At 42.9% G+C, this 72089-nt stretch overlaps 1 protein-coding gene across 2 annotated transcripts; it reads left to right on the plus strand.

Moving 5' to 3' along the window:
- The first annotated feature begins 9158 nt into the window (after positions 1-9158).
- LOC311139739 (inactive phospholipase C-like protein 2) lies at positions 9159-59039 on the plus strand. Of its 2 annotated transcripts, none has more exons than XM_084174674.1 (7): positions 9159-9265; positions 9880-10337; positions 34952-37435; positions 45093-45296; positions 49075-49150; positions 55697-55806; positions 57426-59039. In XM_084174674.1, the coding sequence occupies exons 2-7, from the start codon at positions 10077-10079 to the stop codon at positions 57630-57632; spliced, it is 3342 nt and encodes a 1113-aa protein (XP_084030800.1). In that variant the 5' UTR covers positions 9159-9265; positions 9880-10076; the 3' UTR covers positions 57633-59039. The 2 variants fall into 2 exon arrangements, with proteins under 2 accessions (XP_084030800.1, XP_084030801.1); XM_084174675.1 differs by lacking the exon at positions 9159-9265 and adding an exon at positions 9312-9326.
- The last annotated feature ends 13050 nt before the right edge of the window (positions 59040-72089 follow it).

Raw genomic sequence — 72089 nt, forward strand, 5'->3', positions numbered from 1 at the left:
TATTACAAGTATACTAAAGTATACTTAAATATACAAAAAATGCAAATAATATACTTCAAATACAAGATGTATTTTTCTAGTATATCTTAAGTATACTATAAATATAACATCATTACACATCAATACACTTATTAAAAGTGTACTTTAAATTAATTGTTTTTCTTTAAGTATACTATATGTTCACTATCTTTACATTTAAACACACTCATTAAACTTGTACTTCTATTTAAAACGCTTGAATTGTAATTTAGTATATTAATTCAAAATAGACTTGGAGCTGTTATTAAGTTGAAGCATAGATTTTTTTTTATGAAACTGCTTGTGAGTGATCAAGTACACTATAAGTGCCTTGAAAAGTATTCATACTCCTTGTATTTCTTCACATTTTATTGTGTTAAAAAGTGGGATTAAAATTGATTTAATTGTCATGTGTTGTCAACAATTAACTCAAAATACTGTGTAATGTCAAAGTGGAAGAAAAATAAATAAATAATAAGATTAATAAAAAATTAGATAACTAAAATATAGTCATTGCATAAGTTTTCAGCCTCTTTGTTTAGGCAAGCCTAAATTAGTTCAGGAGTAAAATTTGGCTCAACAAATCACAGAATATGTTACATGGACTCTGTGAAATAATAGGGGTTGATATGATTTTAATATGACTAACCCTTCCACTGTCCCCCATACATACAACATATGTAAGGTCCCTCAGTCAAGTATTACATTTCAAGCACAGATTCAACTACAAAGACCAGGGAGCCTTTCGAAAGCCTCATAAAAAGGGCAGTGATTGCTACAGTGAGGGAAAAAAGTATTTGATCCCCTGCTGATTTTGTACGTTTGCCCACTGACAAAGACATGATCAGTCTATAATTTTAATGGTAGGTTTATTTGAACAGTGAGAGACAGAATAACAACAACAAAAATCCAGAAAAACACATGTCAAAAATGTTATAAATTGATTTGCATTTTAATGAGGGAAATAAGTATTTGACCCCTCTGCAAAACATGACCTAGTACTTGGTGGCAAAACCCTTGTTGGCAATCACAGAGGTCAGACGTTTCTTGTAGTTGGCCACCAGGTTTGCACACATCTCAGGAGGGATTTTGTCCCACTCCTATTTGCAGATCTTCTCCAAGTCATTAAGGTTTTGAGCCTGACATTTGGCAACTCGAACCTTCAGCTCCCTCCACAGTTTTTCTATGGGATTAAGGTATGGAGAATGGCTAGGCCACTCCAGGACCTTAATGTGCTTCTTCTTGAGCCACTCCTTTGTTGCCTTGGCTGTGTGTTTTGGGTCATTGTCATGACTATGGTCCCAGCTGCCTTGAGATCATTGACAAGATCCTCCCGTGTAGTTCTGGGCTGATTACTCACCGTTCTCATGATCATTGCAACTCCACGAGGTGAGATCTTGCATGGAGCCCCAGGCCGAGGGAGATTGACAGTTCTTTTGTGTTTCTTCCATTTGCGAATAATCACACCAACTGTTGTCACCTTCTCACCAAGCTGCTTGGCGATGGTCTTGTAGCCCATTCCAGCCTTGTGTAGGTCTACAATCTTGTCCCTGACATCCTTGGAGAGCTCTTTGGTCTTGGCCATGGTGGAGAGTTTGGAATCTGATTGATTGATTGCTTCTGTGGACAGGTGTATTTTATACAGGTAACAAACTGAGATTAGGAGCACTCCCTTTAAGAGTGTTACCTGTATAAAATACACCTGGGAGCCAGAAATCTTTCTGATTGAGAGGGGGTCAAATACTTATTTCCCTCATGAAAATGCTAATCAATTTCTAACAGTTTTGACATGCATTTTTCTGGATTTTTTTGTTGTTATTCTGTCTCTCACTGTTCAAATAAACCTACCATTAAAATTATAGACTGATCATTTCTTTGTCAGTGGGCAAACGTACAAAATCAGCAGGGGATCAAATACTTTTTTCCCTCACTGTACTAAGAACATACTTTAGTACAAAAAAAGTATCCCAACTTAGATCATTTTAAATGTAGTTAAAATACTTAAATGTTAATACAATTTACATTACATGCAATAAATGTATTTAATATTGCTACAATTTAAATCATTTTGAAAATACTTAAAATATGTTAATGAAGTATGATTTAAGTATATTTAAATATATTATTTCACGCTTGGGATGTCTAGCATCCCTGGGTTTGGTTGTACAATTCAAACATTCATTTTTCATGTATAACATTCTACAACAGATTTCATGAGTTATAATTGATAGGAGATGCAGAGAAAACCTAGATCGTAACCTATATTGATTTGTCTCGTTAAATTTGTGCCAATGGAGCTGTAACTTGGTGATTGTCACGTTCGTTGAAGGACGGGTCAGACCAAGGCGCAGCGTGATATGCATACATGTTTATTTGAACCGAATAAACAACGACAAAACAACAAACGAAACGAAACGTGAAGTCCAAGGTACACAAAACAACATACCTCACACGGAACAAGATCCCACAACTCAATAGTGCCAATAGGCTGCCTAAGTATGGTCCCCAATCAGAGACAACGAGCGACAGCTGCCTCTGATTGGGAACCACACCGGCCAACATAGAAATACCCATACTAGATAGAAAACATAGAACTACACAACATAGAATATACACACCCTGACTCAACATATAAGCGTCCCCTGAGTCAGGGCGTGACAGTAGCCCCCCCCAAAGGTGCGGACTCCGACCGCACAACATAAACATAACAGGGTAGGGGCCGGGTGGGCATTCCGCCTCGGAGGCGGATCCGGCTCAGGGCGTGACGACCTCTCACTCTTCGCCTCCCTGTTGCGCCCCTGGTCTGGTCTAGACCTCGGCGCGTTGCTTCCCCTCTCCTTCCTCCCACGATACGCCAGGCCCAGTCTGGACCCTGGTGTGGGAGACCCCGAACCTGGAGAGGGGCTGACGTCATGGTCTGGACTGGAGCTGCTGACCGGAGCTGGACTGGGCACCGGTGGAGCGGACTGCTCTGGCTCCGGAGTGGAGCCGCTGACCGGAGCTGGATCAGGCACCGGTGGAGCGGACTGCTCTGGCTCCGAAGTGGAGCCGTTGACCGGAGCTGGACTAGACCCCGGTGGAGCGGACTGCTCTGGCTCCGGAGTGGCGCAGCTGACCGGAGCTGGATCAGGCACCGGTGGAGCAGACTGCTCTGGCACCGGAGTGGAGCAGCTGACCGGAGCTGGATCAGGCACCGGTGGAGCGGACTTCTCTGGCTCCGGAGTGGAGCAGCAGGCACCGGTGGAACGGGCACGGGCGTGCCGGACTGGACAAATGCACCACTGGTCTGGTGCGAGGAGCAGGCACGGGCCGGACCGGACTGGCGACGCGCACCACTGGTTTGGTGCGAGGAGCAGGAACAGGCCGGGCCGGGCTGGCGACGCGCACCACTGGCTTGGTGCGAGGAGCAGGAACAGGCCGGGCTGGCGACGCGCACCACTGGCTTGGTGCGAGGAGCAGGAACAGGCCGGGCCGGCGACGCGCATCACTGGCTTGGTGCGAGGAGCAGGAACAGGCCGGGCTGGCGACGCGCACCACTGGCTTGGTGCGAGGAGCAGGAACAGGCCGGGCCGGGCTGGCGACGCGCACCACTGGCTTGGTGCGAGGAGCAGGAACAGGCCGGGCCGGGCTGGCGACGCGCACCACTGGCTTGGTGCGAGGAGCAGGAACGGGTCGGGCCGTACTGGAAACACGCACCACTGGCTTAGTGCGGGGAGCAGGAACGGGCCGGACCAGGCTGGTGACGTGCACCACTGGCTTGGTGCGAGGAGCAGGAACGGGTCGGGCCGTACTGGGAACATGCACCACTGGTTTGGTGCGAGAGGCAGGAACAGGCCGGGCCGGGCTGGCGACGCGTACCACTGGCTTGGTGCGAGGGGCCGGAACAGGCCGGACCGGGCTGACGACGCGCACCACTGGCTTGGTGCGAGGAGCGGGACTGGGTTCCTTTATTAACCCCCGCTCCTTCTGCTGCCTAACCAGCTCCTCTCGCCGTGCCTCTACACTTTCCTTCTCCCTTTTAGCTTCCTGTAGCGCCTCCCTCTGACCAAACAACTCCTGCTCCCTCTGAACCAATAGCCCCCGTAACATGGTGGCCTCCTCTCCTAACCTGCAGATCCGCCCTGTCGCGGCCTCCTGCTGCCTCGTCGTCCACACCGTGTGCCCCCCCAAATGTTTTTCTTGGGGTTGCCTCTCGGGTCTCCGTCGTCGGCACTCCTCTTCCTGTGAGGACTCCTCCGGGAGCCCCCACGAGTTAGGGAACAGAAACTCGTCGTCGTCGTCATCCTCCGACTCCTCAGTATAATACTGTTCCCACTCCTCTTCCCATGGTCGTGGGGACCCAACCTGGAAACCAACCGGGTGCAGTGGTCGGGGCTCTTCTCTCTCGCTCCCCGACCACCCCTTTAGCCCCCCAAATTTTTTTTTATTGGGGCTGCTTCTCGGGCTTCCTCCTCGGCCGGCTTCCGTGTTGCCGTTGCTCCTCTCCTGCCTGGGCTTCCTTCTTCGCCCAGGGTCCTTTTCCCGAAAACATCTCCTCTCATGACCACCAATTGCCCACCTGTGACATGGCTACTTTCTCCGCCTGGGCACGCTGCTTGGTCCGTGTTTGGTGGGATCTTCTGTCACGTTCGTTGAAGGACGGGTCAGACCAAGGCGCAGCGTGATATGCATACATGTTTATTTGAACCGAATAAACAACGACAAAACAACAAACGAAACTAAACGTGAAGTCCAAGGTACACAAAACAACATACCTCACACAGAACAAGATCCCACAACTCAATAGTGCCAATAGGCTGCCTAAGTATGGTCCCCAATCAGAGACAACGAGCGACAGCTGCCTCTGATTGGGAACCACACCGGCCAACATAGAAATACCCATTCTAGATAGAAAACATAGAACTACACAACATAGAATATTCACACCCTGACTCAACATATAAGCGTCCCCTGAGTCATGGCGTGACAGTGATGTAGTCCCCTGTAGCTCCGTTGGTAGAGCATGGCGCTTGCAACGCCAGGATGTGGGTTCGTTTCCCACGGGGGGCCAGTATGAAAATGTATGCACTCACTAACTGTAAGTCGCTCTGGATAAGAGCGTCTGCTAAATGACTAAAATGTAAATGTTTCAGTTTCACCATGTGTTTTGATCAATGATGTACAGTGCATTCGGAAAGTATTCAGACGCCTTGTCTTTTTCCACATTTTGTTACGTTACAGCCTTATTCTAAAATTGATTAAATTGTGGGGGGGGTTTCTCATCAATCTAGACACAATACCCCATAATGACAAAGCAAAAAAAGGTTTAGACATTTTTGCAAATTGATTCAAAATAAAGATACTGAAATATCATATTTACATAAGTATTCAGACCCTTTACTCAGTACTTTGTTGAAGCACCTTTGGCAGCGATTACAGCCTCGAGTCTTCTTGGGTATGACGCTACAAGCTTGGCACATCTGTATCTGCAGATCCTCTCAAGCTCTGTCAGGTTGAATGGGGAGCGTTACTGAACAGCTATTTTCAGGTCTCTCCAGAGATGTTCTATCGGGTTCAAGTCTGGGCTCTGGCTGGGCCACTCAAGGACATTCAGAGACTTGTCCCAAAGCCACTCCTGCGTTGTCTTGGCTGTGTGCTTAGGGTCGTTGTCCTGTTGGAAGGTGAACCTTCGCCCTAGTCTGAGGTCCTGAGTGCTTTGGAGCAGGTTTTCATCAAGGATCTCTCTGTACTTTGCTCCGTTCATCTTTCCCTCGATCCTGACTAGTCTCCCAGTCCCTGCCGCTGAAAAAGGGGCTTCTGTCTGGCCACTCTACCATAATGGCCTGATTGGTGGAGTGCTGCAGAGATGGTTGTGCTTCTGGAAGGTTGTCCCATCTCCACAGAGGAACTCTGGAGCTCTGTAAGAGTGACCATCGGGTTCTTGTTCACCTCCCTGACCAAGGCCCTTCTCCCCAGATTGCTCAGTTTGGCCGGGCGGCCAGCTCTAGGAAAAGTCTTGTTGGTTCCAAACTTCTTCCATTTAAGATTGATGAAGGCCACTGTGTTCTTGGGGACCTTCAATGCAGCAGAAATGTTTTGGTACCCTTCCCCAGATCTGTGCCTCGACACAACCCTGTCTCGGAGCTCTACGGAGAATTCCTTTGTCCTCATGGCTTGGTTTTTGCTCTGACATGCATTGTCAATTGTGGGACCTTATATAGACAGGTGTGTGCCTTTCCAAATCATGTCCAATCAATTGAATTTATATACTGTATATAAACCCTGGATAAGAAAGTCTCGAGGTTTTGCTCGCCTGAGGTAGAGTATCTTATGATAAGCTGTAGACCACACTATTTACCAAGAGAGTTTTCATCTATATTTTTCATAGCTGTCTATTTACCACCACAAACCAATGCTTGCATTAAGATTGCACTGAATGAGCTCTATAAGGCCATAAATCAACAGGAAAACGCTCATCCAGAGGCAGTTCTCCTAGTGGCCGGGGACTTTAATGCAGGGAAACTTAAATCCGTTCTTCCTCATTTCTACCAGCATGTTAAATGTGTAACCAGAGGAAAAAAAAACTCTAGACCGCCTTTACTCCACACACAGAGACGCATACAAAGCTCTCCCTCGCCCTCCATTTGGCAAATCTGACCATAATTCTATCCTCCTGATTCCTGCTTATAAGCTAAAACTAAAGCAGGAAGCACCAGTGACTCGGTTAATAAAGAAGTGGTTAGATGACAAAGATGCTAAGCTACAGGATTGTTTTGCTAGCACAGACTAGAACATGTTCCGGGATTCTTCAGATATTATTGAGGAGTACACCACATCAGTCACTGGCTTCATCAATAAGTGCATCGATGATGTCGTCCCCACAGTGACCGTACGTACATACCCCAACCAGAAGCCATGGATTACAGGAAACATCCGCACTGAACTAAAGGGTAGAGCTGCCGTTTTCAAGGAGCGGGACTCTAACCCGGACGCTTATAAGAAATCCCGCTATGCCCTCCGACGAACCATCAAACAGGCAAAGAGTCAATACAGGACTAAGATTGAATCGTACTACACCGGCTCTGACGCTCGTCGGATGTGGCAGGGCTTGAAAACTATTACAGACTATAAAGGGAAGCACAGCCACGAGCTGCCCAGTGACACAAGACTTCCAGACGAGCTAAACCACTTCTATGCTCGCTTCGAGGCAAGCAACACTGAAGCATGCATGAGAGCACCAGCTGTTCCGGATGACTATGTGATCACGCTCTCCTTAGCCGATGTGAGTAAGACTTTTAAGCAGGTCAACATTCACAAGGCCGCAGGGCCAGACGGATTACCAGGACGTGTACTCCGAGCATGTGCTGACCAACTGGCAAGTGTCTTCACTGACATTTTCAACATGTCCCTGACTGAGTCTGTAATACCAACATGTTTCAAGCAGACCACCATAGTCCCCGTGCCCAAGGACTCTAAGATAACCTGCCTAAATGACTACCGACCCGTAGCACTGACGTCTGTAGCCATGAAGTGCTTTGAAAGGCTGGTCATGGCTCACATCAACACCATTATCCCAGAAACCCTAGACCCACTCCAATTTGCATACCGCCCCAACAGTGGAACAGGTTGAGAGCTTCAAGTTCCTTTTTGTCCACATCACCAACGAACTATCATGGTCCAAACACACCAAGACAGTCGTGAAGAGGGCACGACAAAGCCTATTCCCCCTCAGGAGACTGAAAAGATTTGGCATGGGTCCTCAGATCCTCAAATAATTCTACAGCTGCACCATCGAGAGCATCCTGACTGATTGCATCGCCGCCTGGTATGGCAACTGCTTGGCCTCTGCCCGCAAGGCACTACAGAGGGTAGTGCGTACGGCCCAGTACATCACTGGGGCCAAGCTTCCTGCCTCTATACCAGGCGGTGTAAGATGAAGGCCCTCAAAATTGTCAAAGACTCTAGCCACCTTAGTCATAGACTGTTCTAAATAATAAATAATAATCTCTCTGCTACCGCACGGCAAGCGGTACCGGAGTGCCAAGTCTAGGTCCAAAAGACTTCTCAACAGCTTCTACCCCCAAGCCATAAGACTCCTGAACAGCTAATCATGGCTACCCGGACTATTTGCACTGCCCCCCCACCCCCACCCCCCACCCCATATTTTTACGCTGCTGCTACTCTGTTAATTATTTATGCATAGTCACTTTAACTCTACCGACATGTACATATTACTTCAACTACCTCAACTAGCCGGTACCCCCGCACATTGACTCTGCACCGGTACCCCCCTGTATATATAGCCTCCCTACTGTTATTTTATTTTACTTCTTCTCTTTTTTTCTCAACACTTTTTTGTTGTTTACTTATTTTACTTTTTTATAAAAAATAAATGCACTGTTGGTTAAGGGCTGTAAGTAAGCATTTCACTGTAATGTCTGCACCTGTTGTATTCGGCGCATGTGGCCAATCAAATTTGATTGGATTTGATTTGATATAATATGTATTGGCCAATGAGCTCCGGTCGGCCATATTGGCACTCCCCAGAAGAAGGAGTCCTCCATTGGAATGAACGGAATTCTACAGTATTTCAATTAAATGTATCAAGTACAAAATTACATGCATCCGTATTTTGTTGTTGTAGTGGTGACAGTAACATTACTTGAAGGAAAATGTTTTTATATATATAAAAAGTATGTTTAGCTCACATAATATAATTTTAAAGTATGCATTAAGGTGTCTGTAATAGAATAAACGTGGTAAAAAATTGTTTAGATAATAATGCATTTCTATAGCTTCCAAAAGTTTTTTTTTTTTTTTTTACTATGTGGTGTGCGTGCCAAGCTGTAGGCGCGGTGGCATGAAAACAGTCCCCCCCCCGAAGTCATCTAGTGTAATTATAAATCACTGGTTTTGATCGATGAAAGCAGTTTTCATGTATTTCAATAAGAAATACCTTTTTCTATGACCAAGGTTTGATTGACAGAAGGTTCGTTGTCGTTGCTGCCTGTTACAAGTAGTTCGTTCACCTTTCGACTTTTGCTAAACCTAAACGGTTAGCTCGCTAACTAAATATTTATTTAGATAGCAAATGTATTGACAGTTGGGTTTAGTCGGTGACTACTTGCTAACTAGCTAGCTACATTGCAAGCTAGCTAATTCAGCAACTGGTGGTGATGCATGGACTGAACAGTAGTCGCGTCGTTGCAGCTGGATAGCACAGCAGAATGGAACTTTGTCCTCTTTCGACACGACTTTATCAAGCAAGGCAAGTGTGATAACATGCAATTATGTTGGCATGGGTGGCTGTAGCACAGATACATGAGAGGGTTAGTTAAAACATATTTGGCTGTAGTGTTAGCTTGCCAGGTTAGTTAATGTTAGCTAACTATTGGCAAGTTGATGAAATGTGGGCTAATTTGTCAGTTAGCTAACGTAACATGACTGAGTAAGGACGTCTAAGTTAGCTAGCTATAGCTAAATTAGCTCTAGTCTAGATATACAACACAGCAGCTAACAAACCAGCCACTTCTATCCGTGACGATTGCAAATATGGCTGACTTGTTGACTAACGTTAACTAAATTACTAACGTTGGCTAGCTAGGCTATTAACTATTGAATGCCTTACCAGACACCATTTCAAAAGAGACGATGTAGCTAATTTTGCTATGTTAGACCGGCAGCTTTTCAAATTGAAAATTCAATTGAATGCAATTGCACTGTTTGCATGTAATTAGCTAACGTTAGCCATGTACCATTCGAAGTCACATTAGATATCTTGTGTGCATGCAATTTCAGATGATAATGTCTAGCATTGAAGAGTTTAATCTGGTATTCAGTGTATCTTGTTAATGATGCTGAACAATGTGTTTTGTTTTACAGAACACAATCCATTGAGGACGCCAAATTAGAAAGCAGTCAAATATGGACCGAATGATGATACGGAACGTTTTTGTGCAGATGTTATAGTAGCTAACTAACAAGCCAGTACATTGGATAAATACAACAGCGTTGCAAGTGAAACGCCTACATAGCAGCTTGACAACTACGCTTGGTCTGTCTGTGTGCGTGGAGTGCCTATGGCGGAGTTTGGAGAGAACGACGGCTCATCTCCATCGAATACTGGGGATACGGTGGCCTTGCCCAGTGATAAAACAGACGGGAAGACGCAGTGTGAAGTATCGGTATTCAATGGGGACTGTGGGATACAGGCAGGCATGGTTGGCTCAGAATCCGTCGCAGTAACGTTACCTGACAGCCCAGGGCTTGAAACAGCCAACAACTCCTCTGTCGGATTGGATTCCAAATCAGGAATACCACGCAGGAGCAGCATTATAAAGGTAAATCATATTTGTATGCAGACTTACACGGATTTGAAAATGCGAAGAGAGATGCATGGTTGGCTAGATGGTTAGTATAGTGAATGCATCCTTAGATTTGATCTTCCACTAAGTGTTGTTGTTATGCACATTGATTCAACAACCTCGACCATATGATCACTTGCAATCCAAAAACCACTGTTCACACACACATTGACAATGCAAACAGTCAGGTGAAAGTAGGGGTCTTGTCTGAATTTCATTGCAGGTGCCAGTTCACCATTCAGAGCAAATGATGTAACTTCTGTGCTGTCAGCTCATGGTAAATATCTGCACTATTTGGCTGAATTCTGGATAGGCTGCTATTAGAAGGGGATAAACCTACATTATCAGATTGAATGCTATTGTTATAAAATAGCCTAGGCCAAGTCCTCACTGACTAATGAAATTGAAGATGGGACTAATAAGCACCTTAATATGAAGACACATTGAGTTAGTATGGGACAACAATGTCTAGGCTACAGGCGTTCTTACAAATACATTCTGTTCTGTTGGAAAACATTGCTTGAATACTTTGCATAAACTGAATTTGGAGACCAAAGTGATCCGTTTGCGCCATCTTTCAAACAGAAACATTTTGAGTGCTTGACGTTTACTGTATGTTGCCATACCAAATTTGGGAAAGTCGGGACCAATTCCTGTGGTTAAGAACAGTTTCCAAATTAAATTGGAGCCATTGTTGCTTCTGAACAGTTCATCATATGAGATGAGGCTTTTCCTCATTAAGACCTCAGCTTTGTATTCCGTTGTCTTCATTGCGATAGTATTGTCAGTTGGCGTCTGTATTAGCCAACAATAGATGGCCTCATGAAGGAAATGATGCATTCACCTATTTCCTCACATTGACTGTGTTGCAAGGTTGTTCAATTGAATTGTTTTCCCTGAAAGTGAAGGCTGCAAATCCCTAAATAGGCCTACAAATTGAATTAAAGTATAGCCTAGGTCTTGCAAACTCACATCTTTTTTTGTATTTCTCTTATTGCTGCTCACTAGGCAGGTTTCCATTGACCCAGGTTTATTCAACAAAAGCAATGTCGCAAAATAAAACATGGCGACCTAATGGAAACAGCAGCTAAAGGAGAAATGTTCTAAAGATCGACAAAAAATGTATCCATTCAACGGGTGGATTTGTCTTTTGTCAAACTTTCTTTATTGCGACAAATGATGATGGAAACAGTTTTTCAGAATAAATGATAAATGCCGAATAATTTAAAGTACTCTGGGCACGTGATGTCATCATGCTCCACTCCACATTTTAATTCTAAATGCCTGCTGCTTGCAAAATCCATTTTTTCAACTATAAAAATAATGTTTCTTTGCAGGACAAGGATTGTCTTGACTTTCAAGAATGCCTGAGTTGTTTTCGCCTTGCTTTTCTGGTTGGTTGGATGCAAGTTTCACAACCCAATTATTTCAGCTCTACAGGAGTGCAAGTTTCACAATGGCACAGACGATGGCGATACGTTGACACATGAGAATTATTAGAATATGGCAAATATGAGTAAATTCTTACATTGTATCCATGCTGGCCTTTGCGGGCTACCTCAGACATGAAACATACTGTAGGTGGGAGGGCATACAGACTGTCACATTTATTAATGCGCAATTTCCCTAAATGGATCATGGAAACAGTTCAACCACTTCATTTTTTTTATTCGGCACTCAAGGTTTTCAAACATTTTTCTTTTTTGGGGGAGGGGGGTGACATCATTATGTCCTGCTGTTTTTATCACAAGACAGTTCAGTAGAAACACAAAGGCAGTTGTTGCAATTTCTATGCAAACTTTCTAAATGTCAACAACAACAAAAAATCACTGGACAAGTTCATGGAAACAGCTATATCTATCCCTTATTTCTATGGATCTTTTGATTTTAAGCTGATTATAGTTTTCACTCTAGCCCAGGGATGGGCAACTCCAGTCCTTTGTGGCCTGATTGGTGTCACATTTTTGCCCCAGCTAACACACCTGACTCCAATAATCAACTAATGATCTTTAGTTTAGACTGCAATTAGTTTAATCAGATGTGTTTACTAGGGATGGGGGAAAAGTGTGACAACCACTCTGGCCCCTGAGGACTGGAGTTGCCCATCTCTGCTCTAGCCTTCTTAGTGACAAACCTATCAGATCTGCAAGTCAACTGTGTAGCCTTATGAATGGATAGTCCCCACTGTGACTAAAGTTGCATCAATACCTTTAGATCAGCTAATTTCTGGACCTACTTTAGACAAGGCTCTTACTTGTTATTGTACAAAATCTCAATCAACTATGTTATTCATTGTGAGCCTTTTCGTTGTGGTATTGTTGATTTGCCAGCAATGAACACGGTTCTTTCCAGTTAAGCTCTTTTCCAAGCCAGGTTTTGTGGGCAGCACTTTCTTGGCACATTGAAAGCATTTAACTTTCTCTGCCTGGAGATTGATGGAGGTAATATTGACATTTCTGCCTTGTAAAGCTCCAAGTAATCTCTCACCACCACACAAGGACCTGTCTCACTTCCCAGCTGTGAAGAACAATTTATTTCATCTGATGTCCACTCCTGTGACTCAAGGTTCACTATCCTCTGTAAAACATAAATACAAATTAATAGGTCAATTATTTATATTGAAAGATATTGCAGTTGCAGAGCAGAGAAATCTGTATTTACTCCAAAAAATATACTGCACATTCACTCACCAAGCTCTTGGCTGGTCCAGGATGCCCACATTTGGGAAACCTTCTGTGTCGACATGCCTCTCATTGCTATTGAACAAAGATTAATGCACTTGTCATGTTAGAACTGACTGGTCCGAAGGTTTTCAAAAGGTAGTCGACTGGCAAAGGATACAGTCAGCAAATCATCACGTGGCTTACCACCAATGTCCCAAATGCAATAAGGGACTGTAAGACTACACAATAACAGACTTCTCTGCCAGCCTTGACAAGTTGGTATAATACAACACTGGTCCATATGCAAATCAGCATTGGGCAAATGTACAAGCTATTCATGCTGGCCCTGTCAGACCAGAGCTAAAATAGACAGCTCCCATTAGTAGCAGTGGGTTCTGCGGCAGGTCTTGGGCCTCATTAAAATAACCTGTTCAGAACTGTGCAGCCATATTACACGCTTACCTCTCCACTCCACTGCCACCTTACACTGTAGCCTTGCAGATATGTCAGAGTGAATAAAAAGTGATGCCACCGTGCTTTTTAGATATTACACTGAACAAAAATATAAACGCAACAATTTCAAAGATTTTACAGAGTTACAGTTCATATAAGGAAATCAGTCAATTAAAATAAATAAATTATGCCCTAATCTATGGATTTCACATGGGTAGGAATACAGACATGCATGTGTTGGTCACAGATACACACCCCAATTTTTTTTTTTTTTAAAGGTACTGTATCAGAAAACCAGTCAGTATCTGGTGTGACCACCATTTGCCTCATGCAGCGTGACACATCTCCTTCGCATAGAGTTGATCAGGCTGTTGATTGTGGAATGTTGTCCCGCTCTTCAATGGCTGTGTAAAGTTGCTGGATATTGGTGGGAACTGGAACACGCTGTCCTACACGTCAATCCAGAGCATCCCAAACATGCTCAATGGGTGACATGTCTGGTGAGTCTGGCACATTTTCAGCTTCCAGGAATTGTATACATATTCTTGCGACATGGGGCTGTGCATCATCATGCTGAGCCATGAGGTGATGGCGGTGGATGAATGGCACGACAATGGGCCTCATGATCTCGCCACGGTATCTCTGTGCATACAAATTGCCATCGAAAAAATGCAATTATGTTCGTTGTCCGTAGCTTATGCCTGCCCATACCATAACACCACCACCACCATGGGGCACTCTGTTTACAACGTTGACATCAGCAAACTGCTCGCCCACACGACGCCATACAACGCTGTCTGCCATCTGCCCGGTACAGTTGAAACCGAGATTCATCCGTGAAGAGCAAACTTCTTCAGCATGCCAGTGGCCATTAAAGGTGAGCATTTGCCCACTGAAGTTGGTTACGACGCCAAACTGCAGTCAGGTCAAGAGGACGAAGAGCACGCAGATGAGCTTCTCTGAGACGGTTTGTGCAGTTTCATCAGCTGTCCCTGTGGCTGGTCTGAGACGATCCCGCAGGTGAAGAAGCTGGATGTGGAGGTCCTGGGTTGGCGTGGTCTGTGGTTGTGAGGCCGGTTGGAAGTACTGCCAAATTCTGTATAATGACGGAGGCGGCTTATGATAGAGAAATTAACATTCAATTCTCTGGCAACCGCTCTGGTGCACATTCCTGCAGTCAGCATGCCAATTGCACACTCCCTAAAAACTTGAGACATCTGTGGCATTGTGTTGTGTGGCAAAACTGCACATTTTTGTGGCCTTTTATTGTCCCCAGCACAAGGTGCACCTGTGTAATGATCATGCTGTTTAATCAGCTTCTTGATATGCCACACCTGTCAGGTGGATGGATTATCTTGGCTAAGGATAAATGCTCTCTAACAGGGATGTAAAGAAATGTGTGCACAAAATTTGAGCGAAATAAGCTTTTTGTGCTTATGGAACATTTCTGGGTTCTGGGACCAACACTTTACATGTTGCATTTTTATATTTTTGTTCAGTTAAAAATTCACTGTGCACAGCCTTCAAGATTGAATTTATATGAAAGATTTAAGCACTTTCAGTGAGCAGACTGGCACTTCCACTGTCCTCACGCTCATAAAATGACTGCTGCTTTTCAAATGTATTATGGAGCACCACTCTGAATGACCACACCATTTGCACAAGTTGAACGTTTTCCTTCATTTTTTAACCTGTGAAATCAACATTTGTTTTTACATTTAGGTCATTTACTCCACCGATTTGCACCGATAGAGCAGCTTGCTGTGGAACAGATAAGATATTTGTTTACATGTTTGATTACAGCGTTAGATGCGACTGAAATTTCACATGGGGCACAGGAGGTTGGTGGCACCTTAATTGGGGAGGATGGGCTTGTGATAATGGCTGGAGCAGAATAGAGTAGAGTGGTATCAAATATATCAAACACATGGTTTCCATGTGTTTGATGCAATTCCATTTGCTCCGTTCCGGCCATTATTATGAGCCGTTCTCCCCTCGGCAGCCTCCTGTAATGTGGGGAGAGAGCAGGGCGGGGATGGAGGGGGCTTGGCATGAAGCGCTGAACATCGTGACATGATGTGAATTGGAATGTGTTTAGGATATTACTAGCATTATAACTTCACTGAATTACAGAATGATGTACTAGAAATTAGTAATATTTTTGGAACAAAGAAAAACATTATTAACCGGTTCTCAAGATTTGAAAAAATAATGGTTCTGTTTCGGAACACTAGAGATCACTTTTGTTTCTGTTTCCGTTCCTCAAAATGGTTTGTTCTTTTTTTGTTATGTTCTTTTGAAACGGTTCCAACCCCTGAGTAATATAATAAATTCTGCTTTAGTAGAGCAATAGCTTTTTTCTACAGTGCTGAGAGGATGTGGTCGGGACTAAAAATAACACTTTCTCATATTAACACACACATGCACAGAGTGGACTGAAACTTGGTCTCCAAAGTTGTGGTATTGCTGAGTGGAGGGGAGATAGGCCTAGCTAGGGTCAGGTCACAGTATGTGCTCAAAATATCAAAAGTAGACTTGCACAATTAAGACCACTGTGTATCATACTGCCTGAGGTGTCAAAATCCTCACCTATGGTTTGAATGATATTGTAGCTTTGGCCTAACAGTTGAAAAATCTCTTCAATCTTGACCAACCACTGGAAATGACTGATTTATAATGAGTTGTAATGAACCTGTGGCTAAATCTTTTTTTCTCTTAACAAGGTCCCTCCATTGTTTGATGGCTATTAATTATCTTCTGTATCTTGTTAGCTGAGGAATCCCTTGCAGCAATATTTTTTTCTCTCCCTTTTCTCAAGATTAGGGATATTTGTCGATATTGAGTAGTTTCCATGACACAATCCTACACCAGTTTATGATGCCTGATCTTTCTTGCACCCGAGTGCTAACAACCCAGTTGAATGTGACATCAGTCTGGTCTCATAGACTAGACGTAACATAGTAAATGTAAAACCTGAACACTGAAATTGGTATATTTTATGTTTTCCATGGTTAGATAAGATTACTTGAGGCAAAAATGAAAGGAGGGTTTGTATGGTCAGGGTGGGTGTATAACGTGAACGTCTAGCAACCCAAAGGTTGTGTGTTCGAATTTCATCACGGACATCTTTAGCATTTTAGCTACTTTGCTACTACTTAGTATGTTAGCTAACCCTTCCCCTAACCTTAACTCTTTTAGCTAACCTTCCCCTAACCTTAACCCTTTTAGCTAACCCTAACCTAACACCTAGCCCTAACATTGACCCCTAACTCTAGCCCCTAGCCACCTAGCTAACGTTAGCCACAACAAATTGGAATTCGTAACATAAACGTTTTGCAAATTCGTAAAATATTGTATGAGTTGGAATTTTATGCACAGAATAATACATTACATTTACATTACATTTTAGTCATTTAGCAGACGCTCTTATCCAGAGCGACTTACGACTTCCAATGCTCTGAGACCAGGTTGGAAATGGCTTGTGTGTGGCTGCTAATAGGGATGGGCATTTTAAATAATTAAACTACTTGAATATCAGGATTTTCTTTTTACATATGTTTTTAACCTGAGCCTTTGCGGGAGGGAGAGACGCAGACGGTTCCACTATGCTGATGCTGCTACAGCAGCGGGCAGAGGGGCCGGTGTTTGTTAGATGGAGAGAGGCAGACTAGAAAGTAGCCACACTGGCTCGCGCTAGTTAGACAGCGTTCAGTCTGCATGGTCAATGCAGCACAAGCAACAATGTTGATGACAACGATGCTGTTTTCACTTTGCTTCTTAATATGAATCCACTAGCGTTCTGTCATTACACTATTTGTTTGTGATTCTTACATCTGCAAACAGCTAGTTTGTCTTTTCTTAGCAAGTTGGGCCTAAATATTGTCAGCCGCTAATTGTTAGCCACTAGTGCTAATCGCTAGCTAGCTAGCTAATAAAATGAGTCAGAGCAAATGTACAGTGCCTTGCAAAAGTATTCATCCCCCTTGGCGTTTTTCCTATTTTGTTGCATTACAACCTGTAATTTAAATTGGTTTTTATTTGGATTTCATGTAATGGACATACACAAAATAGTCCAAATTGGTGAAGTTAAATGAAAAAGAATTAGTCGTTTCAAAAGATTCTAAAAAATAAACAATGGAAAAGTGGTGCGTGCATATGTATTCACCCCCTTTGCTATGAAGCCCCTAAATAAGATCTGGTGCAACCAATTACCTTCAGAAGTCACATAATTAGTTAAATAAAGTCCACCTGTGTGCAATCTAAGTATATATACACCTGTTCTGAAAGGCCCCAGAGTCTGCAACACCACTAAGCAAGGGGCATCACCAAGGAAGTGGCACCATGAAGACCAAGGAGCTCTCCAAACAGGTCAGGGACCAAAGATTATAGGGTCCCCTAGGAAGCACTTGTCAACACTTTGGTTTGTACCCTGTTGAATTGAACAGTATACAACAATCAGAATGGAGAAGGACCCATTTAAATCACTTAGAATGTATGTGTTGCCACCCTAGGGTCACACACTACTCCTAAAGCAAATGTAGAACTTTAATTATTCAAAAACATAAAATACTGTCATACCGTCCATTTAAAAAATGTTTTTATACCGTGATATATTTAGGCTTTATCGCCCAGCCTTACTTGACTGCATCAAATTGATGTAGAGAAGATAGCTAGCTGAGCTAAGTTAGCCAGCTAGCTAACTAGCTAATTGAGGCTACAATATGCTGCGCTCCCCATCCTTGTAAACAAATACCATAATTCAGATTAAACAGCCTACCTGATGGTTGTTCGTTGTAGCCCACTCCTTCTCATTTAGATAACTTTTAATTCTGTAATTTTTACTCCATTTTGCATTGATTAGAGATCTCTCACTTCCCTGGAACCTTTGACTGTAGAGCAGTTTTGATTGGCTGACAAAATCAACAAGCTACATGTGTGAAATGTGTGTAGGCTACCGGCATAGATGGCTACCGGTATGGTATGCATTTGTTTTTTTTTATGGGGCGCACATCAAACTACATTTAAAAGTTTGTTTTATTAAATTAAGAATTTCAAATGTCATCCTTGTATATAACAATGTCACATGGATAATTTTCTTAAAACAAGGCATTTTCATTGTTAATTAAATTAGGCCTAAAATTTGTTTTTTTTTCTCTGAAATGATCACTCACACAAGTATTCGAACACTAACATCCGTTTCAGATATTCTAAAAACTGTGCCCATCCCTATCTGCTATCTCCAAATTAAATCAATTAGCAACAGACTGGCTCATGATTAACATTCAACATAATACATGTGCAAAGCTATTAGGGCTGTCCCCAACTAAAAATAATCTTGGTAGACCGGGAGTTGTCTGTTCTTTCAACCAATCAATTGGTAGAAAAATACACATTTTTAAAATTTCTAATGTTTGAATCAAATAAATGATATGTAGGCTACTGAGCTTGTCTGACGCTTTAAGCACTGTGATAAAAAATTAAGACACATTAATTACTAAAGAGTGAGCAAGAGATCAATATAGCCTAACCAGAAGAAAAACAAACAAATCCCGACCCCCTCCCACTGCCCGCTGCTGCTGGCCTTCACAGATTCTGCCAGTTATGCTCCTGAAGTTGCCAGTAATAGCCTACACCAGCGGTTGGCAACCTTTTTCCATTTGGAGTGCCAGTTATGATTTTCATATGCAGATTTTTTCATGGAACAGTTTCATTTAATTTATAATAAAGTCTTCATATCTCAAGATCAATGTCGTGGTTAATCAAAATTCTATCTAAATGATAGAAATCTAAAAGTAACTTCTATTGCCATTGACAGTATGCAAAAATAGCCTACATAAAGCCAACAAATAAAAACATTGCAGCCCACAGCTAGAAAATATCCTGATTTGAAAATTAAATATCCTGTAAATCACCTTGGCTACGCATGGCCTGTCTGCAAGGAACTTGAAACATTGTATTAACTTGGTCCGGGCCGAAGCTCGTGCTATAACATTTTCCTGGCCAGTGAGCTCCGGACAGACAGACACAGCTGTAGGCTATTTGCGCAAGGGATAAGAAGTCATCAGATAGGCCTATTTTTGTTTTGTGATCAACAAACATTTAATACAACTATTTACATACTGTCAGGAGTATTCAAAATGAAACTTACAGGAAGGAAGTAGTTTACAAAAAATATTCTATATTGTTCTCAGAAAAGAAAATGTCCCCCCCCCCCCCCCCCCCTACCATGTAGGTCCATTGCTTGGTCAAGAGTTGTTAATATCTGATAGTTTTACATAATACATCCCATGCATCAACTGTATTTGCCCTAGCTTTGTTTATCATGACCACTGATCGCTCTAGACAAACATGTAGGCCTATTTTATGACGTTTCCACCGGATCAGAGCATGATGTGGCTGTCCATGGTTCTGATTAGTGTTTGTGCGTGCGTGTTCATGCAAGTAGAAAAAACATGTTGACTCACCCTACTTGTAGAGAAATGCCCATGCCATCCTCTTTCATGTTGACGAAACAGTCTATCACTCTTGTCATACAGTACACGCTTTTATTTTTTGTTGTCCTAGGCTACCTGGCTAAAATGCTTGCTCGCTAGCCTAACTTCCTTTTCATGGGCAACGTTAGCTAGTTAACATTAGCCTTCTACATCTAGCTAGATATTGAACTTCCATCCTCTCAGGCCAGGGGCACAATCAATGAATTAATGTTTGGATCAGAATCGCCGTTATAAGCATTGGCCAGTACAGAGAATTAAGTAAAACCACAAATCCCTATCTCCATCCATGGCTAATTTAGGAAAGGGCCAATTTTAGCTAGCAAGCTAGCCACCGGAGGACAACAACACAATGAGATGCAATGACGTGTGCTCTCAATGCGATTTGATAGTGACGCCAAACCCAAACTGGCTTCCCTTGACACTTTTTTTTTTTATGGTGCTCCAGGACCATTCACAGTTGAGCTCACTCAGTGTAGCTCAATGCTATTTTATACTTTTTGTTATCAAGGGAGGCCAAATGCTCGCTGGCTTCCCTTGCATTCAATCCTACGGGCTGCAACAATGTCATACTCTTGGACCAGACAGCATCAGAGAAATGGCCTACACATACTTTGGGGGACACTGTTTCGCTGGCTCGGATGCTTTCTCCGGTGAGATACTTTCAGCCTCTTATGATTTTGAAGGAAAATGATGAAACACAGAGACAGAAGAGAAATTATTTAGTATATCTTTTGTCTTTTTTTCTTGGTAAATATTTTGGGGAAGCCTGGCTTCCCTTGTAATCCATGAATACACGCCACTGGAAGACTGTTCATCCCCCATGTACCAACTTCCCTTGCGAAAGTTGGAATGGTAGGCTTACTGCCATTTTTGCTTGTGTACCGTCTCTCAGCACCAGCTTAACCACACAAGGATTACACTGGCATTTTACCAAACCACATGCTGTTATCCACCATGAGGACTTATGGCATTACCTTTTCGGTTAAAATATTGAAGGACGGTTTTGGCACGCGGGACGCCTGCTACTGACTCCTGCCATACATCTTCAAGATTTGGCCCAGGATATGACATAACTGTTCGAGAGCATACATTTTGCTCAGTCTGCAGTCACCGACTGCAATGTAGGCAAGTCGATCTCGAACACAGCCTACGTCTTTTGATCTGTGATTGAACGCTAGAAAGGCAGTCACTGTTACGACGAGTTGGCATTGTACTGTAGAACTTTAGTACAATCATCATTGATCTCACAAGATGATGTCTCTTCTCGCATCCTAATTTGTTCATGATTGACATGGATTTCTTTGACCTGACCACGTTTCCTCTGCCCCAGCACCATCCTCTCCTCCTGTTTGACCTTGGATCTCTTCCAGCTATGCAGTCGATAAATCTGCAAAACCGTAATCACAAAGTTGATGCAGGCTTTGGGCATCTTGATACCCGTGGCAAAAAATAAGCAGTAAGGCTTAATTTAATTCACAGTCCAGTACTGTGGTGTTAAGAAGCCTGCCAGCAGGATGAGTTAGGCTAGTCTCATTAAATATGCCTTATTAGATGCTGAACTATATTGATGCTACTCACTTTCCTTCATGGATATAAATTGTGTGACACGACACCTATGATTTATTGCTGCGTGCCTCTTTAAAAAAAAAAGGGGTACTTTGGGATTTTGGCAAGAGTCAGATGAACTCGTGGATACCATTTTTATGTGTCTGTGTCCAGTATGAAGGAAGTTAGAGGTTGTTTCGTGAGCCAATGCTAACTAGCGTTAGTGCAATGACGAAGTCTATGGTTATCTGCAAGCATGGGTTTTGACCTATGCAATACGATGACTGCACATTTTGCTTACTTCCTGGAACCAGTCCCATACTGTTTTTGAATGGGCTTCAAGATTATATAATAAAATGAATGAAAACGTGGTCTTTTAAGATTTATATGAAATTATATTATACATCTACCCGATGCCTTTTATAAAGATTTTCGATTTATTTTCCTTGCTTTTTGCGCTTGAAGACCATTCAAAAAACGGAAGTGGTCACACTTTCCCATCATAAAGCAATGTTATAACAGATGTGATGTTGATATTGCACAAAAGTCTACCTTTCCTTTACCATATTGGCTTTTGTTACTAAAAATCACATTATAGTCTAATACAAATCTGGTTCAGGTCAGATGATTAAAGCAGGGGTTCCCAATTAGGGCAGGGCTCGACATTAATGCTTGTCCTCTTGTCCGGGACAACTTGAATCTGAGCGGAGGCGGTAGGCATTTTTGAAACTATTTAATCATAAATGTAATGGTTTAAAACCTGGACGTTTTTATGTCGTTTAATGAAGCATGTATTACCTACCAATATTCGACTGTAGAAATGTTGACGCGTCCTGGCCTTGTGAATGTTAACCTGTTTAAAGGTCTTACTCACATTGGCTACGGAGAGCGTGATCACACAGTCGTCCGGAACAGCTGGTGCTCTCATGCATGATTCAGTGTCACTAGCCTCGAAGCGAGCATAAAATGTATTTAGCTTGTTTGATATGCTTGTGTCACTGGACAGGTCACGGCTGGGTTTCCCTTTGTAATCCATGATAGTTTGCAAGCCCTGCCTCATTTGACGAGCTTCAGAGCCGGTGTAGTAGGATTCGATCTTTGTTCTGTATTGACGCTTTGCCTATTTGATGGTTCGTTGGCGGGCGTAGTGGGATTTCTTATAAGTGTCCGGATTAGTGTCCCGCTCCTTGAAAGCGGCAGCTCTAGCCTTAACCTCAGATGTTGCCTGTAATCATGGGTTCTGGTTGGGATATGCATGTACGGTCACTGTGGGGAAGACGTCATAATTTAGGAGCACCAGTGCACCTAGAAAAATTAAGGATTCTAGCTTTATTACCTCAAATATATTTTTCTGTCTAACTCTGCTGAGCACCATTTTACAGTCAAATTCCTGTACATGCAAATGTATATGGCGAATAAAGCTGATTTTGATTCATTTTCCCCACAATTAAGTTTCCTTAACACTAAAACCATGCATTTTGCATGGAGAACATTTGCAAATGGATCCTAAAGAGGCCCTTCAATAGGCCATTGGTGTCTAGTTTCTTACAGGGAGGGCAGCAGAATGAGTTTTAATTGAGCCCTCAATTTTGAGAGAGACACCTGATCTGGAGCTTAAGCAGACATTGCAATATTCATTTCTGAAAAACAGGGTTTTGAAGCTAATTAATATCAGTTCAGGCACACATAATTCAGGAAATCCACTTTATGGCTCCCATGCTAGTTATTTCTCTTACGGGTAATTTGACTGAGGTCTGATACCAAATTACAGCGTGAACAGCTGGGCATTTGTCCAGCTGGGGATTCAAAGTCCTGTTTTTTAAGTATCGTTCCAAATGTTCCACCTAAAACAGGCTTTTCCTCCAACACCCACCGTGTTCCTAAATTTGAAATATCCTTGAAAGCACTGTTTGCCAATGTGATCAACCCTGGAAATAGCCTACCGTAAACATATCTGATATTTGCTGTGACTCCTATCCTATTAATGCATCTAAATTACTCTTTTATATAGTAAAACCTAAGCCAGCACAGCTGACTCCAAATGGCTGTTTTAAGAGGTGATCTTTAACATGTGACGATGGTCTCCATCTGCTCTGTGGATGTGAATGAACCCTGGTGTCTGGAGATCAGAGTGGTAGATGAGGTTGCAGTCACAGAGAGGGAGCACGAGCCTTCTCCACATAGGGAGGCTACTTCATGTTGTAGTGGGGGGGAAGTTCAGTCTGCTACGCAGTCTGTGCTCAGGTCTCAAAGCCAATATTATTTTCCCTTTTAAACGTTTGGTGTTATTGAGACGAGAGACCGATAAGGGACAAAATGATGAGCAATATCCCCTTCATGCTATAATAACATTTCAGATAACACATTTAGCTGCCATCCTATCTGCGCTTCTGGAGTTTAGTGCTGTTGAATGTCCCTTGGTATCATTATCATGTGAATGATTAAAGCGTTTTGAAAAGTAATATCAGTGTTGATGATTCTATAGTATTTAGCCTAGCATAGATGTAGACTAATATTGATGATCACGTTATGCAGCAGTCGTGGTTGGTCTCTTGTGTAATGCTCTATACAATGCACTGGCTCTGGACCGTAATGGGTCCTCTGTGCATTCTTCAGATGTACAGACAGTCCTGTACTGTTCATTGAACCAGTAAAGGGGGTTTCAGTCTTAGGGGATTCAGAATCCTATGGGAGTTTTTGGCAGCCGAACACACTCAAATTTAATGCAGGAAGACAAATGCTCTCCAAATCTCCCCATGCCACTAAGCCCTGCACAGGTTTAGCTAAGCATATGTTATTACATTTATCGAACATGTCTCTGTGGTTTCACTTTTCCCAGAAATTACCCAATCAATATCTATGTACAAAATGACTGGAACTCCAAGTGTAGACCTTTGCAGAATAATATCTACTAGGCCTACTTGATTTCAGATATTGCCTTTTAAATTAACTCCTGCATATTATCTGACATGCTTATGTACAGTGAGGGGAAAAAAGTATTTGATCCCCTGCTGATTTTGTACGTTTGCCCACTGACAAATAAATGATCAGTCTATAATTTTAATGGTAGGTTTATTTGAACAGTGAGAGACAGAATAACAACAAAAAAATCCAGAAAAACGCATGTAAAAAATGTTATAAATTGATTTGCATTTTAATGAGGGAAATAAGTATTTGACCCCCTCTCAATCAGAAAGATTTCTGGCTCCCAGGTGTCTTTTTATATAGGTAACGAGCTGAGATTAGGAGCACACTCTTAAAGGGAGTGCTCCTAATCTGTTTGTTACCTGTATAAAAGACACCTGTCCACAGAAGCAATCAATCAATCAGATTCCAAACTCTCCACCATGGCCAAGACCAAAGAGCTCTCCAAGGATGTCAGGGACAAGATTGTAGACCTACACAAGGCTGGAATGGGCTACAAGACCATCGCCAAGCAGCTTGGTGAGAAGGTGACAACAGTTGGTGTGATTTATTCACAAATAGAAGAAACACAAAATAACTGTCAATCTCCCTCAGCCTGGGGCTCCATGCAAGATCTCACCTCGTGGAGTTGCAAAGATCATGAGAACGGTGAGGAATCAGCCCAGAACTACACGGGAGGATCTTGTCAATGATCTCAAGGCAGCTGGGACCATAGTCACCAAGAAAACAATTGGTAACACACTACGCCGTGAAGGACTGAAATCCTGCAACGCCCGCAAAGTCCCCCTGCTCAAGAAAGCACATATACATGCCCGTCTGAAGTTTGCCAATGAACATCTGAATGATTCAGAGGAGAACTGGGTGAAAGTGTTGTGGTCAGATGAGACCAAAATTGAGCTCTTTGGCATCAACTCAACTCGCCGTGTTTGGAGGAGGAGGAATGCTGCCTATGACCCCAAGAACACCATCCCCACCGTCAAACATGGAGGTGGAAACATTATGCTTTGGGGGTGTTTTTCTGCTAAGGGGACAGGACAACTTCACCGCATCAAAGGGACGATGGATGGGGCCATATACCGTCAAATCTTGGGTGAGAACCTCCTTCCCTCAGCCAGGGCATTGAAAATGGGTCGTGGATGAGTATTCCAGCATGACAATGACCCAAAACACACGGCCAAGGCAACAAAGGAGTGGCTCAAGAAGAAGCACATTAAGGTCCTGGAGTGGCCTAGCCAGTCTCCAGACCTTAATCCCATAGAAAATCTGTGGAGGGAGCTGAAGGTTCGAGTTGCCAAACGTCAGCCTCGAAACCTTAATGACTTGGAGAAGATCTGCAAAGAGAAGTGGGAGTGGAACAAAATCCCTCCTGAGATGTGTGCAAACCTGGTGGCCAACTACAAGAAACATCTGACCTCTGTGATTGCCAACAAGGGTTTTGCCACCAAGTACTAAGTCATGTTTTGCAGAGGGGTGAAATACTTATTTCCCTCATTAAAATGCCAATCAATTTATAACATTTTTGACATGCGTTTTTCTGGATTTTTGTTGTTGATATTCTGTCTCTCACTGTTCAAATAAACCTACCATTAAAATTAGACTGATCATTTCTTTGTCAGTGGGCAAACGTACAAAATCAGCAGGGGATCAAATACTTTTTTCCCTCACTGTATTAGGCCTATACATTTCCAAAGGAAATCAGGAAACCAGTATCTGGAAATAGAGGGAGAATTGTATATAATTTCTCATACACTGGTGAGGTTGGCATCTGCAAATTATGACCTATTTGGATTCCACAAAATGTCCAACACGCAACAGAGCGAGTCAGGTGAGGACCTCTCAGCATGCTGCTGCCACCACCATGCTTAACCGTAGGTATGGTGCCAGGTTTCCTCCAGACGTGACGCTTAACATTCAGGCCAAAGAGTTCAATCTTGGTTTCATCAGACCAGAGAATCTTGTTTCTCATGTTCTGAGAGTCTTTAGGTGCCTTTTGGCAAACTCCAAGTGGGCTGTCATGTGCCTTTTACTGAGGAGTGCCTTCCGTCTGGCCACTCTACCATAATGGCCTGATTGGTGGAGTGCTGCAGAGATGGTTGTCCTTCTGGAAGGTTCTCCCATCTCCACAGAGGAACTCTAGAGCTCTGTCAGTGACCATCTGGTTTTTGGTCACCTCCCTGACCTAGGCCCTTCTCCCCCGATTGCTCAGTTTGGCTGGGCGGCCAGCTCTAGGAAGAGTCTTGGTGATTACAAACTTCTTCCATTTAAGAATGATGGAGGCCACCGTGTTCTTGGGGACCTTCAATTCTGCAGACATTTTTTGGTACCCTTCCCCAGATCTGTGCCTCGACACAATCCTGTCTCTGAGATCTACAGACAATTCCTTCGACCTCATGGCTTGGTTTCTACTCTGACATGCACTGTCAACTGTGGGACCTTATATAGACAGGTGTGTGCCTTTCCAAATCATGTCCAATCAATTTAAAATTACCACAGGTGGACTCCAATCAAGTTGTAGAAACATCTCAAGGATGATCAATGGAAACAGGATGCACCTGAGCTCAATTTTGAGTCTCATAGCAAAAGGTCTGAATACTTATGTAAATAAGGTATTTCTGTTTTTTTTTTGCAAACATTTCTAAAAACCTATTTTCGCTTTGTCATTATGGGGTATTGTGTGTAGATTGCTGAGGATATACTTTTTTAAAATCCATTTTAGAACAAGGCTGTAACGGAACAAAATGTGGAAAAAGTCAAGGGGTTTGAATACTGGAGTAACTGAGTCAGGTTTGTAGGCCTCCTTGCTTGCACACACTTTTTCAGTTCTGCCCACAAAAGTTCGATAGGATTGAGGTCAGGGCTTTGTGATGGCCACTCCAATACCTTGACCCTGTTGTCCTTAAGCCATTTTGCCACAACTTTGGAAGTATGCTTGGGGTCATTGTCCATTTGGAAGACCCATTTGCGACCAAGCTTTAACTTCCTGACTGATGTCTTGAGATGTTGCTTCAATATATCCACATAATTTTCATTCCTCATGATGCCATCTATTTTGTGAAGTGCACCAGTCCCTCCTGCATCAAAGCATCCCCACAGCATGATGCTGCCACCCCTGTGCTTCACGGTTGGGATGGTGTTCTTCGGCTTGCAAGGTACCCCCTTTTTCCTCCAAACATAACGATGGTCATTATGGCCAAACAGTTATATTTTTGTTTCATCAGACCAGAGGACATTTCTCCAAAAAGTACAATCTTTGTCCCCATGTGCAGTTGCAAACCGTAGTCTGGCTTTTTTATGGCGGGTTTGGAGCAGTGGCTTCTTCCTTGCTGAGCGGCCTTTCAGGTTATGTCGATATAGAACTCGTTTTACTGTGGATATAGATACTTTTGTACCTGTTTCCTCCAGCATCTTCACAAGGTCCTTTGCTGTTGTTCTGGGATTGATTTGCACTTTTCGCACCAAAGTATGTACGTCTCTAGGAGACAGAATGCGTCTCCTTCCTGAGCGGTACGACGGCTGCGTGGTCCCATGGTGTTTATACTTGCGTACTATTGTTTGTACAGATGAACGTGGTACCTTCAGGCGTTTGGAAATTGCTCTCAAGGATGGACCAGACTTGTGGAGGTCTACAATCTTTTTTCTGAGGTCTTAGCTGATTTCTTTTGATTTTCCCATGATGTCAAGCAAAGAGGCACTGAATTTGAAGGTAGGCCTTGAAATACATCCAGAGGTACACCTCCAATTGACTCAAATGATGTCAATTAGCCTGCCAGAAGCTTCTAAAACCATCACATCATTTTCTGAAATTTTCCAAGCTGTTTAAAGGCACAGTCAACTTAGTGTATGTAAACTTCTGAACCACTGGAATTGTGATACAGTGAATTATAAGTGAAATAATCTGTCTGTAAACAATTGTTGGAAAAATGACTTGTGTCATGCACAAAGTAAAATGTCCTAACCTACTTGCCAAAACGGTAGTTTGTTAACAAGAAATTTGTGGAGTGGTTGAAAAACGAGTTTAATGACTCCAACCTAAGTGTATGTAAACTTCTGACTTCAACTGTAGGTGTGGATGAGTTTGTGTTTCTATCTAATGCAGTGTTGGACAATATTTCAGCATGCCAATTGCACACTCCCTCAAAACTTGAGACATCTGTGGCATTGTGTGACACAACTGCATCTGTGTAATCAGCTTCTTGATATGCCACACCTGGCAGGTGGATGGATTATCTTGGCAAAGGAGAAATGCTTACTAACAGGGATGTAAACAAATGTGTGCACAAAATCTGAGAGAAATAAGCTTTTTGTGTTTATGGGACATTTCTGTGATCTTTTATTTTAGCTCATGAAACATGGGACCAACACTTTACATATTTTTTGTTCCGTATATATTTGGTGTTGTTCATAGTCAATGAAAAACTGTAATATTCAGCAGTTAATGTTGATATAAAATTCAACTCTTTAAGATCAGGCTTGACAAAACTAGATACTCTACAAAACGGGAAGTCAGATTTTTCTTGACCCGAAGATAATACATTTTCAATGGACTTTGCCCTGGGGGTGAAGCACATAGACTTTCATGAGAGCCATTAATCTCAGTAAGTGCACACAAGCTCGGGCAAGATCACATGGCTGGTCTTGGGACATTGAACGTCGCAGGCCATTCGATCAGGGATGGCAGTGCATTGGTTGCAGGACGATGAACGCTAAAGGCTTCCCCAAATCTAAAGCACCATATGCATGCTGTTGATTTCAGTGTAAACAACTTACATGAGAACCAGCTACACGCTTGTCTATGTATGTTGAATGCCCATTTTCAACTTCCAACTAGACCTTTAAAAAAATGGCATACAAAAGTATTGGGTGAAAACAAATTGGAACCTCTTAGTAATGTCATGAATCTTTTCATCAGCAAATGGAATCTATTCATTCATAAGTCAGGCACTTTCAGCGTGCATTGAAGACTTTATCTGATGCTAGTCAATTGATGCAGAATTAATGTTTTATTTAGTTCAGCTTGAATCTGGATGAATGCGGAAAGGTTGAAAATAAAGGTGCTGGAACACAACAATGACATGGACTACTTGGGAAATGTCACGCACGTGGCCAACAGAGACTACTAGATCTGTGTGGGCTATATCCTTTTTAGGGGGGACTCATTGTTGTTCACCCATAATGCACTGTGACAGGCACCTTAAGTCGAGCAGCACAATTGTTCAAGGAGTTCCTTCAAGGTAACTGTCCTCAGTTCTCAGGAAAAATAGAAGGGGGGAGTCAGGAAAGACGTATACACAAAAGATATGTCAACAACCATTGTTCTTCACATCAAGTGAAGTACCATATATGGTATGCTGCTCTCAACTTTACTTTGACCTCTTTGTTATCGTCTCTTCAAATCAAATCAGTTTATTAGATGCGTACACAGTTTAGCAGATGTTATAGAGGGTGCAGTGAAATGCTTATGTTACTAGCTCCTAACAATGCAGTAAAATGTCAAATAATCCCCCAAAAAACAAACACAAGAAATAAACAAATGTCGGAACGAACCCGAATAGCGCTGTAACAGTAATCCAAATGCAATCTATACGTATATACACCGGATGAATTTAAACAAGATATACTAAGAATGATATGTACAGCATTAGATACTGTATATTAGAGTGAGATTATTAATTATGAATGCATTAATTGACCCACTGAAACATGCCCCTTAACAATTTTTTATGTTCTCTCTCAGCTGATTTAGAGCTTTGCTAAAGTTATTTAAATCTCTACAGCCTATAGTTTCAGTATGAAGCACTTATCCAAGGTCAAATACACTGCTCAAAAAAATAAAGGGAACACTTAAACAACACATCCTAGATCTGAATGAATGAAATAATCTTATTAAATACTTTTTTCTTTACATAGTTGAATGTGCTGACAACAAAATCACACAAAAATTATCAATGGAAATCAAATTTATCAACCCATGGAGGTCTGGATTTGAAGTCACCCTCAAAATTAAAGTAGAAAACCACACTACAGGCTGATCCAACTTTGATGTAATGTCCTTAAAACAAGTCAAAATGAGCCTCCGTAGTGTGTGTGGCCTCCACGTGCCTGTATGACCTCCCTACAACACCTGGGCATGCTCCTGATGAGGTGGCGGATGGTCTCCTGAGGGATCTCCTCCCAGACCTGGACTAAAGCATCGCCAACTCCTGGACAGTCTGTGGTGCAATGTGGCGTTGGTGGATGGAGCAAGACATGATGTCCCAGATGTGCTCAATTGGATTCAGGTCTGGGGAATGGGCGGGCCAGTCCATAGCATCAATGCCTTCCTCTTGCAGGAACTGCTGACACTCCAGTCACATGAGGTCTAGCATTGTCTTGCATTAGGAGGAACCCAGGGCCAACCGCACCAGCATATAGTCTCACAAGGGGTCTGAGGATCTCATCTCGGTACCTAATGGCAGTCAGGCTACCTCTGGCGAGCACATGGAGGGCTGTGCGGCCCCCCCAAAGAAATGCCACCCCACACCATGACTGACCAACCGCCAAACCGGTCATGCTGGAGGATGTTGCAGGCAGCAGAACATTCTCCACGGCGTCTCCAGACTCTGTCACATCTGTCACGTGCTCAGTGTGAACCTGCTTTCATCTGTGAAGAGCACAGGGCGCCAGTTGCGAATTTGCCAATCTCGGTGTTCTCTGGCAAATGCCAAACGTCCTGCACGGTGTTGGGCTGTAAGCACAACCCCCACCTGTGGACGTCGGGCCCTCATACCACCCTCATGGAGTCTGTTTCTGACCGTTTGAGCAGACACATGCACATTTGTGGCCTGCTGGAGGTCATTTTGCAGGGCCTCCAGCAGGCCTCCTCCTGCTCCTCCTTGCACAAAGGCGGAGGTAGCAGTCCTGCTGCTGGGTTGTTGCCCTCCTACGGCCTCCTCCACGTCTCCTGATGTACTGGCCTGTCTCCTGGTAGCTCTTCCATGCTCTGGACACTACGCTGACAGACACAGCAAACCTTCTTGCCAAAGCTCGCATTGATGTGCCATCCTGGATGAGCTGCACTACCTGAGCCACTTGTGTGGGTTGTAGACTCCGTCTCATGCTACCACTAGAGTGAAAGCACCGCCAGCATTCAAAAGTGACCAAAACATCAGCCAGGAAGCATAGGAACTGAGAAGTGGTCTGTGGTCACCACCTGCAAAACCATTCCTTTATTGGGGGTGTCTTGCTAATTGCCTATAATTTCCACCTGTTGTCTATTCCATTTGCACAACAGCATGTGAAATGTATTGTCAATCATTGTTGCTTCCTAAGTGGACAGTTTGATTTCACACAAGTGTGATTGACTTGGAGTTACATTGTGTTGTTTAAGTGTTCCCTTTATTTTTTTGAGCAGTGTATTTATAGACATTAAGATAGCTTGGCAATATTCCTAAGAGGATGTAATTCATCTTAAAATGTTGTGCTGCCAGCGCCCCATAAAAAGACAGGTAGCTGACCGGTAGCCTTCACGTGTCGTGTGTAGCATTGTTGTTTATTTTGATCAGTCAAAGTGGCAAAGGGGCTCAATATGTAGCAAGGGGAATACAATTATGGAATTAAAAGTTAGCAAAATGAGAAGGAGTAGGCAACAACGAGCAACCAACAGGTAGGCTATTGTTTTATTTGAATGGGGTTGGGGAGAAAGTGCAGCATTTAGCCTAGCTAGCTATAGCTTCTCTAGGCTACTCCAGTCAAGACAGGCACTGTTATATGGATGATAAATAACATTGTGGCTGCTACAAGTTAGCTAGTCTTGGCTGTAGCCGAGATGCCTCTCTCTTTCTCTCTCCTCACCTGTCTGTAATATTCCGGTCTCTGATATTGCTCGTTCTGATAATTCTTTATTTTTCTGGATTGTGTTTATTTTTATTTTTTATTGCTAGGTATTACTGCACTGTTGGAGCAAGAAACACAAGCATTTCGCTGCACCTACGATAACATCTGAAAATCTGTGTACACGACCAATAAAATTTGGTTTGAGCCTCTCACCCTCGCGCAGCAGCAGTGCTCAGGTTAAAAACATACACATGTATTTAGAATATCCGGATATCTGACAAAAATTCATGATACTATTCGTATAGGGACAGGTCAGTTGGTAGAGCATGGCGTTTGCAATGCCAGGGTTGTGGGTTCGATTCCCACGGGGGGCCAGTATGAAAAATGTACAGTGAGGGGAAAAAAGTATTTGATCCCCTGCTGATTTTGTAAGTTTGCCCACTGACACAGACATGATCAGTCTATAATTTTAATGGTAGGTTTATTTGAACAGTGAGAGACAGAATAACAACAAAAAAATCCAGAACAACGCATGTCAAAAATGTTATAAATTGATTGGCATTTTAATGAGGGAAATAAGTATTTCACCCCTCTGCAAAACATGACTTAGTACTTGGTGGCAAAACCCTTGTTGGCAATCACAGAGGTCAGATGTTTCTTGTAGTTGGCCACCAGGTTTGCACACATCTCAGGAGGGATTTTGTTCCACTCCCACTTCTCTTTGCAGATCTTCTCCAAGTCATTAAGGTTTCGAGGCTGACGTTTGGCAACTCGAACCTTCAGCTCCCTCCACAGATTTTCTATGGGATTAAGGTCTGGAGACTGGCTAGGCCACTCCAGGACCTTAATGTGCTTCTTCTTGAGCCACTCCTTTGTTGCCTTGGCCGTGTGTTTTGGGTCATTGTCATGCTGGAATACTCATCCACGACCCATTTTCAATGCCCTGGCTGAGGGAAGGAGGTTCTCACCCAAGATTTGACGGTATATGGCCCCATCCATCGTCCCTTTGATGCGGTGAAGTTGTCCTGTCCCCTTAGCAGAAAAACACCCCCAAAGCATAATGTTTCCACCTCCATGTTTGACGGTGGGGATGGTGTTCTTGGGGTCATAGGCAGCATTCCTCCTCCTCCAAACACGGCGAGTTGAGTTGATGCCAAAGAGCTCAATTTTGGTCTCATCTGACCACAACACTTTCACCCAGTTCTCCTCTGAATCATTCAGATGTTCATTGGCAAACTTCAGACGGGCATGTATATGTGCTTTCTTGAGCAGGGGGACTTTGCGGGCGCTGCAGGATTTCAGTCCTTCACGGCGTAGTGTGTTACCAATTGTTTTCTTGGTGACTATATTCCCAGCTGCCTTGAGATCATTGACAAGATCCTCCCGTCTAGTTCTGGGCTGATTCCTCACCGTTCTCATGATCATTGCAACTCCAGGAGGTGAGATCTTGCATGGAGCCCCAGGCTGAGGGAGATTGACAGTTATTTTGTGTTTCTTCCATTTGCGAATAATCGCACCAACTGTTGTCACCTTCTCACCAAGCTGCTTGGCGATGGTCTTGTAGCCCATTCCAGCCTTGTGTAGGTCTACAATCTTGTCCCTAACATCCTTGGAGAGCTCTTTGGTCTTGGCCATGGTGGAGAGTTTGGAATCTGATTGATTGCTTCTGTGGACAGGTGTCTTTTATACAGGTAACAAACTGAGATTAGGAGCACTCCCTTTAAGAGTGTGCTCCTAATCTCAGCTCGTTACCTGTATAAAAGACACCTGGGAGCCAGAAATCTTTCTGATTGAGAGGGTGTCAAATGCTTATTTCCCTCATTAAAATGCAAATCAATTTAACATTTTTGACATGTGATTTTCTGGATTTTTTTTGTTGTTATTCTGTCTCTCACTGTTCAAATAAACCTACCATTAAAATTATAGACTGATCATTTCTTTATCAGTGGGCAAACGTACAAAATCAGCAGGTGATCAAATACTTTTTTCCCTCACTGTATGCACTCACTAACTGTAAGTCGCTCTGGATAAGAGCGTCTGCTAAATTACTAAAATGTAAATGTAAAAATGTATAGTGATATTATTTCAAATTCCCATCCCGACTGCCTAAGCCCAACTCATTATATCCCATATACTGTCCGCTTCCTCTTCGATCTGAGTGTGACTTGCTTCCTCAGAGTCAAGAATTTAACTGCACGCATTTCACATACATTTTGTAATTATTTTCTTTATTGAGCCTGTCTGGGCTCTGAGAGGTAGGGCTGAATAGGAAACATTGATGTGCCGGTAGACCATAAAGGCCAGCCATCACCAGCAGCAGCATGAACAAAGAGAATTAGCAGGCTGTCATACCGCTGCATTATGCCCAATATTTGAACATTATATTCTACAAATGTTTTATACTTCACAAAGCTCCTTGTGGCTATTTTAAGAAATGATAAGTGTTTTTTTGTCATCTGAAACTAATAAATCATAACTGTGCTTAATTAATTAATACATAGTTCCTTTGGCCTTAAGCGCCTGAGAGGTAAAATACTGTTTTATAGACATTAATCTAGTAAATCCTCCTCTTTGCTTAGTCATACAGTCAGGAATACTCCCACTTTTTCAGTTGGCCTATCTCATAAATCAAATATTTTGCTTCCTGCTCGGTTTACAGATCAGGTATTCAGGTTTTTGCTTTTCTTCTCTTCCTCAGGATGGCTCGAGGCAGCGCAAAGAGAGGAAGAAGACTGTTTCGTTCAGCAGCATGCCCACTGAGAAGAAGATCAGCAGTGCGAGCGACTGCATCAACGCCATGGTGGATGGCTCTGAACTGAAGAAGGTCCGCTCCAACTCCCGCGTTTACCACCGCTACTTCCTCCTGGACGCCGACATGCAGTCTCTAAGGTGGGAACCCTCCAAAAAAGAGTCAGAGAAAGCCAAAATTGATGTCAAGGCCATCAAAGACGTGCGGACAGGGAAAAACACAGAAACTTTTAGGACCAACGGAATATATGATCAGATATCAGAGGACTGTGCCTTCTCAATCATCTATAGGGAGAACTATGAGTCTTTGGACTTGGTTGCAAACTCTGCCGATGTGGCCAACATATGGGTGACCGGGCTTAGATACCTGATATCCTATGGGAAACACACCTTGAATATGATTGAGAGCAACCAGAACAACATGCGCTCCTCCTGGCTCGGTGACCTCTTTGAGCAGGCTGATGCTAACAACAGCAAGCACATCAGTCTATGTGCTGCCGTGCAGCTAATTAAAAACCTAAACCCTGGACTCAAAAACGTTAAGATTGAGCTGAAGTTCAAGGAGTTTCACAAATCTAAAGATAAGGTGGGATGTGATGTGACTAAGGAGGAGTTCATTGAAGTCTTTCATGACCTTTGCACAAGACCAGAAATTTATTTCCTTCTTGTCCAGTTCTCTAGCAACAAGGAATTTCTAGATACCAAGGACTTAACTATGTTTCTGGAGGCTGAGCAGGGTATGGCACAAGTAAGTGAAGACACCAGTCTGGAGGTCATTCAGAGCTATGAACCTTCCAAAGAGGGGCAGCTCAAGGGCTGGCTCTCCCTTGATGGGTTTACCAATTATCTCATGTCGCCAGAGTGCCACATCTTTGACCCTGAACAAAAAACAGTGTGTCAGGACATGAACCAGCCCTTGTCCCACTATTACATCAACGCTTCCCACAACACATACCTGATCGAGGATCAGTTTAGAGGCCCCTCTGACATTACAGGGTACATCCGTGCCCTCAAGATGGGCTGTCGTAGTGTAGAACTAGATGTCTGGGATGGACCAGATAATGAGCCTGTCATTTACACTGGCCACACAATGACCTCGCAGATAGTCTTCCGCAGTGTCTGTGACGTCATCAACAAATATGCCTTTGTTGCATCTGACTTTCCCCTGATATTGTGTCTGGAGAACCACTGCTCCTTAAAGCAGCAGAGGGTCATGTTTCAGCACTTGAAAAAGATTATTGGGGATAAGATTCACATTGATCCACCCTCAGCTGAGGACAGCTACCTGCCCTCACCCTTTGACCTCAAGTGTAAGATCCTGCTGAAGGGGAAGAAGCTGGGCACGACCTGCACTAGCTCGGAGGGCGAAGTGACAGATGAGGATGAGGGGGCTGAGATGTCCCAAAGAATGAACATTGAAGCCGACGAACAACAGAGCATCCCACGGAAAAGGTTCCAGCTGTCCAAGGACCTCTCTGACCTGGTAACGTTGTGTAAATCGATTGAGTTCAAAGACTTCCCAACAGCTTTCCAAAGCCAGAGGCACTGGGAACTTTGCTCGTTCAACGAGGTCTTTGCCAGTCGCTGTGCCAGTGACTTCCCAGGCGACTTTGTTAATTACAACAAGAAATTATTGGCGAGAGTCTACCCCAGCCCAATGCGGATCGACTCCAGTAACATGAACCCTCAGGACTTCTGGAAGTGTGGTTGCCAGATCGTGGCAATGAACTACCAGACCCCCGGCCTGATGATGGACCTAAACATCGGCTGGTTCCGTCAGAATGGGAACTGTGGTTATGTGCTGCGACCAGCCATAATGAGGGAGCAGGTGTCATATTTCAGTGCCAACACTAAAGACTCAGTGCCTGGCGTGTCTCCTCAGCTCTTGCACATAAAAATCATAAGTGGACAAAACTTCCCCAAACCCAAAGGCTCAGGCTCCAAAGGAGATGTTGTTGACCCTTACGTCTATGTGGAGATCCATGGCATACCTGCTGATTGTGCAGAGCAAAGGACTAAAACTGTCAATCAGAATGGGGAGAACCCACTGTTTGACGAAAGCTTTGAGTTTCAGATAAACCTTCCTGAGCTGGCCATGGTGCGCTTCGTGGTGCTGGATGATGACTACATTGGCGACGAGTTCATCGGCCAGTACACAATCCCCTTCGAGTGTCTTCAGCCGGGATTCCGGCACATACCGTTACAATCGCTAACAGGGGAAGTCCTTCCCCACGCCTGGCTGTTTGTCCATGTGGCCATTACCAACCGAAGGGGCGGGGGCAAGCCTCACAAGAGGGGGCTGTCTGTGCGCAAGGGCAAGAGAAGTCGGGAGTACGCCACCATGAGGGTGCTGGTCATCAAGGCTGTGGACGACATCTTCAAGACAGCCATACTGCCACTGAGGGAAGCCACCGACCTCAGAGAAAACATGCAGGTAAGGGAGTGAACATTATATATTATAAGGGTTACATGGAGAAAATCGGACCTCTCTGAAATGAAAATGGATGGCCCTCCCTTCAGCAAAATATATTTGACCTAATCCCTCCCTGAACGTTTGTAAAACAAAAAAAAACAAGTGACCATCCCCTATACCCAAAATAATCATTAAAACAAAGTGGATAGCGGAGAACATGTCTACCGTTTACCCTCACGCCTAGGACATACCATAGCATTACATGGCAACAAATGTTGTTTTTTTATAGCGCACAGGGCTGTGGGCCAGAAGGTTGTGGGTTCACAGACCACCGTGGACAACAGTAGGGGTGGAAAGATCTCCTTTATAGTAAAAGCATTGCATGAATCTATCATCGTATTTGCAGGTCTGAGAAAAATTGCCTTTTATAAAAATATCATACAATTCTACATAATATTTTTTAATACCACACACATTACAGGCTAAGAATGGACAGTGCGATATCCTATGTGTTCAGCTTATATTTCTCCAATGCCAAATCAGTGTGTGGTTTGCAACAAAGCTGTCCCTGTTTGCAAATAATTAGGAATCTGAGAATGGTTCTTTTTAAAAGTTAGGCCTACCTTTCCACCCCAGACAGAGTAGGCCTACCGACGCATACAAATGCAAGCTTTAACTGCTGGCTACTCTTCATCCGTGGCTTAACCCAATGAGCGATGGTCAGAAGTGTTTCCCTAAAAGCTGTCTGGGTTTAAACATCTTCTATTGTACATAGTGAACAGCTTAATCAATTGATAGTGACATAATTAGATTACCCAAGCAAAGTCTATGTTTTGTCTCCTCGGCTATAGAAGGTTGTAGCTCAGCCACTTAATGTGCATCGGAGTCATGTCTTTCATGGGTATTTTACAGCTTGTTTCTAGCATAAAGCATCGAGGACCAAAGCACTGTTATAGATCACTTTATATAATCCATTTTAATTTCTTCAAAATCTTAAGCTAACAAGGGGTAGGCCCGTGCTTTTTGCCATTTTCTTTAATAAAAAGTAGGCCTGTGGCATACCCTCTCATACCCCCTCAATTTTAGTGTTGGTTTTAAATTAACAGCCCTTCACTGACACGGGGTAGGATATTTAAAGAATGCATGGTGGGTGGAGGAATTGACTGAGAAATCTATGGATATAGTAACTTATAGCCTAATTCTGTCTGTCAAACAGGTAGGCCTACCTCCTTATGTCTTAAATAGGAAGAAATAGGCTCCAACACAAAGCCCTCTTGTTAGTAGTATAATTAAAATGAAGACTGTTTAAATGAATTATGCCTACTCGAATTTGCATACTTTCAGCACCATGAGCTGTCAATTTCCGATTGATTGTGCCGCGGCTGCTGCTTCAAGTTTCACCACCACCATGTACAGTGAGGGGAAAAAAGTATTTGATCCCCTGCTGATTTTGTACGTTTGCCCACTGACAAAGAAATGATCAGTCTATAATTTTTATGGTAGGTTTATTTGAACAGTGAAAGACAGAATAACAACAAAAAAATCCAGAAAAACGCATGTCAAAAATGTTATAAATTGATTTGCATTTTAATGAGGGAAATAAGTATTTGACCCCCTCTCAATCAGAAAGATTTCTGGCTCCCAGGTGTCTTTTATACAGGTAACGAGCTGAGAGTAGGAGCACACTCTTAAAGGGAGTGCTCCTAATCTCAGTTTGTTATCTGTATAAAAGACACCTGTCCACAGAAGCAATCAATCAGATTCCAAACTCTCCACCATGGCCAAGACCAAAGAGCTCTCCAAGGATGTTAGGGACAAGATTGTAGACCTACACAAGGCTGGAATGGGCTACAAGACCATCGCCAAGCAGCTTGGTGAGAAGGTGACAACAGTTGGTGCGATTTTTCGCAAATGGAAGAAACACAAAATAACTGTCATTCTCCATCGGCCTGGGGTTCCATGCAAGATCTCATCTCGTGGAGTTGCAATGATCATGAGAACGGTGAGGAATCAGCCCAAAACTACACGGGAGGAGCTTGTCAATGATCTCAAGGCAGCTGGGACCATAGTCACCAAGAAAACAATTGGTAACACACTACGCCGTGAAGGACTGAAATCCTGCAGTGCCCGCAAGGTCCCCCTGCTCAAGAAAGCACATATACATGCCCGTCTGAAGTTTGCCAATGAACATCTGAATGATTCAGAGGAGAACTGGGTGAAAGTGTTGTGGTCAGATAAGACCAAAATGGAGCTCTTTCGCATCAACTCAACTCGCCGTGTTTGGAAGAGGAGGAATGTTGCCTATGACCCCAAGAACACCATCAAACATGGAGGTGGAAACATTATGCTTTGGGGGTGTGTTTCTGCTAAGGGGATAGGACAACTTCACTGCATCAAAGGGACGATGGACGGGGCCATGTACCGTCAAATCTTGGGTGAGAACCTCCTTCCCTCAGCCAGGGCATTGAAAATGGGTTGTGGATGGGTATTCCAGCATGACAATGACCCAAAACACACAGCCAAGGCAACAAAGGAGTGGCTCAAGAAGAAGCACATTAAGGTCCTGGAGTGGCCTAGCCAGTCTCCAGACCTTAATCCCATAGAAAATCTGTGGAGGGAGCTGAAGGTTCGAGTTGCCAAACGTCAGCCTCGAAACCTTAATGACTTGGAGAAGATTTGCAAAGAGGAGTGGGACAAAATCCCTCCTGAGATGTTTGCAAACCTGGTGGCCAACTACAAGAAACGTCTGACCCAACAAGGGTTTTGCCACCAAGTACTAAGTAATGTTTTGCAGAGGGGTCAAATACTTATTTCCCTCATTAAAATGCAAATCAATTTATAACATTTTTGACATGTGTTTTTCTGGATTTTTTGTTTGTTATTCTGTCTCTCACTGTTCAAATAAACCTACCATTAATTATAGACTGATCATTTCTTTGTCAGTGGGCAAACGTACAAAATCAGCAGGGGATCAAATACTTTTTTCCCTCACTGTAAGTTACTCGAATCTGGCTTACTGTTTATAATAAAATAAATTATAGTAGTAGCAAGCTATCAAAGTTGACCCTCGGTCCTCATCTTCGCGCTCTCCTTCTCAAACCGAACAGAACATAGGCTAGTCCATGCGCAAGAGTGCATTTTTTGGACTAGGCCTAATCTAAAATACTTTTTGGAGGAAGCCTTTGACTCTCCTCCTGAACTGCCACCGTAGGCCTACACAGCACAGCCATTGGTTAGACAGCGCCCAAAAAAGTTTTTGATCAACAAGAGGAGAGCAGGCTGGGGCTCAGGGTTGGAATATCCCATTGCAGTGTGTAATGCAGCTTAGTTATATTGACACCATCCCAGCAGCTATCTTAGAAATACAACTTTACTCTGTGCTTTTCCGAGCCGGCACTTCGTAGCCTATATGCTATGGATCATTTGATTGAGACCACACTAAATAGCCTATAGGTGCACTTGATATTGCACGCCCAGCAGAGAATCAGAGATGAGTAGTAGCTGCATCAGGCATACATCGATATATAGCCTAATAAGCAACAAATTCAAAAATTCTAGAAATATAGAAATTTCATCAATTACAATTTACATGACCCTCCCCTGGACTAGATTTAAAAACTACTAAACCCTCCCCTTGACTGAACTTGAAAAAGCATGACCCTCTCCTATTTCCCTCCAGGTAACCATTCTGTAAATTTCGATCCATCCCTAAGGATTGACTTGTAAAACATACATTTATGCCAAGGTCCTATGGGCTAGGCTAGCCTACATTATGTAATATATCCAATGTGTTTTGGTGGGAATGTGCATGCTTTAATAAAGTCGTGGATGAGACGTTTGAATCAAGTTGATTTACTCATCCACCTACATGGGAATGTTTTTGTTATAAAATGACAGAATATGAACACTAACCCCTAGAGTCAAGTGCGGATCACATCAAGATTTACTACAAAGGCTGCCTTTTTGCAAGAGAAAACAAAGCCACCAAGCTTGATTTAATCAGATTTGATCTAATCCCTGTGTATTGCACAACAGTCGAGAGACTCAAGGAGACTTCGAAGCTCAGAGGCAGTCTGACATCCCCACTGGAGCACTGAGGCCTGGGGATGATATTCAGGCTTATGAGCGTACCTCCTAATATATAAAATGGAAAACGTGTTATGTGATACTGCACTGTGGTGCTTATGGGCTTGTCAGTAATAATTCTAGAAGGAGATTACTGTATGCTGTCTAAAGGACAGATTAACACAAATTATGTTGAAGTGGAGAGGAAACTAGACTAGTGCGTCACCTATTTTCAAACGAGTAAAAAAAACAAAAACATTTGCACTCAGGAAACTGATAGGCACAATGATCAATATTTTATTGGTTGAAACAGTACTTAACATGCCTGTGTGTTCACTAGGTTCCCACTAGGCCCCCCATGAGCTAGCCTACTTCAAACAGTTGGTCTTTTCTGATCTTTTCCCACTGAAGCGATACTGAGAAATGTGTCAGAAGGAAGCTGCATACTCGATTGTTCCCCCACTCTGTGGTTGGTCTTTTGTGGTGCATTATGCATTGTGTATTAGGGTTTATTTTGGTCTCTCTGTTTACATTGCAGTCATTATGTGATAACAGGCCACTGGCCCTGAGACTATAACACATCTTGGGCGTCCTCTCTGTGACTGTTTGGCCTCCCGGTTGTTTACACACTGTTTAAATTGGGCCTTTCACAGGAAGGTTAGGAAGTGTGTGTGTGTGTGTGTGTGTGTGTGTGTGTGTTATCTATTGACTAACAAAAACCAACAAAGGTTCTTGGAGGTAACAAGTGCTCTTAACCACTTCCTATCACAGGGTGTTTCTCTGTACTTCTGCTTCTAGCCTATTAATAAGTAACTACGTAGGCCACATTAACATAGGTAACTTAACAGAGCTGAATTGTAATTTTCTACGTTAGATAATTGAAAACATTAGGTATCATCTAATCACTGATCTTCATTCATAATGAATTAAATGAACCAGCTGAATGAGATAATTACTCAAGTGAACTTTGTCACGGCAGTGAGCTTTATCTTAAATGACTAAAACAAAACTGAAATGAAAACAAACGTCAACTCTGAACTGTAATAATTCACATCTGTCATTCATGCCTTAGTACCCTTGAGGCTAAAACTGTTTTGCACCTTTGTCTGCAATAGGGGTGTGAACGTTAAGAAAATTCCCTAACCGAAAAACTTGTTTTTTTAGGGGGGGGGGTTCAATGTAGATCCAGAAAGTAAACGGCATAGTTGGTCAATTTTTGCAACAACTAAGAGTGTTGAAGTGCGAGGCACTTCCCCACTGTTTTGGTGCCCTGGCTACTACGTGAAGCGAACCCGTGCATATGCGCAGATGCTGTATGTGATTGTATGAGAGTGATGTGTTGCATCTCGCTCATCTCAATATCCTAGCCTATTCATTGATGATACAGTGCATTCAGAAAGTATTCAGACCCATTGACCATTTCCACATTTTGTTACTTTACAGCCTTAATCTAAAATGGATTTAAGTAAATTATTTTCCTCTTCAAGCTACACACAATACCCCATAATGACAAAGCGGAAACAGGTTTTTAGAAATGTTTGCAAATTTATTTTTAAAAAACAACCTTATTTACATGACTCGAAGTTGAGCTCAGGTGCATCCTGTTCCCATTGATCATCCTTGAGATGTTTCTACAACTTGATTGGAGTCCACCTGTGGTAAATGCAATTGATTGGACATGATTTGGAAAGGTACACACCTGTCTATATAAGATCCCACAATTGACAGTGCATGTCAGAGCAAAAACCAAGCCATGAGGTCGAAGGAATTGTCCGAGACCAGATTGTGTCGAAGCACAGATCTGGGGAAGGGAACCAAAACATTTCTGCAGCATTGAAGGTCCCCAAGAACACAGTGGCCTCCAGCAATCGGTGGAGAAGGGCCTTGGTCAGGGAGGTGACCAAGAACCCGATGGTTACTCTGACAGAGCTCCAGAGTTTCTCTGTGGAGATGGGAGAAACTTCCAGAAGGACAACCATCTCTGCAGCACTCCACCAATCAGGCCTTTATGGTAGAGTGGCCTGACGGAAGCCACTCCTCAGTAAAAGGCACATGACAGCCTGCTTGGAGTTTGCCTAAAGGACTCTCAGACCATGAGAAACAAGATTATCTGGTCTGATGAATGAAACCAAGATTGAACTCTTTGGCCTGAATGCCAAGCGTCACGTCTGGAGGAAACCTGGCACCATCCCTACAGTGAAGCATTGTGGTGGCAGCATCATGCTGTGGGGATGTTTTTCAGCGGCAGGGACTGGGAGACTAGTCAGGCTCGAGTGGAAGATTAATGGAGCAAAGTACAGAGAGATCCTTGATGAAAACCTAGTCCAGAGCGCTTAGGACCTCAGTCTGGGGCGAAGATTCACCTTCCAACAGGACAATGACCCTAAGCACACAGCAGAGATAATGCAGGAGTGGCTTCGGGACAAGTCTCTGAATGTCCTTGAGTGGCCCAGTCTTGACCCCAATCGAACATCTCTGGAGAGACCTGAAAATAGCTGTGCAGCGACGCTCGCCATTCAACCTGCCAGAGCTTGAGAGGATCTGCAGAGAAGAATGGGAGAAACTCCCCAAATCCAGGTGTGCCAAGCTTGTAGCGTCATACCCAAGAAGACTTGAGGCTGTAATCGCTGCCAAAGGTGCTTCAACAAAGTATTGAGTAAAGGGTCTTAATACTTATGTTTTTAATAGATTAGCAAAAATGTCTAAAAACCAGTTTTTGCTTTGTCTTTATGGGGTATTGTCTGTAGGTTAAATATATATATATATATATATATATATATATATATATATATATATATATATATATATATATATATATATATTTTTTAAAATCCATTTTAGAATAAGGCTGTAACGTAACAAAATGTGGAAAAAGTAAAGGGGTCTGAATACTTTCCGAATGCACTATAGGCCCTGCTTTACTGAAGTTGCGAGACATTGCAAGCCAAGAAATTGCAAGGTACAGCTTTTGATTGCAGATAGATAGCTTAGGCCTAGTGCACGGTTCTGGTCGACCTGCCTATACTGTGCCCCTCCTCGCTCTCTCCGTCCCTAACTCGATATGCAAGTGTTTATGTTTTTGAAAGTACAGCAACTAATCAGTCTCCTACATTCCAAAAATACTGAATATTAGGAGAATCTTGACACTCAGAAATGGGAGTCGACACCTGGAGTCGACGTGCAAGGAGTCTAGGAATCAATTATTCCTACTCTCTGCCACTACGTAATTGTCGTTAACAGTTGAAAAAATGGCAGAGAAAGGCAAGCGACAGCAGCGAAGTCCTGTATGGCAATACTTTGAGAAGTTAAATGAGAAGGAAATGCAAACATTGCGAGGTGGAATTGAGGTACGGTAATGGTAGTACAGGTGCAATACTTAACCATCTGAAAGGGACACACCGTGAGACCCAAACCGTTGTTGGCAACAGTGCAGCTGCATTGTGAATTCAACATTTCAATCCCTAGTCTGCAATACAATATGCTGCACCTTGTCCATTATAGAAACCAACTCAAGCTTTCATCTTCCTCTTTGTCCAGTGTTCTTTGTCTTCAATACAACAACATGCTTCATTTTTAGTTCAGACACCAACCCAACTTTCATGTTCCTTTGCAGAATGCCATAGTGCCCTTCAAGGAACTGTGTGGCCTCTCGGCGGTGGCCAACCTGAAGCAGTGCATCCTGGCCCTGTCCTCACGGCTGACGGGGGCTGACAACAACCCCCTCCTGGTGTTCAACCTCAAGGACCAGTACCCCACCATGGAGCCCCAGAGCCTGTTACCAGAGGTCCTGAAGAAGGTGGTCACCACCTATGACATGGTGAGTACAGGAGGACTTTTGTTTGAACAGTATCATGTTTCTTTTATTTCCTTTGTTTTATAAGGTAAGTTGATAGAGGACATTCTTTTTTAGGACCAGGACTTGAAATCTGGGATATTACTTCATATTTAATCTGAATAAAAGCCTTTCTCAGTAAGACCACTACTAATCTGCTGATTGTAAAAACAACCACAAAACACCTAGAAAATGAGTTTGATTCTAATCAAATCAAGAGGAGGGTTTAGTGGGATTTTAATGGTAACATGGGGGTAAGAGGGTTAGGGAGTAGGGCAGGGGTGAGTTGTTTTAATCAAGTAATTTAATCAATGTTGACAATGGACTGAAGTTATATAATATTCATATTCAAATATTCATACTTTGATATTTCTATTTGACACGCTGTTTTCTGTGTCAGACATCTTTGCAGTGTGCTGTGCACAAAGCATAAATCCTGGAGAAGTATTGGTGAAGCTTATTATCCACTTTAGAAACACAGGTCAAAGGCTACATACTGCATTAGTACAGTGTCTTGCAAAAGTATTCATCCCCTTTGGCATTTTTCCTATTTTAGTGAATAGTTGTGCACGCTCAAGTTTTCTGTTTTTTTGTCTTATTTCGTGTTTGTTTCACAATAAAAAATATTTTGCATTTTCAAAGTGGTAGGCATGTTGTGTAAATCAAATGATACAAATCCCCCAAAAATCCATGTTTTTATTCCAGGTTGTAAGGCAACAAAATAGGAAAAATGCCAAGGGGTGTGAATGCTTTCGCAAGCCACTGTACACCATTAGCATAGCATTTAATGTAATTTACCTAATGTATTCATAATGTCTCATTCTCCTGACATTAGAACCCCCACACAGAGCATGAAGGTAATGTGCTAACTAACCTGCAAACAGATGAGTCATGCTTAATTTAACTCACAAGTGTCTCACTCATTGAGAGTCATGGACAGGGGTCAGTGAAGTAGGGTTTGGATCGTGAGTTGTGTTAGACAATGACTCTTGTGTGTCCTTAGTTATTTTAATGAAAATATGAAGTGAACGAAGATCCAGTCCAGTGTTGTTGTCCCCCAGATACATTTTATGTAGAAGGACTGAGAAGCTCAGTTTGGGTGACTTTTTAAAAGGACATTCTACTCCAAAATGAATAAGTACAATTATGCTGACACGCCCCCTGCCTGTGCTTCTCACAGAAACCACTTCATGTACCATTTTTTCCTCCAACACTTTCCCTGGTTGCTACTACTCTTGCTCAACTAAAAATGTAATATGTCTCATCACCATTTTTTAAGTCACTCCAAAAAATGAGGTAGGGAGGGGTTTTACCCCAAGTTACCCTACAATTTAGCCCCACTCTCCCCTATGCACTCAGTAGTCCTGTGTAGCTCAGTTGGTAGAGCATGGCGTTTGCAACGCCAGGGTTGTGGGTTCGATTCCCACGGGGGGCCAGTATGAAAATGTATGCACTCACTAAAAAACTGTAAGTCGCTCTGGATAAGAGCGTCTGCTAAATGACGTAAAATGTAAAAAGGTGAATTGCGGCTCAGTGCTGCTGCTAAAAACTCTGGTTTTAAAATGGTGCAATTCGTACATATTTAGTAGTTGAGAAATAAATAAGTATGAATGGAAAGCCAAGATCCACCTCTCTTTAACCAATGCTGTTTAAAACTGCTATTTTTCCCCACGATTGAATGAACAATTGTTGTGCATTGACTGCTTGCCAAAATACAGGTTTCCCTTGCTATGGCACTCATAACTTGAATGCACCTCGAGAGGAATATTTCTCTCAGAATACACAACAACAAGCCGACTAGGTAAATAGATATAAACTGTTCTATTATGGGGTTGTCTGGTTGTTCTATTCATTACTTGTTTAGTTTGCAGAGGAAAAGTAAATGTGGACTGTTCTAGCGTCTTCAAAATGCGGCTCTGCAGAAATTCTTAATTGAATGTGCTGTTCTTCTTGTTGTAAATGTATTGTGTAGATTCTTTTTTAATTTTTTGAGGGAAGTACCAATGTGTCACAAAGTAGTAGTTTGTTTATGATAACTATTGCCATTTTGAAGCCCAGTAGCACCACTAAATACACAAATCACCATAGCTAGTATTTAGCGAGCAAAGCCAGTGTTGAGTTCAGCCGCTTACCTGTCAATCCACTATAAATACCTCCCCATGTTGCTGTGTCTGTCACCAAGGCTGTAATTTCTTCACCCATTAGTAAAGTAATCAGTGTGCCTGACAGCCTCCAGCCCTGTTACTGCAGCTGTGGACTGTCACAAACAGCCCCCTCCATCACATACCCCGCCCGCCTCCCTCAGCTTAGTCACGATGTGTTGCACTCATCACAGACTGTAGGAATGCTCTGGGTTGCCGTCATAAAACTGGGTTTGATGGCCATCTCAATAAATATATAGGCCATATTGTTAATTGTCAGTGCTTTTCAAATAATTTTGTAATTCACTCTAAATTTGGAGATAATGTATCACCTAAGAACATTATTTAAAATTGGTTTATTACCTAATATTCCCACTTGGGTGTAGGGGGCTGGAGTCACTGTGTTTGTAACCTTCATCTCCATTTTCACTACCTGAAGTGGGGCGCCGAGCCCAGCAGTCCAACATGGACAGGCCGTCACACACACAGTCACAGTGCTGCTGATCCCCTTAGCTCCTGTCACATCGCTCTCAATGCTCCTAAGTAGGTACTCTCTTCTCTCTCACTGGCTGGAAAACTGGCACAGCAACAGGATCGATCTCAGGGGCATGTTGTTGGGTCACCGGCCGACCGTCAGAGATTGACTTGGCAACTGGAGCTCTGCTAAAACAGCTGCCCACGCTCCCCAAGCCCCCGCCCTGTCTGCCTTGGCAGTGGAACAAGACCGCCTGCCTTTATTATGTGACCTTGCAGTGCTCTTAAGTCACTGAGGGAATGTACAAGTCAATTACGCCAGAGCAGTGAACATAATGCCCAGCACCCGTGGCACTAATTGAAACGGAAGGCTGCCGTAACTGTGTCATCTCGCCCCAGAATCGCATTAAGAAACCTATTCTAATTTTAGATTATACATCATTTCCTTCAGATGATCATATTTATTGCACTCCGAGACGGGAGAAAGATCCAGATGGTCGTATCCGTGTGTACGGCTCCTGGGTCGTGCAGTGGGTATTTACCAGGATCCATGACAGTAAACACACACATCATTAACCTCCCGTAATACCCCCGATGTACCAGGGATGTATTTTGGGGTGTTTTTTTTGTCAGGCATTAGAAGTGCAAATGGGCATCTATCTGTGATCAGAGCCACCATGAGTATTTCAACACAGTCATGGAGGTCAGAAGTGTGTGCACTCAATTAAGGCAGGGAGCCACAGATAAGGCTGTGTTACGCCTCCGAACAAGGCCTCTCCTATTTACAACAGATTGCTGTAATAAACAATAATAACCTACTCTTGAAATCACATGTTTTCAGACCAACTCTGAAACAGGACTGGAGCGTCGTATTTTATAACTGTAACATGCAATTACTGTAATACCCTGGTTGTCTTGCAACTTTCAATAACATGCTCTGATACACTCCCTTCACTCTATTTTTACTGTGCCAAAGCACAACTCCCGCTGCTTGGCCCTCTATCTCTGTAATAAGAGGCTTCTTTTCCCCCGCACTGGATAGATACACCGCAAACAAAATTAAGATTGCTTACTACCGCAGAATGCCAGGCTGCTGTAAAGGGAATAAGAGGTTCAAATGAACTGTCTGCTTTCTCCTCTCCTGACAGATGATCCAGACCAGCAAGACTCTGCTGGAGAACTCTGAGGGAGTCTACGACCGAATACTGCTAACCCAGAAAGCAGGTAAGAGAGAGAGAAAGAGATGAACAAAGAGCGATGTTTAGCATGAAAAGCCCATTTCTCTGCAAAGATCCACTGTCCCTCAGATATTCCCTTCTTCCTTTCATATACACTCATCCCCTCCTCTCTGAAGTATGCCATGGAGACCGGCCGCTAACAAAAAAGATGGACTGATTTATGCCGGGCCCTGTTACATAAGCGTTATTAACATTTGATTCATGCTCATTTCTGTGACCCGGCTGCTTTGAAACTCTGCTTTGATTCAGCCTGGTTTTTGATGATTCTCACGGCGTTGGCCTCGCTGCTCCTCTAATTAGGAGGGTTGCAGAGGAGGTGGTAAACACCCAGGTTCTGAACAGAACAACAAAGACTGGCAGACGACTGCGGTTTCTTTATGCCTGGGCTGAACCAGGAACCGCACCGCTACAAGGTGTGCAGAATGAGATCAAGCCCATCTAATAACAATTGAACGGGAATAATTTACCAGAATGGATGAAAATAGTGTTTTGTCTGAGCAATTGATTGGAAAATTATTGATCTCATTGTTACGAAAATTCTGCATTTGCACTTTGATATGAATATTGCAGCTTGTGTGCTCTTGCAATTCTATTATCTGTGAGCTTAGCACTGTTTATCCCACTCCTCTGGCGAGAGCCTCTGTGAGAATAGCCTTCTGGCCCTGCATAATGTGTTGACTTAACTTGGACAGGGGCAGTGTTAATCCATTCTGCTCTGAGGCGTGGGGGATCGGGAAGATCTTAGAGCAGGGTTCTTCAATTCCTGGAGGGCCGAAACACTTCTGTTTTTTATTTCTACCTGGTAGTTAATTGCACTCACCTGGTGTCCCAGGTCTGAATTAGCCCATGATTAGAAGGAGAGGATGAAAAACAGAGGTGTTTCGGCCCTCCAGGACCGGAATTGAAGAACCCGGTCTTAGAGCCTTGATAGGGTGATTGGCAGCTCATCAATGGAACACACTGGCAGAGATCCCCACCCCTCGCTCCCAGGTGGGGGAGTCTTGGCTTGAGAAGCTGTCAGAATGTTCACTCCCTCTTCCTTCCCCCATTATGAGGGGAACTCAAGGTGGATTTTTCCGGAAAGAGCTCTAGTGGTGCAAACTGCAAAACCATTTTTTTGGGCATAAAAACAGCATAACATTTACTACAGTACAAATAAAATCATTCAATGAGAGGATAATTTAGACTTCTGTGTCTTTAATCTAATGCAGCGCATTTCAGTAATGTTTCCCATCTAAGCATTGTAGATGTTTCATTTATCATGGAGTAACTTCCTTGGAGCGCCGAGTGAGGAAAAACAGGCCATCGTTCCAGGGGCTGGGGTTTATTGGTTTCCAGATGGATGACATAAAATATTCATAGTCTATTGTCTTGTCTCATCAATGGGGCAGAGGAGTGTCTTTTAACTGAGTGTGCGTCGCAAGTCAATGGCTCTGTGCCGTCATTTCCTCTTCTTAGTATTCATCACAACACCTACAGGACCTGCCTTCAAGCTGCTACCCGAGACATTAGCCATTGGTGGTCTGAGAGTTAAAATGTGAACTACTTAAATGAATGGTGCTGAAGGAGACAACTAAAACATCTCTTACTCTAGGAAACAGGGAGATAGTTCACTTTTGGTGCCTGCTAGATCTATAGTATTACAGTATATTGTGTCCATAGTCTGAAAGCATTCCTCTTCAAAGGTGATATGAAGCGATCCCACTTAGAGGTTATTTGCCTCTAATCTTTGAAATGTCGATGAAGATTAACCTAAAAGTAACTAGGGATTGGGACACTTACTCCAGTACTCAATTTAAAGTTTGTATTTGTTTACTAATAGTCTAATACAAGTACTCGAAATTCACAAATGCAGGTTACATTTATAAGCACTGACAGAATTTCGAACTCTAAGGTGTGTGTATTCTTTGTGGAGTATGTCAAGTGCAGTGAAAATGTGTTAAGTTGTGTTTTCAGTTGTGTATCAGAACAACCAGTAATTGGAACAACCAGCATAGCGCAAACTTTTTTGCCTTCAGCCCAGTTTCACGCTAACATGTGAGTACTCGGGCACTCAAAATTGTTTCCATGAGTACTCAAAAACAGAAATTCTTTCAAAAGCCCATCCCTAAAATGTACAGTGAGGGGAAAAAAGTATTTGATCCCCTGCTGATTTTGTACGTTTGCCCACTGACAAAGACATGTTCAGTCTATAATTTTAATGGTAGGTTTATTTGAACAGTGAGAGACAGAATAACAACAACAAAAATCCAGAAAAACGCATGTCAAAAATTGTAGAAATTGATTTGCATTTTAATGAGGGAAATAAGTATTTCACCCCTCTGCAAAACATGACTTAGTACTTAGGGCAAAACCCTTGTTGACAATCACAGAGGTCAGACGTTTCTTGTAGTTGGCCACCAGGTTTGCACACATCTCAGGAGGGATTTTGTCCCACTCCTCTTTGCAGATCTTCTCCAAGTTATTAAGGTTTCGAGCCTGACGTTTGGCAACTCGAACCTTCAGCTCCCTCCACAGGTTTTCTATGGGATTAAGGTCTGGAGACTGGCTAGGCTACTCCAGGACCTTAATGTGCTTCTTCTTGAGCCACTCCTTTGTTGCCTTGACTGTGTGTTTTGGGTCATTGTCATGCTGGAATACCCATCCACGACCCATTTTCAATGCCCTGGCTGAGGGAAGGAGGTTCTCACCCAAGATTTGATGATACATGGCGCCGTCCATCGTCCCTTTGATGCGATGAAGTTGTCCTGGCCCCCAAAGCATAATGTTTCCACCTCCATGTTTGACAGTGGGGATGGTGTTCTTGGGGTCATAGGCAGCATTCCTCCTCCTCCAAACACGGCAAATTGAGTTGATGCCAAAGAGCTCCATTTTGGTCTCATCTGACCACAACACTTTCACCCAGTTCTCCTCTGAATCATTCAGATGTTCATTGGCAAACTTCAGACGGGCCTGTATATGTGCTTTCTTGAGCAGGGGGACCTTGCGGGCGCTGCAGGATTTCAGTCCTTCACGGCATAGTGTGTTACCAATTGTTTTCTTGGTGACAATGGTCCCAGCTGCCTTTAGATCATTGACAAGATGCTCCCGTGTAGTTCTGGGCTGATTCCTCACCGTTCTCATGATCATTGCAACTCCACGAGGTGAGATCTTGCATGGAGCCCCAGGCCGAGGGAGATTGACAGTTATTTTTTGTTTCTTCCATTTGCGAATAATCGCACCAACTGTTGTCACTTTCTCACCAAGCTGCTTGGCGATGGTCTTGTAGCCCATTCCAGCCTTGTGTAGGTCTACAGTCTTGTCCCTGACATCCTTGAAGAGCTCTTTGGTCTTGGCCATGGTGGAGAGTTTGGAATCTGATTGATTGCTTCTGTGGACAGGTGTCTTTTATACAGGTAACAAGCTGAGATTAGGAGCACTCCCTTTAAGAGTGTGCTCCTAATCTCAGCTCGTTACCTGTATAAAAGACACCTGGGAGCCAGAAATCTTTCTGATTGAGAGGGGGTCAAACACTTATTTCCCTCATTAAAATGCAAATCAATTTATAACATCTTTGACATGCGTTTTTCTGGATTTTTTTGTTGTTATTCTGTCTCTCACTGTTCAAATAAACCTACCATTAAAATTATAGACTGATAATTTCTTTGTCAGTGGGCAAATGTACAAAATCAGCAGGGGATCAAATACTTTTTTCCCTCACTGTACCTAACTAGGCCACTCAGTTAAGCCAAAACCATAGGCTACTGAAGCTAGGAAATACTTCATATGCATTTGTATTATTTTATTAGTTAAAATGGGCGCACATGACAACTAAACAGGTTAATCATGGGCTTCCACATTAGCCGCCCAAGGCTTCTGATCACTACCAGGCACCATATCAAATCTACTGGGCTGGATTCAACCACCGACATTTGCAAAATAGGACACAGCAGATGGTAAACTAAGCAACAAGAAATTAATGTTCTAATTTCATCAATACGTATTGTCAGCTGTGAGTGGAAAATGGGTCAATACAAACTGTATTCCCTCCGGACAGTGAGCAGAACATTCCAGTAACAGCTACTGGAGTTCTGAGTATTCCATCATAACCACTCAGAGAGAGCAAACCGTGTCAAAAGACCCTCTGGGTAACATTAAATAAAGATCAGTACTTACTGTCTGAAACGCACTGATCAAATGCAAAACATGACACTCACACAGGTACCAAATAACATCTGGGACAATTCAATAGCTGAACCCCAAGACACCTAGTCTGGACAGAGTACTGCTTATAACAGATCCCACCTAGGTTAACTTTTCCAAACTACCTAGAAAACAAGCTGCAAAGAAAATGTGGAACATAACATGAATGGAAAAACCCCATTACAGTAATGGGCTGTGGCCACTAAATACGGTAGATGATCTTCTACATGTTAAAATGCATCATCGATTCAGGAGGTATGTTGCTTTTGCGATTCAATCCATTATTAATAAAGCTAGTAAATAGGCAGATCATCTTTCATAAAATATATTTTTATGTACATGCATGGCACCGTTTGACTATACCAATGGGGATTTAGCCTAGGCTACATTACAGGTTGGGGAAACGGTTTCATTAATATTTCCTATGACTGGGCGCTCTGGTCCAAGTTCATTATACTGACAGTTATTGAGCTCCAGGCAGACGAGGGAGAAGATTACACCAGCTAAAGAAGCTAATCCCTGATGTATTGTCATTGGCCACGGCAAACCCCTTTCCTACCTGCCGCTCGGTTATGGACTGTCAAAGGTGACTGAGAACCTTTGGTGGCTCCATACAGTCTTTGTCAGCGAGCATAAGCTTGCAGAAAATTGAGTTTGAAAGGGCTTGCTCAGAATGACAGAATGCGTCCCCCGCCCCACACACCCCCAACTCTACACTGCGTTGCTAAGCAACCCCATGCTGAGAGGTGTGTGTGTGTGTGTGTCTCCCCAGCACACTCATGCTTCATGCGTACAAAAGCATTGATTGTAGTTACAGCAGCACAGCACCTGAGGGTGGGGGAAAATCATTCCGGAATCATTCAGATGTTTCACAGTGCACAACATCAAAAAGGCTGGGAGTAACAGATTATTAGCACTGTGTATGGTCCAATTCAAAAAAATATCTATACCCTACACATTCTCTGTAAGAGAATACAATACTAGCCTTAACCTGGGCCTAATTTGTGAACATTTATTTTGCCATTTTCTCCATCTCGACACTTCATCTAGGTCAGCTATGTGCTTACTGCTGGAGTGCCAATATCACAGTCCTCCTCAGAATCATCAACATCCATCCAACCCACACCCACCCCACGCTATATCTCACATGTACGGTATTTGGTGTTGCCATGGAAACAACACCAACAGGGCTGGGAACCGACCCAGAACTGATAGAGCGCCGCGATAGATCTGAGCATACTCAATCCGACCGTTTCAGTGCGTGTGTGTGTGTGTATGCCATCAACTGAGTCTGGTGACGCTATTAGTAGTATACCAAGCTCCCGTTACCAAGCACCTTAACGGCCAGACAGGCTGGTGCCATTTCCATTTTCAATTCTGCTTTGTAGCGCCGTACTCAAGGACAAAAATGATATAGACAGTGGTGGAAAAACTACCCAATTGTCATACTTGAGTAAAAGTAAAGATACCTTGATAGAAAATGACTCAAGTAAAAGTGACCGGGTAAGATACTACTTGAGTAAAAGTCAAAAAATATTTGGTTTTAAATATACTTAAGTATCAATAGTAAAAGTATAAATCAATTCAAATTGCTTATATTAAGCAAACCAAATGACACAATGTTCTTTTTTTTCTCTTTTTAAAAAATCTACAGATAGCCAGGGGCACACTCCAACACGCAGACATCATTTACAAATGAAGCATTTGTGTTTTAGTGAGTCCGCCAGATCAGAGGCAGTAGGGATGACCAGAGATGTTCTCTTGATAAGTGTGTGAATTGGACCATTTTCCTGTCCTGCTAAGCATTCAAAATGTAACGAGTACTTTTGAGTGTCAGGGAAAATGTATGGAGTAAAAAGTACATACTTTTCTTTAGGAATGTAGTAAAGTAAAAGTTGTGAAATATAAATAGTAAAGTACAGATACCCCAAAGAACTACTTAAGTAGTACTTCAAATTATTTTTAAGTACTTTACACCCCTGGATATAGACAATGAAAACAAGACCTACACCAGGTAGTTCAAGTACTGTATGTACAGAGAGACAAACATAGAAACTGACAGAGACAGGAGATGGTTGAATCTGAAATGAATGCGATCACTTAACGTAGGATCATCTAAAGTGTGTTGGTTTTTTATCATTTTCTCACACGTCAAGAATGAAACCAAATGTGTGGAGGCCTTGGCTTAAGGCTTTTCCCATAGTGTTGACACTTACCTAACCCCAATTGGCATTTCATGCAAACCTAGCATATAAATGCATTGAGCATTGTACGTCAATGCTAGCCTCTGTGACAAATGTGTGTGAATACATATTGTAAAACTCGTGTCCCCTGACCCCTCTCTCCCCAGCGATGGAGTTCCATGAGAACCTCCATGACATGGCAGTGAAGGAGGGCCTGAAGGGCAGGAAGCTGTCCAAGGCTGTGGAGAGCTTCACCTGGAACATAACCATCCTCAAGGTAAGGATGATGACCACTTAGTTTGAGTAATTTGTTTTTGCATTCTTTTTTTTCTGACAGTTTTTTGTAGCTTTTATAAGTTTTGTGAAATCAATCTTTTAGCTACCAGTAAACCGTTTAAAACCTCTTCGATGTCAGGTCCCCTGTTTAGGGTTTTCTGGTGCTGGTTCCGGTCCCGGACTAAATTATCACTTATAAATCGATATGACTTGCATTGAGCGGTAGCCCTGATTTTCACGGACACAGTTGTATGTCTCTTCTGCCTGTATGAAGTAGGATGTGAAATCTGACACCACTTGAAGCTGGGATGTCCCTCCTACCATTTCATTCGCTCTTCCGACTGTCCATCAACTCCTGTCTGAAGTCTACGTCACAGCCACTAACAACTCATATGCCTGGAATCCTTACACTGTAACGCAGCAGGAAAGAGTGATTATGTCGCTATAGAGATCGATTTATAGCCAGTAATCTAAAATAAATAATAGATTTTAAACAAAAAAACACTTTCTGTTTGTCATAGATGGACAAGATTCATATGAGATTAAAGGCGAGCTCCTAACGAGTTCAGGAAGCCAATCTCGAACTCTGAGACGTTCACAGCGATGGGGGCAGACGTTTTGATCAAGAGAGACCTTTAGAAACTTTGTACACTAAATATACAAATATGTATTTCACAGTTATAAGGAAGGTGAAATCTTATAGTTGGTCATTTTATAAATTGATTATAATATATTTAGAAGGAAAAAAATCATACAATTTTGTTGAATAGGAAATATTGACTACACCTCAGCAATCTATAACTATTTTTACCAGAAAGGTGAGTTTAAGTATGCAGCATTACTAGTTATTGTTTATGGTCCTCTCATGATAAATAATTACTTTTGGGGATTACGTAATTACTTTTTTGATTACATTTAGTTGCATTTAAGAGGTTTAACTTATTGTTTGTTTTATTGAGGACAGGCATAGGCAGTGAATTTAAATTCAAGAAACAACTTCAGAGCAAATACTTTAGAGATTCAGATTCCACAGTGCAGTCAAGCTTCACTAAATGAGGAAAACATAATTTTTTTTGAGAGAGTTTGTTTACAGAAGGGACATAAGGTTTAAATTGACATTTGTTTTTCAGCTGCAGCGCGGTGGAATAACAGCTTATGTCTGAGCTAGTTACATTGCACACATTCAGTCTGATGTATTTGCCTTCTTGCCATTCATTTAACCCCTCTGTCCATGCAAGGGGTAATTATCGATGAATGACCTTCTGCATATTTATTCGTGATATTTGCATGTGTTAATTGCATGAGCGTTTGGGCTCATCATTTATACATGGTCCTGGGAAATTGAGTTGGTGCCTGGTGAGTGTGTGGCTATGCTGCATAATTCATTATACACAGAAGCAGTGGTTACGCTCCGTGGGCATTGGGGAGATGTAGGACTCCACTGTCTGACCGCATACAGCTAAGATTACAGTACCACACTACTCTCTCGCTTCGTGACCTTTTTAAGGTACTATTGGTTTCACCCTTTGTCTTTCTGTTTAAACTGGAGATTCAAGTTGTTGATGCATGCTCCATTGTCTCTATATTGCCATTCCTGTCATGTCCCTGCCTCCCCTCCAGGGCCAGGCGGACCTGCTGAAGCATGCAAAGAGTGAGGTCCAGGAGAACCTGAAGCAGATCCACTACGCCGCCCTCACCTGTAACCTCAGTAAGGACGGGCCATCAGGGAGCACGGCAGGCTCCGAGTCCAGGACCCGACCACGCAGCCTGGACGCCATCCCCGAGAAAGCCATGGCGGAGGACGAGCTCTCTGAGGAGGACAACTGAAGGCTTACGCCCTAAACCCTTCATACCCCCAAGCCCCTTGCCTACCCTAGTGGCATTCAGAAACCTCCTTATCCTTACCGCAGTCCCACACAAACCTAACAACAGTATAACTGTTCCAGTGCCGTTGCCACACAAAACTATTCTTATTCCAGTGCCGTATACAACCATTCCATTCCCACCCCAGTCCCACTCAAACCTCCCTTTGCTTAACCCAGTCCCACACAAAAAGCCCTTAACCCCTCCTGCCCACCTTAACGTCCAACAGCAAGATGTTGCGGGTCAACTAGGAGGGCCAAGTGAACTTGCAGCCACGGGACAGTCTTAAAGCAGTGACCTACTGTAGAGACAGTGCACTTATTTACAGGCGGACCCCAGGGTCTGACCCTAGGAGAGCCGCTCTGAAAGGTCCAAGGATTTCTTAAGCACAATTTATGGGTTTCTGACCAACCAGAAACTAGAGCTGTGAATGTAATAGGAAACAGGAAGAGGAAAGATGGAGAGAAGGAAAGGGAGGAAGAGAGAGCTGTTTACAATTAATGAACTTGTTCTTGTCTGCCAAAATAGTATGTGTATATATGGAGTTGTGTTACTTTTTCTGGAACGTGCATCATTTTATTATTGTGTTCTTGAGAAATAAGATTTATTTTGTAAAGGAAATGGCTCGTCCATTAAAAATAACTATTTTATTTGTCTGTACAGATGTGAAATTGGGGTGTCACTACGATGTGACCTTTTACACTTTCCCACTGGAGAGTTCCTTTGTCGAGACATTGGGACGGCTAGAGAATGTAAACCTCAGTGTGTGGTCCAAGGGTGGCAGTCAAGTCTCCAACACAACCAGCAACCGCTTTGGGAAGGAACCACGAAGAGAGTAGCGCGTTAGGCCTAACGTTTGGTATCATTGCGCCATTCCATGTGAGAGAATTGAGTAAGAAATACAAAGTAATAATGGATTCCAAACCTGTGCTGACGACTAACTAGCACCCTATTCATGAATACTGTTCGATATATGACTGTGCCTCATTGCTACAAATCAGTCAACAAAGGGGATGGATGGTCTTCCTCACATCCATCCATCTTAACCTTCCTTTCCCCACCAGTTGCTTCTAGTTTGCATTTGTCCTCTGTTTATTCTCTCCACGGTGCTGAAACAGTGTTGCTCCTGGTCAACTTTAGCCATCCACCACCACCTCTGGATCTCATATTTCACCACCAGTGTTTTAACTGGGCCCACACTGGGACAAAAAGTAATTCATGAACTTCAGTGCTGTGACAGTTGTTGTATTTATAACTGTTGTTAACCATTTTTACCGATGGAGAAGAAAAAACTAGTTTAAAACTCAATACCGGTTTTACTCTTATCTGTTAATTCCCGAAAACCTTCAGAATAAACCACGTCAAATCGTTTATGGTGTCTGGTGTCAGATTCATTGACAGACCGTATGCACATTCATTAACATTCTACAGTGTGTTGTTTTAATGCTGTTACTGTTCAAGGACAGCCATCGCATGGAGCTGCTGGAGGAACTGAAGCATCGCTATTGATTAGTTCAGTGTGCTGATAGGAGTGGAAAGAGCCTAGGGATATCTAGCGAAGTTTGCCATAGACGTGTCTGGCACATGTTCACAAAAACACATACACACACAGACATGCACGCACAGCTGATAACCCATGCAAACATATACACACGCAATCTATTTTTGTCACTCAATTTGTTTCTACTTCATTGCCCTGATAGACCACTGCATTGTGGTCACTGGTCTGTAGAGAAAAACAAGCACCCCAACACATCAAAGGACAAAGAACCCCAGGAAATGTTCTTAGAAAAGCAAAAAGATTGTCCCCTGGAAGTTAAACTAGAGTACAGCACCACAATAGCATTTAGAATAGATCAAATCAACGTTTATTGGTCGCGTACACAGAATTGCAGATGTGCAGTAATACCTAGCAATAAAAAGCTAAACGATACAGAACAAATAATAAGAAATATGTTATATAGGATACATATAAAGTGGGTAAAACAGTATGTAAACATTATTAAAGTCACAAGTGTTCATTGACCATGTACATAGGGCAGCAGTCTCTAAGGTGCAGGGTAGAGTACAGAGTGGTAGCCGGCTAGAACCATGACTAAGGTTCAGGGAATGGTAATGGATGGAGGTCAGCTAGTGGTGACTGTTTAACAGTCTGATGGCCTGGAGATAGAAGCTGTTTCTCAGTCTCTCGGTCCCAGCTTTGATGCACTTGTACTGTCTCCGCCTTCTAGTTGGTAGTGGGGTGAACAGGCCGTGGCTCGGATGGCTGAGGTCCTTGATGATCTTCTTGGCCTTCCTGTGACACCGGGTGCTGTAGATGTCCTGGAGGGCAGGCAGTGTGCCCCCGGTGATGTGTTGTGTATGAAACTTTTGAACAGTATGTTTGTCATACTTTATAAATTAAACATATAGTCCTCATAATGAGAGTTGGGATTCATGTCAGTTCAGCTGCAACATCTGAGGTAATGACTCAAATCTGGGTATAATGTGTTGTTTTTATGACTATTACACCTGAATACATGGCAGGCTGTGTATAAACTAGTAAAAACCTTACTGTTAAACATTCGAATGCCTCTTCTGGATGCCTGTGACAAACAGTGTCTGGTTAGTATTAGTCGACCACAGACAGAAGACAGGGCCTCGCAGATCACGTCAACAACCAGTGAAGACACATTCCCCATAAATAAGAAATCTGTACGTTTGGAATAGATTTGCTTTGTAACATTGTGAAAGGTCTAGACTAAGATATTTAGTGGGTGATGCGTTGGCTAATAAATTACCTACCCAATGTTTGCTTTAGGACTGACAGCCTCGTATGTTGTACAGTGCCTTGCAAAAGTATTCAGCCCCCTTGACGTTTTTCCTATTTTGTTGCATTACAACCTGTAATTTAAATGGATTTTTATTTGGATTTCATGTAATAGACATACACAAAATAGTCCAAATTGGTGAAGTGAAATGAAAAAAATAACTTGTTTAAATTTTTATATAAATAACAGAAAAGTGTTGCGTGCATATGTATTCACCTCCTTTGCTTTGAAGCCCCTAAATAAGATCTGGTGCAACCAATTACCTTCAGAAGTCACATAATTAGTTAAATAAAATCCACCTGTGTGCAGTCTAAGTGTCACATGATCTCAGTATATATATACACCTGTTCTGAAAGGCCCCAGAGTCTGCAACACCACTAAGCAAGGGGCACCACCAAGCAAGCGGCACCATGAAGATCAAGGAGCACGCTCAAGTTTTCTGTTTTTTTTGTCTTATTTCTTGTTTGTTTCACCCCCCAAAATATTTTGCATCTTCAAAGTGGTAGGCATGTTGTGTAAATCAAATGATACAAACCCCCCAAAAATCAATTTTAATTCCAGGTTGTAAGGCAACAAAATAGGAAAAATGCCATGGGGGGTGAATACTTTCGCAAGGCACTGTATGTATGTGTTTGTTTTGTTTATGCAGTTGTGCTTGTGTGCCACTGTAGACCACCGTAGACTTGTGAGTGAGATGACCGGAGATGTACATGTACGTGCAATCCTCTGGTCACTGGTCTGGCCTGAGAAGCGAGTCTCCTTGTGGTCTTCGTGATGAAGCAGTGGAGGCCATTTGTCTAGCTGTGGACCAGGCCTCATTCTCGGAGCCACATCTGGCTGGCATGCCATGGTGTGATTTAACTGCTGGAGAAGCAGTCTGAGCTAAGGCTATGGAGCCAAGGTCAGCCAATGCCTTCTCTCAGCTCTGCTCTGCTCCCTCAGCTCATATCGATCCACATTCATCCCTTTTCACTGCTCACTCAAACTCCTATTCTACCCCTGCCACTGTTTTGAGAAAGAGAAATGACATTTCTTAACCCACAGAGAAAAGAGTCCTTTGATCCATAACTGATTTATGGGTCAGGCTTCTGTGCAACGTTCTCTAGGAATAACCAGAGGCAGCTGAACAAACTGTAGCCTTGTATTAGAAAGATACACTATCTTTTCACGTTGAATAATTCATGCTCTGCCAGTCACTAAACTGCACGTCCCAGAGCGTATTGCTCTCGCTCGGCGGCCCCCTTTGTAGAAAGCCAGTGTTGCTCATACAGAGCACTTAGTGCTATGCGCCTCTCCGCAGACTAAGCACCGCAATCATGATCGAGGCATAAGCCTCAACACTAGAAAGAGTATTCAAAGAAAAGGCCCACAAACAGATAAATAGAGCGCTTACAGAGCTAATGCTAGCACTGAGAGTATTTTTCTACCTTCACATAAAGAGATGTATCGCTAGCTAGCTGCTTATCAGTTTAGCTTGTGGCTGGCATGTTCAGGGAATTGCTTGTCTGCTGCTAACAACATAGTGAACAATACCCTGTTTTTCCTCTCAACTATAAGCTATACAGGAGAAATTGTGTGCTTATCTCAAGAGAAGCTTAATGGAACACGTATACAAGCCAGGTCTGCAGGGTGCTCTGTTTATGTAATTCTTTAACAAGTTGTCTAGTTAAAATGTAAAGTGGAAATGTTCCGCATCAAGAGTTTCAAGTGTTGCATTGTCAAAATGACATTGAACAGCTCTCCTTGTTAGCTTGACCACCCAATGTTCTCACAATGTCTCACAGATGAAGTTGTCTCGTCATATCGACCAATGTGTACTATGCACATTGATGATAAAAAAAGTATCAACATACAATTGAGATACCTGGGAAGTGGCGATGCCATGTCAGACTATCAATAACCCAAGATACGATCTTGACGCTAAAATCCCAGTGTTATAGGAATACTGTGCATCTTTTTGGTAACTAACCTAGCAGGACCTTGACAAAGAACCTAGCGTTGACTGGTCCTCCGTTCCTTTCACTGTTGCGCGAACTCAGTTTTATCATGGCACGACACAATAACTACTTGTTCTTGCCAATGAACATTGTGCCTCTGTTTGGGCTGGTGGCCTGGTGCAGTGCTGTTAGCCCTGGCTTCCTTTCCCTGCTCCCTAACAAACTGCAACTGTATTCTGTTTTTGATTTCCACATAATACCACATTCTCAGAGGACAATGCAGACATACAGGACATAGCACAACAACAGTTGATGTAATGGTTCGGTGGTGTGGTGAAGTCATTCATCCTTCTGCCTCGAACAAAAGCAGTGTCCCGGGATTTGAACTGTGACGTGAGGAACCACCTGATCCTCCTCACGTAACTTCTGTAACAGCTAGACTTGTTCATCACAGAGAGGAAGAACAATGTAGTATATGGAAATAAAGAGTGCTATGAAATACATTCTCAATCAAACCAGAGGGAAATGACCTACAGTTTCAGTTACCGTGTGTGATAGTCTTGTTCCCTCTTACTCGATTAGAATGGTGGGTGAACCAATAAGCGTGTGGAAGAATATTAACGTAATTGCAGAAGCAGCTGGTTCCTGTCTGGTTTATGATCTATTGTTGTTTCAATAGGACACATTTACCAGCAGCATACCACCCTGCATCCCACTGCTGGCTTGCCTCTGAAGCTAAGCAGGGTCGGTCCTGGTCGGTCCCTGGATGGAAGACCAGATTCTGCTGGAAGTGGTGTTGGAGGGCCAGTAGGGGCACTCTTCCCTCTGGTCTAAGGAGATCCCAATGTCCCAGGGCAATGAAGGGGACATTGCCCTGCTAAGGGTGCCCTTTTCGGATGGGACGTTAAACGAGTGTCCTGACTGTGGTCATTAAAAATCCAATGCACTTATCTTAAGAGTAGGGGTATTAACCCCGATGTCATGGCTAAATTCCCAACCTGGCCCCATTCCATCATGGCCACCTAATCATCCCCCTCATTCTTAATTGGCATATGTCACTCCTCACCTCTCCAGCTGATGTGTGGTGAGCATTCTGGCACAAAAATGGTTGCTGTAGATCACCCAGGTGGCTGCTGCACATTGGTGATTGATGAGGTGAGTTTCTCCCTTACTATGTAAAGCACTTTGAGTACCTCAGTTGGTAGAAAAGTGCTATATAAATCTAATCAATTATTTATTATAATGTAGCCTGGAATCTAAACTGTTCAAATGAAACAATGGTGAAACATAGTATTCAAGTTTGTATTCCAGGCTAGACAGAGTGGGGGTTGAAGGGAGAAAACCATTTACTCAGAATACATACATACAGTGGATATAAAAAGTCTACACACCCCTGTTAAAATGCCAGGTTTTTGTGATGTAAAAGAATGAGACAAAGATAAATCATGTCAGAACTTTTTCCACTGTTAATGTGACCTATAATGTGAACAATTCAATTGAAAAACAAACTGAAATCTTTGAGGGTGAAAAATAAAAACCTTACAATAACCTGGTTGCATAAGTGTGCACATCCTCTTATAACTGGGGATGTGGCTGTGTTCAGAATTAACCAATCACACACCTGCCATCATTTAAAGTGACTCTGATTAATCACAAATAAAGTTCAGCTGTTCTAGTAGGATATTCCTGACATTTTCTTAGTTGCATCTCAGAGCAAAAGCCATGGTCCACAGAGAGCTTCCAAAGCATCAGAGGGATATCATTGTTGAAAGATATCAGTCAGGAGAAGGGTACAAAATAATTTCCAAAGCATTACATATACCATGGAACACAGTGAAGACAGTCATCATCAAGTGGAGAAAATATGGCACAACAGAGACATTACCAAGAACTGGACGTCCCTCCAAAATTTATGAAAAGACGAGAAGAAAACTGGTCAGGGAGGCTTCCAAGAGGCCTACAGCAACGTTAAAGGAACTGCAGGAATTTCTGGCAAGTACTGGCTGTGTGCTACATGTGACAACAATCTCCCGTATTCTTCATATGAATGGGCTATGGGGTAGGGTGGCAAGACGGAAGCCTTTTCTTACAAAGAAAAACATCCAAGCCCGGCTGAAGTTTGCAAAAACAAACATCAAGTCCCCCAAAAGCACGTGGGAAAATGTGCTATGGTCTGATGAAACCAAGGTTGAACTATTTGGCCATAATTCCAAAAGGTATGTTTGGTGCAAAAACAACACTGCACATCACCCAAAGAACACCATACTCACAGTGAAGCATGGTGGTGGCAGCATCATGCTTTGGGGCTGTTTTTCTTCAGCTGGAACTGGGGCCTTAGTCAGGGTGCAGGGAATTATGAACAGTTCCAAATACCAGGCAATTTTGGCACAAAACCTTCAGGCGTCCGTTAGAAAGCTGAAGATGAAGAGGAAGTTCACCTTTCAGCACGACAACGACCCAAAGCACACATCCAAATCCACAAAAGCATGGCTTCACCAGAAGAAGATTAAGGTTTTGGAATGGCCCAGCCAGAACCCAGACCTGAATCCAATTGAACATCTCTGGGGTGATCTGAAGAGGGCTGTGCACAGGAGATGTCCTTGCAATCTGACAGATTTGGAGCGCTTTTGCAAAGAAGAGTGGGCAAATATTGCCACTTTAAGATGTGCCATGCTAATAGACTCCTACCCAAAAAGACTGAGTGCTGTAATAAAATCAAAAGGTGCTTCAACAAAGTATTAGTTTAAGGGTGTGCACACTTATGCAACCAGGTTTTTGTGAGTTTTTTATTTTTTCCCCTCAAAGATTTCAGTTTGTTTTTCAATTGAATTGTTCACGTTATAGGTCAAATTAAAGGTGGAAAAAGTTCTGACATGATTTATCTTTGTCTCATACTTTTACATCACAAAAACCTGGCATTTTAACAGGGGTGTGTAGACTTTTTATATCCAATGTACACACACACCACTTCTTCTACTTTCTTTCATAAACATCATTACTATCTCCCCTTGACTGGATCTCTGAGTGACTCATTACTGAAAACTGTGACAGAGTGTCTTCCTCTAGGCCTCAGATCGTTAAATTATTAGTCTCAAAGTGACTGAGTCAAAAATACACATTTTAAGGACTTGAGAAAGCTTTTGAATGATCAAAAACAAATTCACTGGATATAGATTTCTTATGTGGCCTACCCATTAATGATTTTACAAATGTGAAAATGAGTGTGGGTCGGGGTGTTTAGGGGAATGATCAAAGTTATTTTGAGAGGAAAGGCCTAGATCACATTAGGCTACCTTTACAGCCCACCCATGGCATATACAATGAGTGTACAAAACATTAGGAACACCTGCTCTTTCCATGACATAGTCTGACCAGGTGAATCCAGGTGAAATTATCCCTTTTTGATGTCACTTGTTAAATCCACTTCAATTAGTTTAGATGAAGGGGATGAGTCAGGTTAAAGAAGGACTTTTAAACCTTGAGACAATTGAGACAAATATTGTGTATGTATGCCATTCAGAGGGTGAATGGGCAAGACAAAATATTTAAGTGCCTTTGAATGGGGATCGGTAGTAGGTGCCACGCGCACCAGTTTGAGTCTGTCAAGAACTGCAACACTGCTGAGTTTTTCACCCTCAACAGTTTCCCGTGTGTATCAAGAATAGTCCACCACCCAAAGGACAACCAGCCAACTTGACACAACTGTGGGAAGCATTGGAGTCAACATGGGCCAGCATCCCTGTGGAACTCTTTCGACACCTTGTAGAGTCCACGCCCCGACGAATTGAGGCTGTTCTGAGGACAAAAGGGGTGCAACTCAATATTAGGAAGGTGTTCCTGTTTTGTACACTCAGTGTATAGTAGCCTACCAAAACAAACATACGGAAATGTGGGACACTACCAAACAATTAAAACAGCTGTACTTTCCAAACTAGAACTTGTTTAGAAGTACCCAAACAATGGTATCCTTTTCATGCGCTTGCGACATGTAAGGTAATAATCATTGCTCTACACATTCGTATAAGAACGTTTCAATAAGAGGTGTTATACTGACCTTCAGTGGCCGTAGGCGGTACTACATGCATAATGTTACATCATAAACATTTACATTTTAGTCATTTAGCAGACGCTCTTATCCAGAGCGACTTACAGTTAGTGAGTGCATACATTTTTCATACTGGCCCCCCGTGGGAATCGAACCCACAACCCTGGCGTTGCAAGCGCCATGCTCTACCAACTGAGCTACAGGAGGGCCATAAACAACTGAAGATTAAGACATCCATACACTGGGACAGTTGCATACTGACTGGGATGTCAGTTATGGATGTGTGGGTTATATATTCACATGTTGTTCCTCTATAAAGAGCACATAAGGCATTTTATATTGTTTAGGTGCTATTCAGACAACCCTTAGTTAGCATCTCACAAAGAAGAGCATAGCATCACATGGGTTCCTCTGTGAAAGACAATCTAAAAGGAACATGATTTGCCCTACGGATAATCCTTCCTCTGCCTGCATACACAACAGGCCAAATTGTAATTCAAATTCTCACAACACACCTGTATCTGTTATAGTGTATAACAAGTATGCAGGATTCAGCCTGTCTATTTGCCTACTTTGGCCACCTAACAAGACACAGTCATGCATAATGAACCTGTTCCATTGAACTCAGACCCCGAGCAATTACACAGCATGTGTTCCACATAGATAATACATGCGTTTTAATGTCTACCTTTGTCAGCTGCGAAAAAAATCAAGAACACCTCACCAACAAAGCCTTTCAAAAGGACAAACAAATGGTTTCAGTTCCTCAAAATGGCCAGACTAATATCTAGTGCACAAGACCTGAGATACTAGCTTTCATATACTGTATGCACTGGTTAAAATGTAAAAGCCTGATCTACAATCTCTCTCACAAAAGCGCCTCTACTCCACTAGGTGGCAGGTGGAGCTAAGTCAAGCACCATAGCATCCCTACCCAGAAGGTGCTCATGAGTTCTGCCTTCCAATTATGGGTTATTCTACAGGGACCTGGCTCTGAGAGCCGCCTCCCGGAGTCTCACACCTGCCTGCTTCCCTCCCCAACTAACCAAAAGCAGCATCCCACAATGCACTGCATTTCCCTTCAGTGTGGACGTGACTGCTTGCACCGTATGCACATATGCCTCATGTTCAAAACCAACATCATGCTTCATCGACTAACCTTTATCATGGTACCCCTATAGGGTTACACTACTCAGGGGGGGTGAGTCAAGTTCAATAAAATAATCAGCAGATCCTTATGCACCTTGAGGACCACTGATAATTTGTCATTATTTGTAAGGCCACAAAACAAAATGTATTGATATTTGTTCCTATAAATCTCTGACGCAAACATCCAAGGTGCTATTAGGCCACCTAGAACCTAGAAACACAAGCATTCCGCTGCACCTGTGATAACATCTGCAAAACTGTGTACGCGACCAATCAACTTTAATTTGATATAGCAACAGGAACCAAACCAAAGACATTCAAACAGCCTACTTGCCTACTCTCTGTATCGACAAATCCCTGAGATGCTATTGTCTTTAATTACATAAAGACGGATGGGGCAATTATGTAATGTATGTCATTATACTGCTGGACATAACCCTGCACTGCAGGTACAATCAAATGAATGAGCTGGATAGGCCTTTCTGTGTACCTCAGTGTCTCTTGTATGCCAGTAGAATTGTTTAATGCTTCCTTACTTATCTAATTTTAGGCCATTGTTTACAGAGCTGCAGAGAAACACTGCATTGTTTGTCAGGGGGAGGCATGATGGAATCACCGCTCAAAGTACATTAAAATGGAAGGCAGCGTCGAGGTGACTTTAGCTCCTAATTAAAAACAGATGTGTCCATTTAATAGTCTTAATACTTTGAGGGAGAGAGACAATCACTGCAGAAATATCTATTTGCCTCATTAAATCGAGAGGCTTGATCATGATGGGGAAGAGAATAATGAATTAAGACAGACATGTTTACCAGGTTGTTTAAATAGTATTTGCCAGAAGAAAGAGAAGATCTAAATAGACTGTTGTTGTGTTGCACAGATTATTGGCTATTTAAGTGATGAAGTGACACTTTGAATGGCAAGGCATAAACTAGAAGCAGAATGGCAGTGAAACGTTATTATGGACTAATTCTACATCAATCACAGTATAGATAGCTTGAAAGTCTGTTAAAAGAAACAACAGTAACACTTTATTTGGATAGTCCCAAGTAGATGGTTTGTAGATGTTCAGTAAATGTTCAATAACTGTCAACAACATTTCAACTAACCCTAACCCTAAACTTAACCCTTAGCCTAACCCTAGCCCTAACTTTAACCCTTACCCCTATTCTAAACCAAACCTGAACCTGAACCTTAGCAAGCATTTGCTTATCAACAGATAGTTTGTTGATAGTGTGACCATCTGTAGATCTATGTGGGATACTCTATATGGGACTATCCAAATAAAGTGTGACTGAAACAACTTAAAATTCAGTTTACTGTGGAATCATCCCCATATCATTAGAAAAAGACCAATGCGATAGTGAAAAGACAAAGCTATAAATTATGTTTGAAAAAGTTTTCCACTACAGTATGTAATGGTGTTATATCCAAACATAAAAATGTACCTGTTAGTAGCTGTTTGTGTCAATCCACACCATACATAGGTGTGAGAACAATGGTACAGAAATCATATCACAGACTGTTTTGTCATGTACTGCCAGGTCACCTCATTGACAGTTTGAGTATGACATGCATGACATATTCGATTAAATTTAAGTTGTATAGACATTCGGTACATAACTTCAATCTAACCGACACATCTGTCTGTGTGATGGGGACAAAGATGTGTCTGGACACTTCAGCCTTGTTCAGGGATCTCCTGTCACATTCAATCAGATCTGTGCACCGTCCCAGCCACCACTGACGCCGCCCAAGCCTCCAGGAGGGATCAAAGAGTGAGTGGCATCGTGGCACTCCAGGAACACCTCTCAGAGATCTATGGTACCGTCTATTGTTAACAGTATGGGCTTATTTGAAGTACAGTAGAGGTTGTTCCTTTGTCACAGATATTAATGGAATTTACTGAAAGGAGTTGGCACTGGCACTTTATTATATTTTGAATCTATACTGAACAAAAATATAAACGCAACATGTAAAGTGTTGGTCCCATGTTTCATAAGCTAAAATAAAAGATCCCAGACATTTTCCATACGCACAAAAAACTTATTTTGCACATATTCTGTGTACAAATTTGTTCACATCCCTTTCGGTGAGCATTTCTCCTTTGCCAAGATAATCCATCCACCTGGCAGTTGTGGAATATCAAGAAGCTGATTAAACAGCATGATCATTACACAGGTGCACCTTGTGCTAGGGACAATAAAAGGCCACTCTAAAATGTGCCGTTTTGTCACACAACACAATGCCACAGATGTCTCAAGTTTTGGTGGAGTGTGCAATTGGCATGCTGACTGCAGGAATGTCCACCAGAGCTGTTGCCAGATAATTGAATGTTAATTTATCTTCCATAAGCCGCTTCCAATGTAGTTTTAGAGAATTTGGCAGTACGTCCTACACGCCAGCCCAGGACCTCCACATCTGGCTTCTTCACCTGCGGGATGGTCTGAGGCGAGCCACCCGGACAGCTGATGAAACTGTGGGTTTGCACAACCGAAGAATTTCTGCACAAACTGTCAGAAACTGTCTCAGGGAAGCTCATCTGTGAACTCGTCGTCCTCACCAGGGTCTTGACCTGACTGCAGTTCGGCATCGTAGCCGTCTTCAGTGGGCAAATGCTCACCTTTGATGGCCACTGGCATGCTGGAGAAGTGTGCTCTTCACGGATGAATCCCGGTTTCAACTGTACCAGGCAGATGGCAGACGTGTGGGAGAGCGGTTTGCTGATGTCAATGTTGTGAACAGAGTGTCCCATGGAGGCAGTGGGGTTATGGTATGGGCAGGCATAAGCTACGGACAACAAACACAATAGCATTTTATCGATGGCAATTTGAATGCAGAGATACCGTGACGAGATCCTGAGGCCCATTGTCATGCCATTCATCATTCATGTTTCAGCATGATAATGCACGGCCCCATGTCGCAAGGATCTGTACACAATTCCTGGAAGCTGAAAATATACAAGTTCTTCTCTGGCCGGCATACTCACCAGACTTGTCACCTATTGAGCATGTTTGGGATGCTCTGAATCGACGTGTACAACAAAATGTTCCAGTTCCCGCCAATATCCGGCAACTTCGCACAGCCATTGAAGAGGAGTGGGACAGCATTCCACAGGCCACAATCAACAGCCTGATCAACTCTATGCAAAGGAGATGTGTCGCGCTGCATCAGGAAATGATGGTCACACTAAATGCTGACTGGTTTTCTGATCCACTTCCCTACCTTTTTTTGAAGGTATCTGTGACCAACAGATGCATATCTGTATTCCCAGTCATGTGGAATCCATAGATTAGGGCCTAATGAATTTAATTCAATTGACTGATTTCCTTATATGAACTGTAACTCAGTAAAATCTTTGAAATCGTTGCATGTTGCGTTTATATTTTTGTTCAGTGTATACAAATTCACTTGTTGCATAAGAAGTTTAATCAGAACACTTGATTTCGGCCTCAAAAGCTTGGTAAACATTTTTTTTGGCTTGGGCAATATAACATGATGTTTGTCCTGTCCATTGAGCATTTTTAATCAGAAGTAAACATGAGGTAAGTAAGCGATAAAAAATATACCGTACAAAGAATTTGCAGTGGCAAGAAAGAAGTCCACACTGCTGAGGCTGATGGTGAATTAGTTGGTGGAAATGATGAGCTAATTGGCACTGGATGGATCTGCTGTGTGAACAGGAAAATAAGAACCCCCAGAGGGGCAGAGTGATCTCATGACAAAGGAGGTGGGGGGGGGGGGGGGGGGGTCTCCCTGGGGTCACTCTCATAAGGGGAGCGAGGGAGAAATGGAGGGAGTGTCTGTTACAGAGACAAAGTCAAGTGTAACCCACACAGGTGACATCAAAGGAAGACCAGGGAGCATAGAGAGAGAGAGAGATAGGGGTGAGGAGGGGGGGGGGGGGGGGGGGTGAGGAAGAGTCAGTCTAACAAAGCAGGAGGGGATCAGGGGATGAGGGGTTGGCAGTATTGTGCATTGTGTGGACTAGATGTGCCGTTCCCTGGGGAAGGGCCTATTGGCGCACGGGACCCTGACTGAGACACTTCGTTAGCGGGACTGTGTACGTAGGGACTGGGATAGTGCCTGGGGGGTAATTATTATTATTAGCGCAATGTGCTCCAGAGTGCCCCGATAGTCCCCACTCCCCACTAGCACAGAACAGACACACATAGGGGTCCAATGAGAGTGTCCCATAAGGGCAGCAGGTGGGCCGGCGAGGCGCTAATATCTGGGCTAATACTGACTGCCAAGTGCGGCTAATGGCAGTGGTGGGGGACACAGAGGTGACACTGGGGGGACGTGTCAGACTCAGGACGTGTTGCGACAGGGCCTCAGGTTGTAATTAGTAGCCGGTGAAAACAGAGATTACCAGTGGAGCAGGGAGAGGTAAACAGGGACACCAGGGTCTCAGCAACAATAATAATTATCAATCACCAAAACAATCAACCCAGGATATTCTATTAGACAAGCTATCACT

This window comes from Coregonus lavaretus, assembly GCF_964263955.1.
Source record: "Coregonus lavaretus genome assembly, chromosome: 13".
NCBI lineage: Eukaryota > Metazoa > Chordata > Actinopteri > Salmoniformes > Salmonidae > Coregonus > Coregonus lavaretus.

Bases quoted from the DNA above. Each gene is read 5' to 3' on its own strand.
- LOC311139739 (XM_084174674.1), top strand. From the start codon at position 10,077: ATGGCGGAGTTTGGAGAGAACGACGGCTCATCTCCATCGAATACTGGG. The intron at 49,151-55,696 runs GTAAGAGAGAGA...CTCTCTCCCCAG, and splicing joins ACTGCTAACCCAGAAAGCAG to CGATGGAGTTCCATGAGAAC. The intron at 55,807-57,425 runs GTAAGGATGATG...CCTCCCCTCCAG, and splicing joins GGAACATAACCATCCTCAAG to GGCCAGGCGGACCTGCTGAA.